The sequence below is a fragment of the Mytilus edulis genome, chromosome 2 (genome assembly GCF_963676685.1).
Source record: "Mytilus edulis chromosome 2, xbMytEdul2.2, whole genome shotgun sequence".
Taxonomy (NCBI): domain Eukaryota; kingdom Metazoa; phylum Mollusca; class Bivalvia; order Mytilida; family Mytilidae; genus Mytilus; species Mytilus edulis.
Genome location: NC_092345.1, coordinates 73517870 through 73589958, shown reverse-complemented (window position 1 = coordinate 73589958; position 72089 = coordinate 73517870). Strand labels below are relative to the sequence as shown.

Genomic DNA, 72089 nt, shown 5'->3' with positions numbered 1-72089 from the left:
AGCAAGTGATAATACGAAAGTTTGCGATGCAAACATTATTTAAGTAAAATAAAGAAGGAGTTCTTAATAATATAAAATCTCGACATCGATCGTTTAAACACATAAAAACACTTCAATTTATCCTTTTATGCTTTGAACTGTTGCATATTACTGTCCTTTTATCAGTAATTCTCCAAAAACACACATATTCAGTTCAGTACAAGAATTTAAAGTGATATTTATGTCTGTGTTAAACACGCTGTATTAATCCAATTGAATCTCACGTTACAAACAGCGATTTAATGGATCATAGTTTTAATGTCATCAGACCAATCAATACCACTCTCTCATAGCAAATTCTGTTGATTCTGGATTGTAATACCACTGTTTCAAGCATTGGCAAATACCATGTTTGTATTCCTAGAATGTATAAAAAAAAACACGCTCATTTTTAGAATTTCAGAATGATCATTTATAAGGTGCAGTCGAGACTAAAAGTTTAAAAAAGTCCAACAATAAATGTTTGAGAGCTAATGGTCAAATGAGATTTAAAACAAAAGCTGAACGCGAAGGTCAAGTTTGCCAAAGGAAAGTTGCAAGACAGTCTTATAAAACTTATTGATACTACCCAGACATTTATTTATTTCATCTTATTTTATAGACATCTAATATAAAGTGAAAAAGCACACTGATGGGGACATTGTCAATTATCTGTCTGATTGTTTTATGTTCGATCTTTAGTTCAAAGGCACGAGGGAACGCTGAGGTCAACATATGCTCTTTAATTGATGTATTCCATGTATGTAAAATATTTTGTTGTATTTCAATGAAATGATTAATTTTACTTGTCTTCTCTTTCAGATAAAAACAAACTACTCAATTTTGTCCAAAACGTTATGATCCATTGATATAAAAATCACTATTTTGAAGTCTAATAACACGGCTTTTGTATCGTTACGTTTACTTATTACTTTACATATACTGTATATGGTGTGTTTGAAATTCGGACTTCCAACTGATACTTTTTGTTTTTAAAGAAAAACATTTCAAGCAGAAGATCAATATTTTTTTGTAAGATCTACAACATTTTGATATTAACAATCTATATAGCTATATAGATGCTAAATCAAATTCTCACTTTAGTTCACTGCATATTACAGATGTAAGATATTCAACCATATCAGAGGAGTTTTGGAAATTAAATCCACATATGAGACGAATGAAGACAAGGGGAATAATGTAGATGTTTATGTAGCAAATATTTTTATAACATACACTATTGTTTCAATTGAACTTATTGTGAAATATGCAAAACAATCTTTGTAAACGATAAAAAGTATAAAAAAAAATATAATTACGACACATTTTAAGAGAACCAACACTGCGTTATGTACATTAATTTATTAATGTGTGTGTAATTGAACTAACTTATTTAGAAATTCCAAAAGGTCAAGATGGAGATAAATAAAAAAAATTAAGAAGCTATAATACACTTTGTAATTAAATAAACTACCAGATTCTACCAAACACTTGTGTTACATAGTTTACATATTTACATTAAAATTGTTCTCCTCTTATATTTAATGCATTTCCCTCAGTTTTAGTTTGTTACCCCGATTTTGTTTTTTGTCCATGGATTTATGAGTTTTGAATAGCAGTATACTACTGTTGCCTTTAATGTGTAACTATCATTTCAGTCAGTTTAATGACTTTTTTCTATGATTGAAATGCTTATTTCTAGCCGTCAAATTCTTTTGCATTAAACAGAAGTTGAAAACGTGATCTTATATTCTGTAACATTTACATGAGAATAAATCAAGTTGATCTGTCTTCCGAAAATTATTTATTTATATAAAAAAAAAAAGACAAACGATATACTTTTTTGATCGACTTTAAATAATTTAGATTTTTCACCAATTAGTTTCAGATAACATATGAAATTCATCAAAATGAGAATTGCCAATTACTATATGAAGGTCTCTTCGCCAATATTAATGAGTAGATTTTATTTTAATATTGTATTCAAAATTTTCTTAAAACATAGTATATTCATTTACAGTTATGAAAAACGTGTAAAACAATTGTTTCTGTCTGTTGATATAAAATAAGTAATATGATTAAAAAGGGTATCTGCTGCATTCGGATGTGAGCATTGTATTTATATCAAAGCATGAAGGTTTTTTTTTATCATAGTTAAAACACATGCACACAGTTTGACCGTCAAAGCCTGATGATTCTTAAAGCTGAGTATATGCACTTTTCTCTAAAGAATTCAAATATATACTGGCACTAAACTAAATGTATTATACATGGTGTTTTTCCAGAGATTAAGACGTACCTAATTGTGAATCAGACAAACACACAAGATATTATAAGGGGACACTATGTAACGAATAGCAAACGTAAAACAACTAAGAATCATGAAGAAATGTCAATTATAAATATATGTCAAGTTTAACAGTTAGAGCTTGTAGTAGTTTAAAATATAATCATTGTGAGTTGTATTTTTCTTATATCATTCACCTTATAAAGTTTTATTCTCCTTTTTACATTATACAAGTAATTGTTATAGAATTTAATACGCATTAAGGTAATCTTTGTTCAGTTAAAGTACAGAAAACACAACTGAGTGATAGTCTTTTCAAATTGAATTGAAGATATCTTTAATGGTTTTAATATCCTTGTTAAGGTTTTCATTGTCAGCTTTATACTTTAAAATTTGCATATAGATTACAATCGTTGTTAATTTCTGTGAATTCTCATTCTTACCCACTGATTTCTAATTCTTTTTACCATCATCAATATTATTGAAATGACACAAAAAATCTAAGTGAACTATTAAACTGATCACTTGAATTCAAAATTAATTTTGAAACTAACTGAGCCCATGTTTACAGCTGAGTTCATGCCTAAGCATAGTTGAGCACTGTCACTCCTAAATATAAAAATCTTGAGATTTCCTTCAACTGAAGTGGTCTTATAGTACAAATGTAAGAGGTAATACCAATTATTTTTATATTTTGTCATTGATGGCGTCATTATACAAAAGTTGGAATAGAGCTAGTGGATTTTAATATCTAAGAGTCTTAATTATGCACTAAGAAATTATGTCTTTATATCTCCATGAATCCATAAAGCTATTCAACTTAAGAGATGGTGACAATTTGCCCTAAATATATTTCACACCTAGTCATTTACAAAAATTCCCTATGTTTACCAAAATTCTCAGTTTGACAGCTATATGTGAGTTCTTTAAAGTTTTAACAATGAACTGGCGTATTTCAAAAAACTAAATCAATTTGAAATGCCAAAAGATGTCTCAAGATTTTCAATTTTGTAGATTATGACAATGGCGGATTTTTTACTAAAAAATTAGAAATATGTTCTTAAGGGCATACGATACAGTTTTGATCCCGTATTTACAGTTTGATGAAAATTTCCATATAGGCTAATTTTTGCCTTATTAAATCAAATATGTAATAAAAAATATACCTTCATGTGCTTCTTTTTGAGTTAAATTAGGTCGAAATTTTGTATATTTGCTCAAAATTCGGATTTGTAGCCGTATTTTCTCTTTCGAAAGAAAGACATAACTTTTTTGTTTTAAAAGATAAACACAAATTGTATTTTGTTAAATAATTTGTATTTTCTGTATTTTATAAGTATCCTAAATACTTATGTTTTTTTTATTCAGAAATAAATCATATTTATCAAATGGTCATGAATTGAGAAATAACGTAATTTTTTGCTGTATATTTATCAACATTAAAAAATATGCACTATTTACAGTTTTATAAAATTTGGATCACATAATCTCCCTGCAAAATGAAACAAACTGTCGTTTTAAAAAATAGGGGTCCATGCACTCGTTTTCAAATTAAATCCGTTTGAATAATAAAAATCAGTCGAAAAATGCATCTTTACCCGGTATGTCACAGTTTGACGTCGCGAAAATAACATTTTACGTTAGCAACGTCATTATCTCCACTGTAACTGTATCGTATGCCCTTAAAAAATGTTTGTCTCTGGTGTGTATTTGTATCATTATCAGTCATATTACATTTCTTTCTTTTAATTTCTGTTGTGATTTGCCTTTCATATAATAATACATTTACCGTGGTAATATGTGTTTTGCCTTTCACATACAAATTCGTGTATCTTGGTTTTGTGTGTTTTGCCATTCAAAACTTTACAAAAAATACCCAAAAAAGTGTTTAAATCTTTTTTTAATATTGAACACAATATGGCTAAGGCTTATATAATGTTGTTGAAAGTGCACGTACACACACAAACTTAGGATAATGTAAGTTTTAAGTTAGACTAGAAATAGCTTATTTTAGGAGAAATTGGCGCCAACATTTTAGCGCCTTTTTAGTAGGCCATTCTATTCGTCAAATAAAAAATACTAAGTGATTGGAACTACATTGATACAAGTATGTTCTGAGTTGCCACATACTTATATAGCTCTAAATAGCATTTTAATCTTGTTTGGAAATTTTCTGACCTATTTTCTAAATAATAACCAAGATGTCTTTTTGTGAAATTGCTTTTTTTAAGTTCTGATTTTATCGGTTCAATAAGGTTCAACGACTTTGAAACCGCAAAATTTCATTATGGTTTTATTTATTAAATGATTCAATACAGTGTTGATAAATTTATCATTTTCAGTTCTACTTTAATTAATAAAATTGTGACTTTGTTAAAGTGAAATTCGTCATTTCTTTGACATTGTGATTTACAAGACACTTAAGCAGAGTAATTTCTGAAGCATGTTTATACATATTGCATCATTTATCATGTGCAATACTGTGTTATATTCCTTGTATATCGGTTACAATTTACTACTGTGAAATAATCCTATTCATTTTGTAAGACGGTTATGGATTATTCCCCTATCCGTTAGGTTAAAGTCATCTTACGAACGAACGAAACTCTACGAACGTATCATTAAGGAGCAGTAATTTTGTTATAATAAAATCCATGACACATGTCCACCGATATTGCAGTGTGTTGAAAGGCAACAGTTAACAGTTGCATAGTCTTTTTGCAACCTTGCATTTCATTTTTGTTATAAAACATCGGTGTTCCAATTTAATTTCTGTTATTGAATGATACGTATTCTTACGTTGAGTTTCGTTTGCTTACATGTCGAATATATGCGTTCTATTTATCTCCCTTATCCATTTAAAAAAATATTGGCAGTTTATAATGTTGTTGAAAACAATCGGCGCGTCTGGCCTTGAAGTCATAAAACTTTCGAGTCTGTTTTTTGTACTCATACTCTAAATTCAACAAATAAAAATGCTGGATTTCATGTTTCGAGCATGAATTTTGTGCTCCGAGCACTGAGCAAAGTTTTATGACTTCAACCCCTGTTTTGCATTTGATTTAATTGATTGTTGAATGTTTAACGGTCCGTGACAAGCATTGCATTCTTTTCGTGACGACATTAGCGTTTGTAAAAGAATTGAAAAGTGAATGAAATGACACAAGTTTAGTATTTTTCATTTACTATATCCACACATCCTATATAGATATGGAACGAATCGAAAGGAGGGCGAGTTTTGGGTTAATTCTGTCTCCTAGAATAAAGCACCCAACAGGAAAGTCTCAATGTGCGCTAGGTATTATTGAACTGACTTGCTATTAAATCATTTTTGGGAATAAGTTACAGAAATATAAATAACCAATCATTACAACATTCAAGATTATATAAAATATCCAATCCTACTTCTGTCTCCAGTCCACATCTTACTGTATGCCTATTTGTCAATTAAAGTTCACATTTTCTGCTTCAAATGGTCAATTTAGAATTCTTGCCACAACGGTATCATCTGTAACCATACATCTGACACAATTTACTGCTAACATATGATTTTTGCATAACTTCCAAGCATATTTATTGTTTTCTATATCAAGAACTTAAAAATCATAAAATCATAGCATTTACAAGTTAAATTATCTGTTTCATGACCCAGGGGGTAGGCAATTTTGTATGTTTTTTGCCCCTGGGGCCTCAAATTTCCTAAATTATTCTGCTGTTTCTAGCAATTTTGAATATTTAGTACATACATTGTATTCAGGATAGAACACACTATTGTTAGTTTTGTATTTCTAGCTTGTATTTTTTAAGCCGTTGTGACAAAAAAGCAGACTTAGGTGTTACTCCCCAAAGGGGCGTGGTTTGAGAAACAACTGTATTTACAAAGTGCAACCTCTATCGTAATTTTAATGGCAGTCCTCAAGTACTGGCTACTGGGCAGGTGATATTCTCGGGGACCAACAGTCGATACGCATGTTCCGTTTTAAACGCATCATTACGTGGCGTTTTGGCTTATTATATATATTTCCTTATTGTATACACAAAAACAAAGTTTATTGACTTATCATTGTGCTATAACAACCCGGTTGTAAGGGGAAAATCATGGTTTACAGGCATAATGTTTTTGGGTCTATAAAATCAAATGCAAAAAACATAATAAATAACAAATACATGAATTATATATATATTGACTTGATTTCAGATTTTGTTTCAGACTTTTGGAAGCATTCGTTTAAAAATGGATAGGAATCACTCTGTTCAGCCCCATAGATTTTGAAACTTTCTGTTGACCTAAATCATATATTATTTTTAGTGATATCCGTTCAGGGTACACAGACTAGTTATCTTTTCAACGAAACGAGAACTTATGACATAACTTGGGCTTTATGTAGTATTTAATTTGCAATAGTGTACTCAGTAGTAACGAACAAATTATGAACGAATTAATTATGACGGGATAATGTCATTGTGTCCCATGTAAATCCATAAAATATACAAGCAACAAATCAAACCTTGTACAGATCAAAGGATAAACCAACTTCAATTCCATCCAAATTAACGGTTTGACTGCGACATAGATTCAGTCTACAATCTATACTTAAATAATTTCTTTTTAGAAAATTCCTTTATGGTTTCATTCTACTGTGATTGAGGAGTAACGTTAATTCACTTGAACATTTTCATATAGGCTGTGTTTGAGCCTTAAGGTTTCATCGTGTCGAACTGATAAGTTTTTACATATTTTACAGTATGTTCTACTGTTATGTTGTTACACAAAGGTTATTGGGTTGAGCACATACAAACCTGTTGTATATTCTCGTGTGCTTTCCCAAGTCAGGTTTCTGTCATAATTTCATATAATGTTTTAGAAAACATCATGCCGTTGATTTTCTTGTTTGAATTGTTTCCTCAATGCTCTTCAACTTGGTACTTGTTTGGCTTTATAAAATTTTTGATCTGAGCGTCACTGATGAGTCTTGTGTAGACAAAACGCGCATCTGGCGTACTAAATTATAATTCTGGTACATTTGACAACCATTTATTTTTGTTCATGCCGGGGGCCTTTTATAGGGAATGTATGTACACATCAATGAACCAGCGGCACCACAAGTTGGTTTACTGTCATAGAATATTTTTGTCACAGATGACGACAGTTATGTTTCAATCGTCGTATCTTCAAAACCGTCATGTTTCCCTCTAATTTGACATCATGGAATTTGAACATTAGCAAGCAAACTAAAAAACAGACAAAGTATATAAAGTAACAATAGTAAATACAGTTACTTATATATCATAGATATCAGGCTTAAAAGTCACCAAATTCGGCACGAAACACATAAATAAAAAACGTCGATCAAAAAAGAAAAATACTAGTACTTTAATTACTGGTTCCTGGAACTCACAATTTATAAATGTTGAACTTAAAAAAATCGGTGATAGAACCGATAAAAACAAAATTCACTGAGCTATTTTTCTTTATAAATATATTGTTCATAGATTGGGAGTGTAAAGAATGAACAAATATATACAATTGTATTTTAAAAATAATTTCGGGGTCTTTTCCAATTTCTCAGAACTTCGTCAAGTGTCGGTAGATTTTCATATTCTGAAAGTTATTCATTATAAAAGATATCGCATATTTAAAATTCTTATTCTTTTTACATTTGTATAAAAACAAGGAGATATCAAAAAGCATAGCTAGATTATGAATAGTCAGCTAAATTTACGAGCAATAATATCAACTGTCAACAAGACTTTGAATCGTTTGAAATACTATGCAGTAAATAGCATAACCTGAATTTTACAAAACCTCTCTGAATTTTCAATGTCTTTCTTTTTTTGCCTAAACGTTTTGTAAGTGTATTAACGTTTAAACATTATAAGTAATGCAAGCTGCATAGAACTTTTCTTTCGAAATGTACATCTTTTTCAGCAGCTACGATATTATTAATGTTTGAATGACAAAGAAAATGCAGCTTGATATATCTTCAATATAGTTGAAAACTGACACCGCCTGTGTCTGTAAAAAAACTGAATGGTTAAAACTCGTCATACAGCTATATACTTCATCCTAGCTAAAGGTACAACTGTATCTCAATCTTGCGATCAATAGTTGTCTGTTAGTCCCAGTTCCTTGTTCTTATGTTTGAGATATAGTATAATATCCTGGGCGGTTGTCTCATCAATTAAAAGTATCGTGCATATGAAATAATTCAATAATTTCTGATAAATTTCTCAATTGACCAATACTATGACGGATCACTCTTCCATTTGTTTTCCCTGGAGTTGTAACTTGTGAAGCTGACATACTGGAAAACGAACTTTGTCTACTTGATACTAAGTAATTATGGTAATCTTGTTGTACTTTTATAAATATTTGTATACATACATTAATACCGGTTGTGAAATATTCAACATACACTTACTACTTCATTCGTACTTAGCAGAACCGATTTCAATAATAGATATTTTGTTTGAGACTTAATGAACCTGTAGATATTAAAAATCAAATTGACTGAAGAAAGTTATGAATTTGATATACTAGTACATTTTTTTCATTTTTAACAAAACTATCCACATTTTCTCCGTTTTCCAAGTTACCATAAAAGTTAAACATGTACTGCTTTACAACCCTAGAATAAGCCGAGGAAGTTAAAATGCATCAATCAAGTAACGCTACTACTTACTATATTTGTTAATGGCATTTGGCACGGATAAAATCCACACAAACATATGTTCGGATCGACCAAACATGTCTATATCTAATGATAAATTATTTATGAATTATCTATAAATCATATTATTATAGACGATTTTAATTTTGAAATTATCAATTTCTCCCACCTAAGTAGCAGTATACCAACACCTGCATATGGGATACACATTTACCAACTTAATCGATATTCAAGAGATTGCAGCTCCTACTCACACTTTGTAAAACGTCACCATGTGTCTGAGCAGATAGTTGATGAACCATCGGTGTGTCAAAGAACGTCTTGTAATTTCTCTAAAAAATACTTTATCGGAAGGTACCAAGACCTTTTTGATAAATATTCCGTATCAACTTCACAAATAATACACGAAGGTCTTGCAGTATAGATTCTTGGCACTGACGTTGTTTATCATCTTAATAACTTGTTATACTGTTTTCTTTTAGTTGTTTTTATCAATATTACTTTTACTGTGTAGTCTGTTTTTATTGATATCCATTTTACCTGGCTCGGTACTTGTACATCCCGCCATTGTGTTATTATACTATCGTAATTTGGGTATACTTGTCTTTATTTTTTGCTGGTGTGGTTGGTCTTTGTGCCATTTTGTGCTTGTTTGTTACATATCTGTTTGTGTTGTGGTGATTTAGATTATAACACAATGTTGACTGCTGTACCCCTATTTTTAACATTTTTATCTATTATGTCTGTTTGTTTTGTTCCCACATCGCTGTCAGTAAAATGTAATTGATGCGACTTTCATACCAGTGAGAGGTTTAGCTAGCTTTAAAACAAGGTTTAATCCACCATTTTCTTCATAATGAAATGCCTGTACCAAGTCAGGGATATGACAGTTGTTATTATTTGGTTTGATGTGTTTGAGCTTTTGATTTTGCCATTTGGTTAGAGACTATCCTAATTTGAATTTTCCTCGGAGTTCAGTATTTTTGTGATTTTACTTTTATGCTATAAGTGAAACACTGACTAGGTGTATTTAGACTTAGGGCCTCATCACTTTTGGATCGATCTAATATTGTGCAATACAATCTTGATATTACAACAACTTGCTTATTCCACCCTTGCAAGTGTGGATAAAGATATAAAAAAAACACGCTTTTTTGGAAGAAAAAAAAACCTATTTGATTGGCTTCAATCCGCTCATCAATTTGCCATCAATGACATTCTGTCTTTATGTTAGAAAAGTTATAAACACAGGGCGAAATTTGTCTGTAAATACGCATGATTATAAACAGAGTACTATTGTGATAATAAGACAGCACAAGTGCAGGTTATTTTAATGGAGTAATTAGCGGGACAACATATGTATAAGATATTTACGGAAATATATCAATTCGGGGCCTTTTATAGCTGACTATGCGGTATGGGCTTTGCTCATTATTGAAGGCCATGCGGTTACTTATAGTTGTTAATTTCTGTGTCATTTGGTCTTGTTTGAGAGATGTCTCATTGGCAATCATACCACATCTTTTTTTTTAATTATTATTTGACAAGTACTTCACTTACACAAGGGTTTTATTAGTCCTTTTAATTTTGTATAAATTCTCTACATCACTTAAAGGGCTGTTCAGATCAAAATGAGTGTTTCAGATCAAATTTGGTTTACTTGTTATTTGTGTATTGTGACAAGTTTTTGTTAATTGTTGCCGTGATAAAATTCAATCTTAGAAAAAAGACTGCAAATAGTTCCAAGATTTAAAGATTAAACATTTTGTTTGTTATTTGCACTTAAAATACATGAATCGTTTCGTTTTATTTAGTTTTTAAACAGGCTTGCAACATTCTGCGACATTTCAACTAAGTTATTACAGACATATGAGATTTAGATTACTTGTCGATTTGTTTCATAAAATAATACTGTTGCAGTGTGATTCTATCGTATATAATGAGAAAGTGATTTATATGCTTAGTTGAATCAGATTTGATGATCGGCAATGATAGATGTTTATGTTGTTGTGACATTCCTACACTACAATTGTCTTTATTACAACCCATCATTCTCCGGACTCGGTATAACTGCTATGAATAAACATAAAATGTCATTGACATATACATTATTAAATACAATTTTGTACTTTTAAGATGGATTAACATATTCAGTATACGTACATTGTCAGATTATTAATAAAAAAAAATGTTTAAGCGCTTTAACTTTAAGTAAAGCCAGATGAGTTTTACAATACAAAATTTTCGGAAATATAAAGTGTACCTTCTATTACTATGTTAAACCTAGACCAACTATGACTCCTTAAGAGATAGTAACGATTTGTCACGAAATGTCTTTGATTGTGTAGCCTCTGCTTAAGTGTGAGTTGACAAAAATACATACTGGAAGGTAGCTGGCTGGGGTTGTCTTCGTGGTCTGTTTGTGTGAATTTCAGTTAAAAGACAAGATGCAGGTCATTTCTGAATAATTGTTGTTTCAACTATTCTTACTTTCGTTTGATGATTTTTTCTGTATGTCATTAATTCAAATAGACTTTGCACTATGTTACTATCAAACAGAGAACAAATTGACGGGATTTCAGCAACTGTAGGTCAAGGTATGGCCTTCAATAATGAGCTAAACCCATATTGTATAGTCAAGCCATATAAGGCCGCATCATGACAAAATCTAAAACATTCCATATAAAAAATTATTATTTATGCCAAAAATCACTAAAAACTAACAGCAACAACTAACGATGACCATTCAAACACCGGCTTCTTTTGGAACAGCTGATTTCATTTCAATTTTATTTTATGAGGATCCTATTATCAAATATATGTGTTCAAATATTTTGATTTAAATGAATGGAATAAATTCCTTGTAGTGAGGTTAAATGAAAGTGGAAAAAATAATCCCGTCACAAGAACGTAATACATTAAATGTATTGATAAAATTAACTTTGAGATTATTCAAAAACCTCGACAAACCGACCAAATGTGATACCGGTCTATTTTCTAGTCCCAAAGATGTGTTATCTACGCAGAATTCTACTACGATTTCAAGGTAGCAGCATATGTATTTTATATGATAGTCAATGTAATAATTTGCTTGATTGGTTCGTTTACTGTTGCTCTGATATCTTATCTAAAGATATATATAAACTCATCATATATACCAGGTATATGTATTTAACAAATACGTGAAAAGTAATTACATGTTACTAATTTTGAATTTCTATAAGGTATATTTCGCTTCTCTTTTTAAATTACTACAAACAAATACCTTGTTGGATTTTTGTCAACGAGTTACAGGAAGTTTTAACCAGTGCATATTGAAGCTTAAAAATTACTTTTGCCTAAAAATATGAAAAACTGCATAGTTAACCGTCGTTTGATAAAAGTTGAGCAATTTCAACCTGAATCTTGACCTCTTTTAATCAAGGAATTAACAATATCGTAAGAAAACTAACAAACAATCAACAAAACGTCCAAACGGAGCTTTACCTACTTCTGTTGTGCTAGATTAAAGCGACAGTAGTTTATCGATGCCAAAATGTAATAACCATTTTTCTCAGAAATATTGAGTTCCACTTTGCAAAACAACGAACCTAATTGTTTGTAAAACTAATGTCATCAGAATTAACCAACAGACAAAAATAAAAATCTTTATGTGCTCAATACCAATTCATTTATTAATATAGTCATTTTACAATTATCCCAGGACATGCCAATTCTGTCTTATTTCCCCTGATTATCCTATTGTGAAAACTAATTGTACATCAAAGTATCAATTTATTCAAATAAGGTTCATATTCAGCCATTGAATCTGCAAATATGGCAATTTTGTCATTGAAAGGTAATTTTGATTTTACAACAACAAAAAATCAATACTAAAATGCATATATATTTTTGAAGAAACATCAAATAAAACTACTACCTGCAATAATTAAGGAACGCAGTTAAAAATACCCAGTGTCTAACTATGCTTTGTATTACATCCGCTTTTCAAGTAGAGGTATTAAGTAATTAGGAAGACAATCTATCCAACTTTTTTTTATCTGAAAGATTATGTCAGTTATCTTGAGACATGTGCTAGCTAAAGAAATTAACAGTCCACAGAAAAACCTGTCATCGTACTTGGACGCATAATTGTAGCTCCTAGCCGACCAGCCTTTGCTCTTTCAGTCGAATATGGCGTACAAATTTCAATCCTACTACTGCAAGTGTTTACTTGACTGGCTAATCCTGGTATCTATTACGAGTTTGTATACAGAAAGTGGCGGGTATTATATTTAAATGAGCTCTAACCTCTTTGCTTGGGTAAATGGTAGACCAATGTTATCTTAGAACAAATTGCACAAATCAGTTAGAAATCGATTGATCCATCCGATCGACAAAAATATACAATCCAAAAGATTAAAGAGACAAAGTAAAGAACCTAGAAAAATCGAAGTTAAGGAAAGCAAGTTTAAAACCAACTTTGTAGATAGTTGTCTCATTGGCAATCATACCACATCTTCTTTTTTATATTTCAACTACGTAACAAAAATAGTTTTTGTACTCAAATATCGACCAGCACAGCTCCAACGGGCATACAGTACGAAAGTCACCAATAGCAGCACAAGAAAAACATGACCTTATGCAATACCTAAATTTAACTATTGTAAATGATCATACGAATCATTGTATTTTGAAAGAAAATATTATGTTTGTAAGTAAAATGTTGAAACTGGCTTATGACTCATCTGTTATACATGCATGCCATTCAATACAATATTAAACATCACTACAGACACGAAAAAAGCAAATATGTTTGGAAAGAAACACACCGTTAAAAGAGGCATACGAAAATTAATCATCTAGAAAGCAATATTTTCAACATGGAACGAAAAATCGTTTGTCTTGTTGTCGCAAGTTTAAGAATATAATTTCGTCTGTGTTGCGGAAATATAAAAAATCATCAAAAGTTACAATTACTGTTGTTATTATTAATTTGAAGTTAATTCTTTTAGTCAATGTCCACTGTATCATTGACATAACTCATCAATTGTAATCGATTATAATTATGAAATAATTGAAATACTACATAGGCTTATAATTTTACTAATGCGATAAATTCTCATTTTTCATTACTAGACTAACAATAAGTTGGTTCCCTAAAAAAATCAAACAAAACATAAGAAGGTGTGAAAGAAGTCTAGAAGGTAATTTGAAATATCATAACTTTTATTCCAAAAATGTGTGGCTCGTTCCTAAAAAAGATGAAGGTACTTTGAAATATGAGAAAAAAATAGATATTGATGGCACTTCTTTGATAGCTTTTATCCCATTGATTCGCACATTATAGACTAGGATAATCTTAAGTTTGCTATATCATCTATGGTTCAAAACCATCTGTTGACAAATCGATGTAGTTTGAGTTTTACATGTATGCATCGTTTGTTGTGATATTTAAGTTTAACTGACGGTTCTTTTTATTTATATTAATGCATATCAACGTATAGATGTACAGAATAATGAATGTAAGACAACTATCCACAAATGATCAAACGACCAAGTGGATAAATTACTTTTGACGAGTTTCGTCAGAAACAATACATAGTCAAAATAATCACCATTGCATATACACTTCCAACACTCACCAATATATAAGCGTGAACCTCTTATTGGGTATTGGGTATTATATAAACAAAACAAATTCAACAGAGATACCAGGTTCATAATTTTTTAAGACCAAACAAGCGGATGTATAGAGTTTGCCATTATCATTGTGGTTTGTAATTGTTAATATAAGTGTCTTTAAATTAGATATAAATGTTTTATACATGCAATCAAAAGGTAACATGTATATTTGTCGTCAGAAAATCCCTAGTCGTATATGGAATTGGAATATTGAATATTCAGTTTACCCCCATAAACAATTTTAAGGAGAAGATACAACAGATAATCTAGAATATGAATAGAGAATGCAAGCAAAAACATATTTACCATTAATTGGTTAACTTTTAAAAAAATATATATATTTTAAAATATTCTTTGATGGAAGGTAGTTACTTTTCTTCTGTAACTAATGCAAACTCTGTCATAAACCTTACTTCTCTTATATGACAAAATTATACATATGATTAATTTCAAGATTTACAAACAATGTATTGTTCTGCCATGCAGGGTGAATATCAACAGGTTGAAAGGATTATTTCATTCAATAGCTTATTGTTAAGTTTAAATAACGAGTCCACTCCATGGTTTATAAGAGCAGTAGTTTACCAACGTTCAAATATCTAAATGCATAAGATTGTAACAGTCATTACGGAGGGATTCTGTGAATTGATAAGCATTGAAGACGTGTTTGACACTTATTAAGGATTAATAAGTTGGGAGACTACGATATAGTTTTACACACATTTTCTAAATGAACCAATATGAATTGTCGACCTACCGTATAGCGCGCTATTTTCGCGGGAGTAAAATTTCGCGAATTTCATTGAATAAGGTATACGAAATATTTTGGCGGATTCAATGTTTTTATCTATACCTTTGCATGTGCACTTTTAAATTAGCGGAATTTATTTTGGCGATTTTGTTGTATCCGCGAAAATAAGCCAAAATTTACACCCCGCGAAAATAACCCGTTATACGGTAGCTTTAAAAACTTTTACAAATGCAGAAACCGCTATTCAAATATCGTTTCCACTTGGCTTCTAGTTATCTATCTAACTTATCTTCTACCCTTAAAACTGGTGTCACTAGTTTATTAACTACAATAAAAAAAAATGGAATACAGCATATAAACGTAAAAGAATTCGGTAGACAGTTTATGACTTTTGTACTCACTGCATTAAATTTTCATTGAAAATCCTCTACAATGAATCATTTAAAAATTTCAGTATGTCATGAAAATTAAGGAAAACAACATTAATAGAGGTCATTATTTCATTTCTTATTATAGATTGTACTTTTATTCCTTTTAGACAATTTCAATAATACTTCAATCTATGAGTTTGACTGTCCCTCTTGTATCTTTCGTCCATCTTCAATAGTGAGAATGTTTATGGTAAATTGAAAATCCTTCTTATTTTTTCAAAATGAGTTTGATAAAAATTGGTGAAAAATATAGATATGCTTTTCAGTATTATTTAACTGTTGCACAGTTGAAAATAAAAATATTTTAAGAATAGATTAAAATTTATACTAATTTCGGATTTTAAATCTATTGATATGATTTACAACAAAAGACTTAAATGTACTTATGTTTGGTTCAACGTGAATTCGGAATACTTAATTGGAAAATATTTACCATTTCCGTTTATGAAAACTACTTGAAAATCGAGTGGTTTAAAAAGTAACTTACTTCCTTAGGATTTTGGTAATTTTTTGTATGATATCTTTTACAATCTTTCAAAAACAAATATGAGAATGGAAAAAGACTTTCTTCCATAGAAATAAAGTTCCATTTGAACATTTACTTTTATGTTCTTTGTTATGTGGGCACCAAAACTGTAAAATGTAATTAAACTTTTCAAACGTCAGTTACAGATTTTCCCGAAATTAGCAGGTGACATTTTAACCGATGGCGAGATAAATAACTAACTCGTGTTAACTTCTGTCACCATCATGCATCAAATATTGCATCAACAGCAGATGCATTTGACAAATAAGTTGTTGTTATCATCTAGCATTGCATTTTCCTTGCAAAATTAATTTGGGATGACAATTACATATATCAAGTGTATCCGTTTTAATCATTAGAATGGGAAATACCAAGACCTATTTAATCAATGTCAACCATAGTTAAAATGTGAGATAGTCAAACATTTGTATCCTATTTTAAAGTGTTGAATTCAACATGTAATCTTGAACAGTAACCGTAATATTCAAATGATAAAACATGATGTTTTCTTTCTTCATATTTTGCTGCGCAGTGTGCATTAGTTTAAATTGCCTCAACAAATCATGACTATGCATAGGATCAGTCATACAAATTGCAGGTTAAATGCGTGTGTTGGTAAAACCATGTTTTACAACTGATGTCAATATGGACTATCAAATTTCATATATTTCTTATATTTGTGATAAATATATTTTTAGATTTTCAGATAAAGTCCAACGAAACAAAGATAAATGCTTTTTATCAACATCTGTGACAAAGCCCATTCAATTCAATTTGACCATAATGCATGAAATGCAAGTCAAGATATGTGTCACCTTTATCATAATTTATTTTTGTGAAATGCAGTTAAGAGTACTCCATAGTCATTGTACATTGTTCATAACTTTTTTTTTAAATCAGAAACAAAATTCGCGCATTTGATGCATGGTTTCGTTGTCATAGATTATCAATTTTCAGCATATTGGTGTGTTTAGTGTTACCAAAAAGTAAAATAATGAAAATACCGAATTCGCGTCTGGGGTATCTCATTAAAAGCCTGGTTCGGTTGACAACTATTTACACCACCGATGCCTCTGCCGGTGGACGTTTCGTCCCCGAGGGTATCCTCAGCCCAGTAGTCAGCACTTCGGTGTTGAAATGAATATCAATTATATTGCCATTTATATGAATTAACTTTTTGAAAAAAGTATGAATTTAATCGAAAAACTCAGGATTTTCTCATTCTCGGCATAGATTATCTGAGCCGTGTATTTGTTTCAACTTTTCGGATTTTGGACAAGCAATGCTCTTCAACTTTATACTTGCTTGGCTTTCTAACTTTTTTTTTATATGAGATGTAGACGAAACGTTCGTCTGGGGTATATCATTATAAGCCTAGTACCGGTGACAACTATTTACACCACTGGGTCGATGCCTCTGCTGTTGGACGTTGTGTCCCCGAGGGTATCACCAGCCCAGTAGTCAGCACTTTGGTGTTGACATGAATATCAATTTTAATGGTCATTATTATAAATCAACTGTTTTCAAAAGCTTGAGTTGTTCGAAAGACTAAGGTTTTTCTATTCCAAGGCATAGATAGCCTTTGCCGTTTTTGGCACAACTTTTTGGAACTTTGGGTACTCAATATTTGATTTTCTAATTATTTTTATCTGAGCATCCCTAATGCGTCTTATGTGGACGAAAAGCGCGTCTGTGTTATCAACTTATTATCCTGGTACCTTTGATAACTATATAGCATTAAGCTGTGGAAGGGAACATTTGTATGTACATGTAATTACACAAGATTCAATATCTGCATAGTTGGAGTATAGGTGCAAGCTGTCCTTTTTTTTGTATTTTTGTATAGTGGAATAAAATGTCTTTAAACTAATTTCCCTTTTAATGTTTTCAGGAGTCGGTGAAAGTTGTGTCGAATGAGATGCACTTACAGGCATGAGATTTCAGAAGTTCGCTGTTAATTAATTGACATCAATCTTTACAAAGGCGCAGAATGAGAAATGTTCAGTTCTTCAAATGGTCGTTAAAATTTGTAATATTTACTTGGTAATTAATGTTCCGTTAAATACTAACTGAATTATTAAATCAATAAGTCATCAAATATTTACAATGGCTTGAATGAAGGTAATTCTATATTTTTAATCAACAAACATCGGTAGGACTAATTATTATGAAACTCAGAAATGGCATCTTCAAACCACCTGCCAGATTTCTATTGATCGCATTATACCGGTCAAGATAAATAACATTGAATAGCTGAACAATTCACTACTTCATCTTTTGTGCATTACTATTCTCAGACAAACTTTGTTTTCTATTATAAATTCGAATTCATTTCATGGTCTCTGATGTGTAGTTTGGAATATTATTTGTCTTTGTCAGTTAAACCTACTAACATTTCAGTTTTTAATAAGTATACATCTACTCCTAGAACTAACTGTTAACAATACACTGATTCCGCATCAGATTCATTTGTTTTAAATATATATGAAGTTATTTTTTGTGCAACTTTTGAATGGGAAAAAAAACTTTATTTTAATCTTCCAAATCTTATTTGTACATATGTTGACGGTTTCTTAATTTCGCATTTACTTTGTCGTCAAATGATATTCGTAACTGCATGCATATACCGAGTTGCAAATAACTGATTTTGTCTGTTAGCAATAATAAGAATCAAAATTGATGATAACTGAAAGCTATTTTCACATCTTTGATAACAGCAGTCTAAGCTATGACTTCTATGATAGCTGCAGTAAAAGCTGTGACATCTATGAGAAGTTGCAAGTAGTTATGTTGAAATCATCTCTTTGAAAATTATACGGTCACTGTCACGAGTTATTCAGCCGCTATGGATAATCTGTTTCACAGCTGACGACGGATATGTTCCAAATAATGTAACCACAATCCTGTCGTCTTTTCCTCAAATGTGACCTACTGAATTGGACTTATCACCGGGTGAGTACATGACCAACTCAACGGATGACACATGTGGAGTAGGGTTTGCCTGTTCTTCCTGAGCAACCCTATTTTTTATGGGGGTTTATTTTACTTAGTATTTGGTATTCTGACTTGTGTTATTTGTACAGTAAGTCTTTTCGTTGTTTTCGTTTTTGCCACGCTATTGTCAATTTGTTGTCGGCTATAGAGTTTCAGTTTTGGCATATTTCTCATCAGCTTTTACAGTGTTGATGTAATAAATATTCAATTGTGAGAGAAAATATTTAACCTTTTTTTTTAAGAGAATGAGCGCAAAAAAGGAGTTAGAAACAAACGTAATTATTGTCGAATATATGAAATGTGAAATACTCTAAACGTCCCCAACTTATGATCTGACTTTTCTGAAATGCGATGAAATTTATTTCTGCATATAAAACAATAGCAGGCAGACAGACTACGGACACAGATAAGTAAATCAAGAAAACTAAACATCTGAAAGTCAAAGAAAAAAACGGCAGATTTATTTGATAATCAAGTGATCCATATTTTCACTTTTAAGTTTTTTCTATCTTTCTTAAATAGCACATTGAATTTCAAATATTAAGTGGGTTTATTTTGTGTTTTAATTCTGAGAAAACAATTTGAAAAATAAACTCAATACTATTCTTTATGTTTCAAGGTATTCACCATTATCAAATGAATATCGTTATTCCTATATTTACAGATATGCAAACGAAACATATTACATTATCTTTGCAAGCTATACTCTGTATTTTTTTGTATACCCTATTCTCTGTCGCGATATGAGATGTAAAATGGGTACTTTGTTATTAATTCATGACACATCATCCCAACCCAACAAGGACTTGACAAAACGAAAGAAATGAAACGGTGTCTGCACTGCTGTTCTCTAAACACCAGTGAAACATTCAACACTGAGGTAATTAATATAATCTATATGTTCATAACTTACTACATTCAAGGCATCCAATCAGCACTGTTTAAAAGGTAAGTTTTACTAGATGTCTCTATTATTGTCTAAACAATTAAATTCTCATTTACCGACAAAATACAAACATTCAACACTGAGTTAATGTTCATAAATTACTACATTCAAGGCATCCAATCAGCACTGTTTAAACGTTAAGTTTTACTAGATGTCGGTAACTCTATTATTGTCTAAACAATTAAATTCTCATTTACCGACAAAATACAAACATTCAACACTGAGTTAATGTTCATAACTTACTACATTCAAGGCATCCAATCAGCACTGTTTAAACGTTTAGTTTTACTAGATGTCGGTAACTCTATTATTGTCTAAACAATTAAATTCTCATTTACCGACAAAATACAAACATTAAGATACCACGGGCTCAACAATATTCTTATTAGAGAATTTGGCAAAAATTAAATGTATGAAAGGTCATATGATTCAGATTGAGAAAGATGCCATTTTACGAACAGAAGCAAAGAAAAAAGAAGTACTACACACTTATAACCCTATAAGTTGAATAACAAAAGACCCAGAGAAAAATCTATATGTTATTCAATTCAGTAAAAAAGTAGATTGAACAACTACATTTATCTCTATGTAAAAATATATATAATAACATTGAATTTTAATATGTATGTTTTTATTCTACCGTGACATGCTGACAAAGAAATAAAAGTAAAGATGTGATGTACGGCAGCAAAATAGCAACACAACAAAATTATAAACCAATGTCGTTCTTCTTCAATCAGTAGGATATCAGCATAGGCAACAACTGTCGAGATTCCTCTATGAAACACACATAGAAGAATATCATACATAAATCAATTAAGAAAAACTGTCCAAAGCTAGCTACGTTTTAATTAGATGTTATAATAGATATAGGAAGATGTGGTATGAGTGCCAATGAGATAACTGTCCATCCAAGTCACAATTTATAAAAGAAAATCGATTAAAGGTCAAAGTACGGTATTCAACACGGAACCAATATGTATACATCAAATTACATTAAATTGGTTGTAACTTTTATCGTTTATTGCTCAATAATATAAAGCGCCGAAGATCAGTTTTCACTATGTAAAAAGCATAAGTGAACTATGTTATTATCCTGATATAATAGTGTGCGAAATTGATACATTGTTGAGGGCCCTCATGGGGTTTTTGATTATGTGATTACTTGGCCGTTTTTTTAATGATTATTTGATTATTAAGCCAAATATTTCATGATTATTTGATTACCTAGGACTGTATTTTTAGTTTATGATTATTTGATTACTAAAGATAAGCAAATATTTAATGATTATGTGATTATATTGGCAAAAAAATGGTGATTATGTGATTACTAGGACCCCCCCCCCCCCCATGAGGGGCCTCATTGTTCGTCAACATTCAAATCTCTTATGGTATTGATCTATTGTAATGAGTAAAGTAAACGAAGGAATGTTAAAGTCATTTCTATTGATCAACGTCTTGCATTTAGGTATATGTCGTCTTTCTTTTCTACATATCACAATGAAATAAAAGTTATGTTTACAATTTCTTTGCTAATTGTTTACTTTAATCATTGGAATTACAATTAAGACTACAAGAAGGGAGACCGTGATAGATTCTATGTCCACATATTGATTCTTAAGGTGGTATAATGATCACATAAATACAAACCAATTTCATCAAAGATACAAGGCTTATATCATTGTTCTAATGTAGTTTATATTGTGACATGTTCAACGATTGGTCACTGAGCTTGTTTTTTATCTACAGGTTATGAAAAAAATTAAAATTGTGTATGGGTTCTTCAGAGTAAAACATCATTACGTGAATAGAAGGTAAACTTAATGATTGAATTTTTAAATGAAACATGACAAGACGGTTTTAATACAATGATTTCAGAATATAATAAGAATAAATATGGTCGTGTTTTCAGCTATAATAGAAAATTAAACAATATCATGTATAAATTATACAACTTCTGAGTGATCACCACCCTCTTGAAATGCTTAGTTCAAAACAATTGAAATCTATCAGTTATATTCGATTTTGGTAAAATTAGTTTTTAAAGATAAAATTCAGTAAATTCAGAGGAAACTTTTTGTGTTTGATACTTTGCATTACAGAATCGAAATATGCTGACTTAATTAAATATCTAGACTTTAACTGTTCTTCTATTTTACAATCCAAAATGTCCAGAGACTTCCATTTGACATGGAATATGATGCTCATATAATATATGTTATGATATACTTTATTAGGCCCTAAGGCAATTCTTCCCTAACATAAAATACCAGTTTTTCTTGTTGATAGGGACTACATTTTGATCTTGATATTTTCATAGTATTGTTAGCTTCATTTCTAACTTTATTTGGGTCATTTATAGGAAATGTTCATCTAGAATGATAACACAATAAGTGATTCAGGTTTGTTTTTACTCTTTGTACATACATCTTTGAATCAGGGTTGAATAATACAACTTTGTCAGTACCTCCTCTCTCGTCAAGACCCTCTGGATCAGAATGTTTTGTATTCTGTTCATAAAAGCTTGCCCGGAGTTATAACCCCTTGTCACTGTCCAATTATTTTTGACTAAATATCAATTTGTATCATCCTTAGCAGTAATTATCTAGTCAATACTCTAAATTAAGATAGCTTTCTCGATACAAACTACATTAATGGATAAGTCTGTTGATGTCTGTTCTCTAGCGTATTGCTGTAACACACATCTTATAACATCAACTTAATTTTTATATTTGGTCATTAGACTGTTATGCAATATGCAATTCGACGATTTAAACTGTTCGTCTTTAATGTGTTATTTGCAAGTGATATCAAGATAAGTTACGATGAACTAAAAAACGGGTGTTAATGTTGAATTGTCATGGTTGATACCGAAAATACTCAATGATAGTACTACACTAGATTAATTGCTCATAAGCTCAGTTTCCTGCTTTTTATAAGCCAGAATACACAAACAATTTCAACGATATACGTTTCCCACCTCTAGTCGCCATCATTGATTGCTTCACCTAAAGAAAACAACAATTATTCGTTGTTTTTTTAATGTTTCAATTGTATATAGAACAATTTCAAAATAATCACTACACGTCTTTGCGTTTTCATTCCTAAACATTATAGGATTTTTTTTAATATAATTTATATAATTGCATCAAAAGATTCTTACAAAAAATAACAAATGTTCAGAGTTATAATAATCAAATAATCGAGTGTAAAATACGTTATATTTGTTTTACGCAACACACAAATCCCAGCTGAGATTTATAAGAATAAGAATCCATAATACAAAATTTCAATCCTGATATCTATGATGAGTTTATTTTCATTTATCCTGCAATTGGGTGTCCTACTATACAGAAACAGCCCTACAGATATCGCTATGCTATATCTGTATACTATACAGATATCGCTTTAAAGCTCCGCCCAATGCCGGACTGAGTATTGTTTGAACCTGTGTGACCTCAGAATGTGTATTCCAGTTGCATTCCAATGACGATTCAAAACTTGAATGTGTATGATTGTGTTACAAAATCAACCATGTCATTTTCAGCATGCATGTTTAGTAAATTTCAAGTCTGAAGCGTAGGACAACACTTCTGTTTCAAATTTGACAATGTTTTGTTATTTTGTTTTAACTGTTGAAATTAGTTGTTATGTTAAAATAGATAATTATTCACCTTGAGCGATGTATTATTGTTGAACATTCGAGATTCTTTTTTTGCGAACCCGTCTACAGCGTTATGTGTGATTTTGATATTACTACGCGGGCCTCAAGGGATTACAAATCGAAAATAAATACTAAATATCTTAGTTTTTGTGTCTTTCAAAACACAAACAATATACAGAATTAATTGCAGGATAAAGACAATAACTGTCTTTAAATATCAGCTGTATTTGTACTCGGCTCGAAACAGGTGTAGTAGCTCGCATACACCTTGTTTCCTAGCCTCGTACAAATACAGCTGATATTTAAAGACACTTAACAGTCATTGTCTATATATCAGACTCGATCTTCTGAATATAAATTTTGACTTACTTCTTTCGATACTTAACGATGCCTTTCCACATCGACTTCATGGCAAAAAAACTCCTTTGTATAAATCGAACTTTAATTTTGAAAAATGCATCAGTTTCCAAACTTTTCTGAAAATATATAATGATCGAACCGTGTTACTTCTCTTTTCCAGAGAGAGCACTCTGATTACCGAATTGCCATTGATCAACAAATTACTGAAAGATTTAGACATAGAAATATTAACAACTGAAATGTTACACATGTATTCAGAACATTTTTTCTTACTTTAAATTTCAAATTTCAAATGCTCCAGTGTTTTCAACTCATAATATCTTTCCATACAAAAGTCTTCTAATTCAACGCTACCAACGTTTAATTAAATGGGTATTATATCCATATCACCCGCAACTGCACGTTCGAGTTATATTTACCAATTCCAAGCAAAAAATATACAAGCTTTATTACGTATGGCATTAATAAAAAAAAATTCTTGCAACCCAAAATACCAGCACAGATTCAATAAATTGGCAGTAAAACTTTGTAAGTTTTGAAAAGACATTGAGTAACACCATCTACACTTTTGCATTGATTTATAACAAGATAGATCATTGTTCTATTTGCAGAATCTAAAACAGCAATTAAGGTTGACTGATGTATCCCAAAAGTTTAAATTTTTATCAATTACGTCTATTTGTCTTGCTCACGCATTGTTGTCAATACTATGAAATTCTACGCGACTGCTATAAATGTGAAAGGGTTCGCTAGCTATCAAACAGGTAAAATCCATCACTTCTACATAAGGAAATGCCTGTACAGAGTCAGGAATATGACATTTTTTTTCCATTCGTTTGATGTGTCTGAGCTTCTGATTTTGCCATTAAATAATGATTTTAATTTTTCTTGGAGCTCGGTATTTTAGTTGTTTTACTTTTTCTGATAATGCTAAGCCTTGTGCAATTTCATGTGTTTTGAAATATTTGAGGTTGTGTTGATATTTGTTCTGTTAAAATTGTGTACGACTGTTATATGTGTTTGTTAATGAGACCTACTGGCTGTTGAACCATTGACTTATGTCATTTAATATTGCTGACTCTTCATTTTTTCTGTAGTATTGGTTAGGCTGTTGTTTGGTTTTTTTTTCTTTTTTTGATTTTGTATTTTTTGTCTCGCTTCAAATTATGGGCTTTTATGCAATTTCTTTATTTTTTTTTTTTTATTTGGATCATCCGATTTCTTTTTAATCGAATCAAGAAAAACACGAAATACGCGAGACATCTTATTCGTGGTAATCATTGTGACGTTCTAATCGTACATTGTAAAACCCTCAACTATCTCTGTTTGTGTTGGTCGACGCATTGTATATATATATATATGAATTGCCGAACTATTAAATGTGATTGAAATAACAAATAAAAATCAATAAATACCAAAGGGGAATAGAACCCTCCTGAATTTAACAAAATGAGTAAACGGAAATGAGGCATTTACGCCAATGAGACTGAAACGGATATAAGTTGGCATGAAAACACTCACTGTGATTTATACCAGAGATTGAATGTCCTACAGCATGTGTATTTGGAATGACTGTTAAGAATACCGCGGGAGTTAAGACGTCGCGTTTTGTCGTTTTGTATCTAGGGTTGACGTCAGGGTGGAACGTAGCCTAATCAGCTCTGATTGTATGAAGTAAACGTTTAACTGTATGGTTGTGTTGTTTATGTATAACGACAGTAGAGTTAGCCCCGACAATGACCTTCATCGGATTCGTTTGAAACCAAAGCCAAATTATATTTAACGATGCATATAATAAAACAAAAATGGCATATCAACAGATAGAACCGATTTCGGTCAAGTTAACCTGGGGAATCAGTAAAAACAAATGCTACCAAAGTTCCGAACTCCAGGAAAAAGTCCATAAAATCCGACAAAATCAAACGTTATGAGTCAACTGAATGAGAAAAACAAACGATTGTCATATTCCTGACTTGGTAAAGCATTTTCCGAAGAAAATGGTATATTTAATCTGGTTGTTTGTAATTGTATGAACTAGAAATTTAAAGCCAAAATGGATCTTTTATATCATTCATTATCAAACCACTTATATGCGATACGCTTGTTATTTAATAACTCATTCAAACTATAAACAATACATAGTGTTCTGAGGTTATACATTACTGTATTATTTTATTATCACTTAATTGATAAAGTCATTTTTACCTTGTCTTTCTGCAACACTTATTTGAACAATTGAAAGGAAAATGATAAGACAGGCTGCTATAAATAAAACAAATGCTTTTTTGATTCAGCGATTACTTTAACATTTACTATCAACTTGACTACGATGTATCTTTTACATTTCACCAATCATGGCACAAGTAACCGGACACTTTTGCATTTAAACTACCATGAAGCATAAAGTTCTTTTCAGATATGACTGAAAGATTTACTATTTCACATAATTATTAACTTCTTCACAAAAAGGAAATAAGATATCAAGTGAACAATAAAAATTCCTTCTCGTGTGGACATTTGTAAAAATCAAAACACAATACTAAGACGAAAAGCCATGAAAGAAAATCAAAAAGTCATATGTGAATCTGATATTACATAATGATTAACCAAAAAGGATAGCGTCTGTTAAACTTACGAAGATTTGACTTCAACTCTGAAGCCTTGGTTCAATAGTTTTTTTTTGTAAGCATCAAAACCTCTATAAAAAAATTATTATAGGAATCGTATTCTTAGAACCATATACTCCAGATGCAGGTATAACTTCAATGTTGCCACCCAGAAGTCGAAGGGTCTCTCTCTGGATGTGTTCTTTAGTTTTCAACGGACGATCATTGTCATTTTTTGTATCTAAGTCAAGAAATGAAGTAGATTTAACAGTTTATGTCGTGTCATCTATTTAAGTTCGATGGGTTTAAAAGATACATCGGTGGATAGTTTCATCGAGAAAAAGAGCGTTTACGACATAGATATCACAGAAAGTTCAACCAAATGATGGTTTCAGCGTTACTATTATGTATCATACTTGGTTTAAAAATTATCTTTTAAGCAGCAACCTTTTAAAATGAATTCATAATATTAGGATACTCAGATTCTGGAATGTCGTATTTAAATAATTAAATTAATCAATGCTAGAACACACCCGCGGAATCGCGGACATTTAGAGCTTTGTTGGAAGTATGTAAACTGTTGTAGGGTGAATTTTAGTAAAAGATTTTATGACTGGGGATTTTCAGGAAATGTATCAAAATTCAAAGGTATTTGGTGGCAGTTCATTTTATTTTAGCCCTCTCCCTTTTTTTCCAAATTAGTTAATTTTTTTTATTTTCTATTATTTTTCCATATCCTGTGAACACGTATATATATCATAATCTCTATATAATACAAGGAGAAGAAGATATTTTATTTTCCAATTATGAGCCCAAATGGCATAAACATTACGACATCAAAAATGTGCATTATAATACAAACAATGAGACATACAAAATTTTTAATGAATATCTTATGCATTTTAATGAAAGTGTGGTTGTTATAGATAACAAACAAACAGCCCAAAGAGAGAGAGAAAAAAAGTAAAAGATATCCATATATGTATAGTACACAATCAAATAAATATTTCATTATCACTGGACTAGTATATATTTGTTTAGGGGCCAGCTGAAGGACGCCTCCGGGTGCGGGAATTTCTCGCTACATTGAAGACCTGTTGGTGACCCTCTGCTGTTGTTTTTTATTTGGTCGGGTCGTTGTCTCTTTGACACATTCCCCATTTCCATTCTCAATTTTATATAATAAGAAGCCAAAAAGAAAGTAAAAGTTAAGCATGTAATATATGACCGCCGTTAATGGTATAGTTGGAATTGATAGTAAATAGCAAATACAATGTACACTTTATTTATAGTATATGTATGTTCATAGTATACAGATAAAGCGAAAACAAATCACGCCCTGTCCCACAACCACCAATGAAAGATTTTAAAAACTATGTTTAATTTAAAACCGTCCTAAACAGAAGTCTAGTCTATTACTTTAAAGTTCAACCGAAGTCGGAAACAATATCCGGACGCCTTTATTATCGTTTTTCTCCCAAAATAACCCAAACGGAATAATCATAAGCGAGGATGACAAATACGACTATACATGGTACCTAAAGCACACAAGGCATGATAATCAATTTATTGTGGAAGGAGGAGAAGCGACACACAACTTGAGGTCTTCTCGTTTAATAGTATAGATGAGTGTCCCTTAAATCATTCTATGTACTTTTGGGATGCTAAGAGATGGAAAATGTTCTTAAAAGGTCATGTTTGATTTATCAATTCAGATTGTTCTCAATGCTCTTCAACTTGACTTTTGATTTGTACTTTAAACATTTTTGATTGAGTGCCTTTAATGAAACTTGTGCACTGGAAACTGCATTTATCGTACCTAATTGTCCTGGAATAGTTGATGTGGTTAAACAAACACAGGGTTAATGTATTAAGACGTTTTATCGCGAGAGAATCGCAAGCCCAGGAAAAAAACACTACTGTGCTGACATGATCTTTTATTGATATTGTTATTTCCTCTTAATTTCCTGTACACTTTACTTATATACCGTATCCGAAACACCATGGTTTATACTAACCAAGCACATATGGACATGGCCAAATTTGGCACTTCACTGACTTAATAAATTATCAGCCTTGTTTCCTTGACTATTTTTTCGGTTTCTCCTGACATTGAATACCACATGGATATAATACGTTCGAAATGCGTTTCCCCACTGAAACCCAACAATTTGAAGTATGTTATTGTAACCGTTTGTATACAACATGTACAAATAAACGCAGCAATTCATATAATATTATAAACAAACGTGCATTTAAAATGATATACTTCTAACGAGTATTCAGTATTTGTTTTATGTAAAAAAAAATATGCACAATCACAATGATGACGTAGGGAGAACAAGAGCAATCCCTAATTAAAAATATTTTACAAATAGATTTTGATCCCACACTTGTTTTTACTAGGGTGGAACTAAACTTGTTTTCCTTCAAGAGGAAATAAGGAGCTTACACTGTAATATCGTCTTACTCTCCCTAGAGATATAGCATTCGGAATCTTGATGAAATGTTGTCATTAGGTCTCCATAGCTATGATTGTTTCATACTATGGAAATTCCATTATAATTAAGAAGAAAACAGTATATAATAGACTAAGTTTGTCATTAGGACGGTCAATTGAAAGCTGATAGTTGCATATATAATATTTTGAACAGTGTATATGAGGTTTATGACTGAATGATAAATAATTTAATCAACATTGGACATACTTTTTTCAATTTGAATTTAAGACACAGGTGTTTCTGTTTTTAACAACGAAACACCAGATAATTATTTCAATTTCATTAAAATTGCATGATTTTTTAACTTACAAAACACAAAACAATTAGAGGTGTTTTCTGAATTTATAACTTTTAAAATAGCGCTTGAAATTTTAAATAATGTTTGCTAAATAGAATAATTGTGAATTACAATATTGAAGCTTTAAAATAGCATTTACTTGTGATTTGATTATAGAATATATTTTGTAAATTTGCTGCAAAATCACGAAATTAAAGAATTTATTCCAAACATTCAATGTTTTAAGCTTTATTTTAGTCATATGCGGATGTATTATATCGCTAAAATACAAGAATTACCTGATTATTTTTATGTACGATTTATGCAGAATAACAATGTACAAAATATGAAATAAAATTGAGAATGGAAATGGGGAATGTGTCAAAGAGACAACAACCCGACCAAATAAAAAAAACAACAGCAGAGGGTCACCAACAGGTCTTCAATGTAGTATACACTTTCTAAAATTATGAGAAGCGTTACTTACATAATATTTTTTATCTTGACTTTAGACTGTTAGAGGTTCATCTTTTTGAAGTTTGAGAATGACAGATGTTAAATCATTACCAAAGTTTACAAAGATGTACAAAAATATCATCTACTCAAAAACTCATCTTTGATGTAGAAAACAGCAATATACAGTGCTCGGAAACATTAAAACACCTTGCTGCAAAATGGTAATTATAAGATATTACTTAAAATAAAACGATGGTCAGTCGAAGGTTCATCGTGTTCAAATGTTACACTCAATTTAATCAAACTGATGGACAAACCATATTTTCAGGATGTCCATCATTTAATTGAACTTACCCTTGTTCTTGTTATGCATATATACATACCACGGGATTATTATAACAGGACTATCGCTTTCATTAGTGAGAAACATTTACAGTCTGTGCGAGTTCACATAAATCTAATCGCGTCAATAACGAAAAGCATGAATCTTTATGAATTTTACTTATGCCAACGTCTTTTGGCGTGACTCCGTGACAATGTCAGAGACTTATCGGTATGTTTAAGACTTAAAAAGGATATTACATTTACTGTGTAAACTATAAGTTCCACAGAATTATTTGTTTTGCAGACATATAAATTACATTTTCGTAGTTTTCCCATTATATATCATGATGTCAAGAATGTCAAACAAAAGACTAAACGGGTTAGTAAACACTGCATTTCTTGGTCAGGATAACATTAGTAATTTGATTTGTTTAAAGTTGACAGTCGACTGTTTTAAATATGGTTTAATCAATAACCATGACTATTTCTTTCTTATTTTGACTGGCTTTAAACATCATTTGTATCAGTCATTCTTTTGAAGAAAAGAACACAGAAATAAGATGAAAGAAATAGGATTCTTAGGTTGATCCATACGATGTATCTTTGTCCAAACTAACTATGGACATTTTTGCCACGTGTTAGATTGTGGTTTGTCATTACGTCGTCTGATCTTTTTATTACCGAACGTGACTTATTTCCAAATGTGACTGTTGTGCTGAGTGTGAATTCGTATTGCTTTAAGACGTGGCACGGTACTTTTCCATCCCAAATTAATTTATTGGGTTTTGATGTTTTGTTTGTTGTTGTCATCGGATTTTGTCAAATGTCTTAACGTTTGTAGTTGTAAATCGTAATTTTTCCTATTGTATTCGTGTGTTGTGTTGGGGATAACTACTCATCCAGTTCATTTGGTAGATTAAATTTTGGATTAACGAAATTTACACGATATATTTGGTTTGCAGTTTGGTCAGAAGAAACACCGACAAAGCTAGAATATACAATTAATTATCTAATTACTACTTACTACAATTAAATATTAATTAGTATTATAATTTTCACTGTTATTAATATAGTTAGATAATATAAGTCATACAAATCTAATCTTGAATTTCATCCAAATTCTTTCTTGATTTTCGGAACATGTTTAAGAAATTTAAATGTGACGTCACGTCACTTTGGGCGTTGCAATGACTATGGCGATACGGCTGTGATTTGCATGTATTCGTTTCCATTCTTTAGCTAGTCACAACTTCAGTTTAATCATGTATATCTATTATATAGTCATTTTATAAAATTTACAGTTTGCAAATCTATGTATTATTCTTGATAATAATGATGTTTTTGTCCCAGGCGGATAACCATGGCATCACAACTTTTTGGAACTTTTGGTCCTCGGCGATCTTTAACTTTGTAGTTGTTATGGCTTTCAAACTTTTTTCATCTGAGCATAGTTTTGTGTGGACGTAGCGAGTGTCTGGCGTTTAAAAATATTTTTTAACCTGATACCTTTTGATGGCTATTATTCGTTTGTTTCGTTGTCCTATATTTTCTCCAATTTATTTATTGTAGCCCTGTCGTGTAATGTTGTCATTTTAATATAATAATTAACAATGCCATTAAAGCGGGAGATTTAGCATGCCACAAAACCAGTTTCAACTCACCATTTTTTCATAAAATGCCCTGTACCAAGTCAGGAAAATGGCCATTGTTACATTATAATTCGTTTCCGTGTGTTTTACATTTCGGTGTTGTGTCTCTGTTGTGTCGTAGTTCTCTTATATCGTTTTTTTTTATTGTGATAGAATAAGTATGTTTTTTAATTGTGATAGAATAGGTATTCGGGTTTTTTTTTTGTTATTATGATAAAATAAGTATTCGGGTTTTTAATGTGATGAGTATCCATCATTTTTAAAATGTGATTTTATATAAAATACATTATTTTTTTATTGTGATTATTTGATTATCTGTTTAAAACTTTTGTGATCATACATTTTCAGTTAACTTTGAATTGTGATAATATAAGATAATATATCATTAAGAGTTAGTTATGATGATATAGTTATCCGTCAGCTTTAAAGGGGCACTAGTTACGAGATATATAAAAACTCACAAGTTTGATTTTTTTCTGTTCAATCAATAACGAAAGTGAAATAGTGAAATAACAATTCGCTTTTTGCAGTCAAAAAGGTTCAATTTTGTCAAATTACGCTAAGAAACATTGATAATTAGTTCTTCACTTGCAAGTGAATGAGTCGACCTCTTTAAATCCGTATTCATGTGAACTTCAATTTAACCCCTAGCTAGAGATTGACAACGCATACATTGTACGTGTAGTGGTTATTTAAAGAAAAAGAATGTCAACAATGAAAGTGAAACTACGGTAAATCATTTGATTACTAATTCGATGCACATAAAATCATTCTTATACGGTTAAAAACAATGAGAAACATCTATTTTTAATCTTTAAAATAAAATCAAACAGACCTATAAAAATCCAATTGCACGTGTTGGTTTAATCTATTCATAACTTTATTTATGTTTACATCGCTTATATGGGCATATGAGGTCAAATCGATAGTTAATTAGATGGCGTCTTGACTAAAATACACACGAAACGAACCTATATACTATCTACCCCATGCTCTGAAAACTGTTTATTTTAGACTTTTGATAGTTTGGATAAATGTTTTACATTGTTATAAATCAAATATGAGAATTTGAGTCAAATCGGTGACCATGAATTTGACAGCTAGTGCCCCTATAATCCTGTGTTTTAGTTATTCGTTAGTTTTCATTATATTGTGCCTTGTAGCTAGCGATTCGGACTTGCTAGACTACAATACCATAGGGTACAACCCGCTATGTAGCCATAGCTTAGATCCTATTAACAACTATCCAAGAGGATATCTCCAATGTACCAATGTTTATGTGATGGTGACCTACAGTTCCAAAGGTTACTTCCCGCATTGAATCAGTGATTCCGGTCCGGTGGACGCCAGATCCGTAGGTAACCATCTACTGTTGAGTCGGTGATTCAGTCATGGAAATGTACAGTTCCGGAGGTTACCATCCGTCTTTTAGCCAATAATTAGCCTGCTGGAATACAGTTCCAGATTTTACCGTTCGCCATGTTGTCAGTGCTTTTGACCTGACTGTTACCATCATCCATGAAGCCAGTGTTTCAGTCCTGATGGCCTACATTATTAGAAGAAACCTACAGCCATGTAGCTAGAGCTTCGGTCCATGTTGACTACAGTCCATGATGGTACCATCCTACATGTAGTCAGAGCTTTGGTCCTGATGCACAAAAGTCCCAGAGTGTTGGTCCTTGGAGACAAGTCCAAGATGTTATCATTTACTGTTTAGCTAGATTGGTTCCTGCAGTCCCAAAGGTAATCACCCTCAAGGTAGCATGTTCTTCGTTCATGGTGGATTTCAATCTTAGAGGTTATTCTATTCAAACGTTTGGTCACGAGCGTTTTCGGTGATTGCCATTCTAGACTCACGTGTTATGGAAATTAACAATATTATATAATTAGTTTATTGTTCACATTTTACAAGACGTTTAGTTGTTTGATTTATTTTAAAAGCCTTAAACTGGAAGCGGAAATTGCTATTTATGTCCCACTTTTTGATTCACGCGTTTTGTTTGCATAAGTGGAGATCATCCATAGAGATTAGTAAGGAAATACGTCAACGTACTATACAGAGCAGATTTTAAACCTGTTTAATTGAATTTCCTGATATAAACGATAGATTAATCATTAATTGGTCTTATTTAAACGAGTATTGTCTCTGTATCAATTGGCACCATCAAACAACAGAATTATAAAACTTATTAAATTATATGTTTATAGTATATTTATAGGTTTATTCTACAGTGGTAGTATTGGTAAACAAATGACCGATGTAATTGCAAATAAAGATCGTAGTTTTCTCAAACTCCAGTCGTTTGATTGTCAGTTATTTGTAAGTTTTCGTGTTGGATAGTCAATTTCTCTCGTTATCTAACATGTTAATTGTCCCACACCGTAGGTATATGTCTAAGCTTGATTAATGATACGAGGTATTCGAGTAACTTTTATGTTAGACATAACTGTAATATTTCTAGAAACTCTGGGTATTGTATTACATCCCTTTTTTAATGAAAACATGCCACCCGTAAAGAGACCGCGTGTATACAAACAAACGCATGGACAGAGTATTAATTTATTTATTTTTTCAAAAGTGTGATTTACATAGTACATAAAGCTTTCAAGTATTCAATGTTGTTATTTGACTGACTGTAAGGTACACATTAGAAACTGTTAATGCTGCCTCTTTGTGTGGGAGAAAATGGACTCAAAAAGTATAAACAAAAATGTACTGTAAAGAATGTAAATATCCCTATTAATATCCTTCCATAGTGCATGCCATACGACTTATACTGAGAATGAACACTAATAAAAGAAGTAATTGTAGATAGCGTTTGATATATGAACAAATAAGTTTAGAACTAAGTTATAAAAGCATTTAAAAAGATAATTAATTGTAGAATTTCAACACATGAATAATGTATCGCACGATATTATTTGTTTTAATGGTATATAGATGCTTTACATCAACTTTGGATTAAAACAATAAACAGAATAAGACGCTTTTGTATGAAGAACAAAAAAAATATACTTCCTATGTATATCAAATTTTTCGAATGGTTGATTTTACTTTATTAAACATTAAGAACAAGTCTTTTTGGATATTCTGAAATTCAGTTTTAATAACAGTCACCAACAAATCAACTATCGGCTTTATTAATTTTGACAAACATATACGTGTCGCTTGGATTGTTTCATATCAAAATGATATCATGCTAACGATCATTACATAATAGAACATTTTAGATTGTAAATTGTAATCATAAATATTTTAAAACCTTGAAATCTTAACTAGATCTGACAGATTTTCTAAACGATACAAACCTTTTTGCTGTTAGCTTTTGGGTATTGTGTAATATGCATTTCTTTCATTAACTTTAATAAATATGTTGTGTCGTTGTTCTCCTCTTATATTTAATGCGTTTCCCTCAGTTTTAGTTTCTTACCCCGATTTTGTTTTTTGTCCGTAGATTTACGAGTTTTGAACAGCGGTATACTACTTTTGCCTTTATTTATAAAGAAATAAACAACAATGTAATGGATAGAATGGATATGGCAAAATATCTATGACAAAAAATAACAGTTCAAAATGAACTGTAAACTATAAACACATGAAAAAATATCATGAATCATGACAACAATTAATATTTATCAGACGCCTTCAAATGTTAGAATATTTTAAAAGATCTATGGGTCTGTCTTTCTTACAACTCAAATGTCCTTAAGTTGACGTCAAAAGTCTTGACAATTCTGAATATTGAGGACACGCACTTGTCTCAAACAAATATACATATATACGAAAAAAAGGTTCATAATCGGAAGAGCCTGTAAAATTAAGTGATAATAAAATATATACAATATAACACTTCGGCACATAACAACTTGAGAAAAAAAAGTTTCAGAATCAGAAAGAAATGTCAATCTTAACTATTTTAAGACAAAGTTAACCATTAGAGACGAAAACTTTTTAGACGTCTATAACAGTCTAGACCAGAAGGGAGATGATTGACAGGTTGTTGAATTTGCTATATATATTTTGTCACTTTTTATTTCAAACAGTATATTCTGTTCCCAGAAATATTCATCTGTCGATTCTTAGTATGCATATAAGTTTCTGACATGCACACTAACCTGTGTTGAAGCGGAAGCTGAAATGTCTCGGAAAAAATATCGATTGTACATTTATTGAATATGATAAAAACACATATTTACCGGATTCAATGTTTACAGTCCTACAGGAATTATAAAGAGTCACTGCAATGAACTGAAAAGTTTCACATAGGGTTATCAATATTGACCATTTCAATACCTTCATCAGTTCATCTGAATGTTTTCATTATCATTTGTTAACATGATTTTTTTACAAGAATCATAAAAAAGTGGTGAAAGGTTACCAAAGTAATACTCAACTAGTCGAAAGGGTCAGATTTTTCGGTCATAATTATTTTTTTGTATTTCCATCTATCGATTTTAAAAAGGATAAAATGAAAATTGAAACGGAAAGGTGTCAAATAAACTCATCATAGATACCTGGATTGATATTTTGTATTTACGGTAGACGCGCGTTCCGTCTACAAACGACTCATCAGTGACGCTTAAGGATGTCTGCTGGTCATGTTTTTGAATTCTTGTCATATTTTCGATTTTCTCAGGTTTTATCCATCCAAATGTATTAAATTTTTTTTTACACGACACCCCATTTTTGTCTTCATAAATCTGTTCAATAGATCATTTCAGATTTAGTGATCCGGCGGCATGAAATCCTTGTTATTTTTTCTTGGTTTAAAGGGTAAAAAACAATTCCAATGTTAACAAATAGTAAAGTCTGAAGAAAACCCTTTTCCCGCCATTTTCTAAATGTCTCGTATTTAGAAAACTACACACGAGACTAATGATTTTATTACTTTATTTTGTTTAAATATCAAAGTTGTTTTCATTTTAAGCAACCACATGAAATCCTTGTTATTTTAAATTAGAGCAGCAGACATCCTTAAATAAAAAAATGTTAAAAAATCCAAATGAAGTACGAAAATGAAGAGCATTGAGGACCAAAAATTCAAAGTTTTTCCAAATACAGCTTAGTTAATCTATACACCTTATCACTGTTTGTCCGACGTCATTACTACTGGACATCACAAAGTTCCCATAAAATGTTGACGTCATAATAGAAAATAAATGAAATCACAATAGAAAAGTTATTGTTGGTTGCTGTCATAAGTGCAATCGGGACTGATTCTTGGGTCAAGCGGGACTGATTTTCATATAGTAATAAGGTGTATTCCTGAGGTAGAAATATTTCAAAAACTCTTATTTTTGTAATCAGTTAATTTATAATTAGTTATCAAAAGTACCAGGCTTATAATTTTGAAAATACGTCAGACGCCCGTTTCGTCTCCATTAGACTCATCAGTGAAGCTCAGGTCAATATAGTTAAAAAGCCAAAATAATTATATTAAGTTGTAGAGCATTGAGGACCCAAAAACGATGTGCCATAAACGGCTACGGTAATCTATGCCTGGGATAAGAAAGTCCTTAGTATTTCGAATAATTCATACTTTTGAAAACAGTATTATAAAAAAATACCATACAATTGATATTCATGTCAACACCGATGTGCTGACTACTGGGATGGTGTTACCCTCGGTGTACGAAACATCCACCAAAAGTGGCATCGACCCAGTGGTTTAAATAGTTATCAAAGGTATATCTGCGTTATTGTGTTCATTGGCTCTCAAATGTCAGCGAAATAGAGAGGCCTACATTCAAAGTCTTTACTATGTCCGTTTATACGTTTGTGAAATGTCTGTATTGACTCAACAACATACTGTTTATCACATATACTTTTGTAGAAAGTATAATAACAAACATACCGAACCCAAGGAAAAATCAAAACGAAATTGAAATTTCTTTTATCAAATGACAAAAACAAAAGCTCAAACAAAATTAACGAGTATGTTTTCTCGGAAGTCTTTTTTTTTTTTTTGTTCTTTTGTTCCACTGCCTTTGCAAGAGCCTGATTCAGTGTAGAAATCAGCTCTTATCAGCAAGTCTTTAGGGATTTTGTTTTTACGGGAAATCAGTACAGCTGGATCGGGGAAGACGTTGGTCAGTTTATGATTTTATTTTTGTTTATTTCTTTCCAACAATCACGGATGAAGTTTTATAACTTCCCAAATTTAGTATGAGAAGTCAGCACAAACGGGACTCATATGTTGAACGTATCTCTTTATATTGTTAAATTTAAGCTCGTCTCGATTGATGATATTAGCAATAGACATTCTCTATCAATGTCTTTTATTCTATACTCCTGAATTGTTATGTCACAACGAAGTTCTTGTAATCGAGTTATAGTGTTAAAATACTTTGCTTACTTGCAAAATGATTGAAGTTTATAACATTAAACCAAAAAAATTCTTAAAAATAAAACATTGTTTTGAAAAACAAAATACTTTTGCTAAATTAGAAAATGATTGAAGTTAATAACATTAAACCAAGAAAAATTCTGAAAAATTAAACAAGTTTTGGTTAAACAAAATTCGTCGCAGTAACTTTAAAGAGGAACATTTTATTTGCATACCTCTGAATAAACATCACTCATGCAACCAACAAGATGTATTACATCTAAATTGAGATCCTTAGGACTTAATACTACTTCTCTCTTCAATGCTTTATCCACAATGCTTTTAGTAAACATTCTATTTCATCTTTGAGAAGTGTGTCTTTTTAATTTTTTGTCGTCTTTTTATACTTTGTGGATCTGTTATCAAGAATAGAAATACATTCAAGATTATTACAAATTTCGACGTCAAAATAGACCTGCGTTCACTAACGCACACGCATAACAATTATCAGTTCTATACCAGAGTTGTCTTCTAAGTTTAGCAGCTTTTATAAGAAACCTTTTCATTTCCCATTGTCTTGTCTAAATGACATATGAAATGGACAATGACACCATGACTGCCCTCTAGCATGCATAAGTTTTCCTTTGACGGGCTTAGAAATAAGCACAAAATTTATTACTGACATCTACTTGCACGGTAAGTCTTGTTTGTTATATTCAGGGAAAATCCTTAACTTTGAAGTTTAATATAGAGCACTTATCTAAATACTAATTTCCTTGTTTCTTTTTTGTGTTTTCCGAAATAAGCTGTCAATTCAAATGGTAAAATACACATTTATGGTCTCAGATTAAAGTACTTTTAGTGCCTGTGTAAGCATTTTTTTCTTATATAAATAGGATTGCATAAAATATGGAAGTTTTGTTTTACAAATAATATATTCAGCCGTCATCAACTCTTCGCTAGATCAGTTTATATTGACCGAAGACAAAGTCCGAGTGTCAATATAATATAACGTATTGACCGAGTAAAACTCCTTAATTTACATTAAAAAAATCTCCTTTTACATTAACAATAAATTTTCTTTTAACAATGCCATGACATTATGCTCCTTTCTGTTTTTCTTATTCGTTTATCAGTCAAAGCTGTCACTTTACAAGGTTAGTATTGACTACATACATTTTTATATTTACTTTATGTTGTTTCCTTATTGTCAATTTCTTGCCTATGTAAACAACTGCACTGTGTAAACATTTTTATTTTAAATTTCCTTTTTCATATATATAGAAAAGAATATATAAAAATCAGTCAACAAAAGCGGAGCACATGCGCAATTCCTACCGAGGTCACATTCAAAGTCGCATGCATCCGGCTCCTAATGAGAGTCGTGTTAATGTCTTGGAATAATGAGCATGTTTGCAATTATTTGTGGTTTGTGTCATTTAACTGTGAAATTTCTCAATATACTTATAAAAAAGAATTACCATTTTCAACTTGTTCGAAAGCATGTAATTTACCTTTACATTCATAAGTGTATTTTAAATTGAAACACATGAAACAGTTTTTGTTTTTTTAAGTAATCAATATACTTGGTTATTTTTTTAAGAAATAAAATCATGCGAAAATAAACTACAATAATCTAAAAAGGAAGGAAATGGCTTGAATTTGATATTAGTTGCATTCTATTAACAATTTGTCCCTTTACTGTTTATGGTGTTCTGTAAAAAATACAGGTTATATATAATAAGGTCTGTTCGACTGAGTTGTTTCACAAATCATAAAATTAAAGAAGTTTACTTAATGTGTGCGTTAAGAAACCCTAGTTATGGATGTCAGCTACAAGTAAGAATGTGCGATTCTTCTATCATTCTATAGTATGCAACATATTTTACCGTGACCAGAATAACAGAAATAAAACATGGTTGCTTTGTTTTTTTAGTGTTAAACTTAAAATAGGAAAAAAGCAATTTTAAACTACTTATTAGACCTTATAGTCTATAACGGTACTAACATTTTCAAAGTTATATTAGTTGAAAAGAGTGTATAGAAGAACATCTATTGAGAAGCTATCAATTAAACTCTTTTGGTAAGTTTTAAACTTTATTTAACTGATTTACAAACGGTATTTAGAAAGTGAAACACAGACCTTATGTAGAAATTGTACTATACATTTACACCAAGTAAAATACTTGCGTTATATGATCTGTTATATTTTTCCTGTATCAAAAATCAAGTAAAAAATACATTTCTTTAATAGTAATAAATGACATCATCTTTGAAGGTCTTTTAGATACTGTCTCATTGCAACATTGAAGTTTAAGTAATTATTCAATAATGGCGTACTGTGTTTCAAAACTAAGCCGATGTCAATACATATTTCAATAAAAGAATGTGATTTAAAAAAACCTTTTATAAGTCAAATATATGATATTGATATATAAATTTAATTGTTGTCATTGACCTCAGTCGATTTTATTTTTTAAAATCGCATCGCCCTCTCAAACCCCCATGTATAAGTGTCTCATAAAGATATTTAGCGAATTATATATAATGATACATAAAATATTGTTATAAATAGACGTCTTAAAGAAAGTTAATAATAGTTTTGAATAGTGGGTAATTTTACATTATGCATTATTAAATTATCTCGTGAAAACTGCATTTATATTTGAAATACCGGAATCGATTTGATAGCGACAGGATTGTCAACTCCCAACTCCGACATCAGACCATTTACTGGAATAAGAAAAAAATCAATCAGTTTCACAAGCATCGACATGACGATGATTTGTGGTGATTGATGTCACTGATAGCCTATATCATGAATATTTATGACTTATATTACTATCCAATCATATCGGGTTTTCGGGTTGTAAAACGAGTACATTGGAAAGCAATATTTGCCTTTCAACCCACGACAGGTTGGCGAATTGTTAATGACGGCTCTATAATATGTTATAATCATTATTTGAAAATTTATTTAAGAAACTTTTTGGAGTTAGAAGAGGATAGGAATATTTCGCAGGAAAATAATGGAATTTTGATAACTGTGAACGGGTAAATTCTTCTAATTTTATATTTATTATTACAACTAAAAAAATAACATTTTATATATACTTTTTTCTTAAACACTTTGTCCACTTTAAATTATATAAATTACAGAATTTGTGTACATCACAATTTTAGAGTTGAAAATAAAAAGTAATTGCCATTTCTTGTATTTTGGTTCTGTCTTTCCAAACTTTTTTAAGAGGAGTAGTTCTAAACTTTTTCTAAATTTATAAAGTGGGTATTATTAATTAATGATTTACTTTGTAATAATATTTCCCATACTAAATTAGGTTATAGAACAGTCGAAAGTTGTGGTTTGATCTTTTGAAAATAACATTGTTTGAGTTTGTATCTGGATCTCGTTTCAGAAAGGTAAGGCGGCTGTAGGAAAAGTGGGCTTTTTTCAGTTATACAGATTGTACTAAGTGGACAAATAACTATTATAACAAGTTTCTTGTTATGAAGAACAATAGTTAAATGTGTATTATAATTATAAACTTAATTATCAATAGATTGTAAATTGTAGGGTTTCCGATATACTCATTTTCATGGAAGGATTTAAATTTGATATTAATACTATAAAATACTTTTACCAAATTATCGACTGTTCTGGTAAAACTTTTTAAATTTCTTATTAATAATTCAAAGATCGTTAAGATGTAGCTTGCATTATCATATATTTCTTTTCCTTAGATTCTCTTTTTTTCTTCTTTTTGTAATGAACACGTTCTGTATAAAATTTGTTTTATTGGAATTGTATTTATAGCTTATTCTAATGAAGGAAATGTTTGTGACAATGTCTCCATAGAATGGGGTAAAACAACCAGCTTAAAAAGACTTTAAGACACAAACTACAATCTATTGAGCTACAACACAATTTCAAATTGGCGAATCGGATGCTTTTTGGGGATACGAAATACTTTATCTTCATTTTAATTTTCAAATATTACAGTCCTTTATCTAAACGTTTCAACATAAAACATGTGTATCATCCACCGATAGTCGATTCTAAACCAAGTGTTATGAAAGATCAGAAAACAATTCATAAACGAGACAAATTAAAGACAAACAGACAGGTGCAAAATCATACTTTAGAAATGGGATACCAGTTAATCTAAAGCTGTAGGCTTAACGACCTCCCAGGCAAAAGAGAACCATGTATCTAAAGCTATTGGCAATACGACTTTCCATTAAAACCAGAGACCAAAAAATGATGTAGAAATTAAAGTTAAAATGTTGGTCTTTTTCAATAAACATTCACCATATGTACGAGCATCTAGTACTATATAAACCCTTTCCGTTCAATGATAAGAGCGTGTTTTAATATTTTAAGGATGTGATAGATATTCATTTTTAAATTATTGGAAATATGCATGGCAACTATTAAATTTCATACTATTTTCCATATTTGGAATTCAATATATAATATGTCTATCTTTTTAAATCATATCTGAGTGAAAATTTATAAACGAAATCGTAATCAATCATAATCATACATGATATATAAATAGATGATCAATAGGGGAAACAGATATATTGTGAGAAAAACCAACAACAAAATTAAACTTTCTATAATATTGAGCATACGCGCACTACTCTGGGGGTAAATTGTGATCGGTTGATGATTCTATCTATTTAATTCTTAGTGGTTTTTTTTTTTAATATTTGTACTCTTTCTGTATTCCCATGAGTTTAATTAAATAAGTTATAAAACGCCATGAAACTTGAAAATGCGATTTCTAATTTAGAGTGTGAAAAAAAAAGATCAAGCATTTCGCAGTTGTGTTGCAAATTCTCTTTGAATTTTATATGATTTACCTTCAGTAAAGGAAACATGTTACAGCCATTTAGAAGTCGAAAAAATACAAGTAATTTTGAAAATAACTTGATGAAAAAAATGTTTCGGCGAAAGTCCTTCAATTATTTATATGTAGTGTATATTTAAAATTGAAATTATTTAACTTCATTTAAAATGAAAAAAGCATGATATTTTGTAATGCTTTAATTCAATTTTCACAGTATGTGTTGTCATTGGTGGCCTTCGTCTGTTTTCTGCTCTTTGGTAGTGGTGTTGTCTCTTGGACACTTACCCCATTTCCATACTCAATTCAATCATTTTTTTCTTTCTTAACAGTGTTATTTATGAGAAGAAAGCTTAGCAGAATAAATTGTTGGTGTGTGTAACAAACGTCAGCGTATTTTGGTTGATTCTGTTGTATATTTGTTCTGCCTGTGGAATTATAATGCAAATAAAGGACACGTGTACTTTACTATTGACATTCATCATAGTTCTTGTTTGTCAAGTATCATCAAAAGATCTGTTTTCATCCGATCAGGTAAGTACACTTATATACTTTATATATGTATAATACATATATTCGGACAATTTCAGATTCATAAGATTATGATACATACAAAAATAATTGATACACAATTAAGGGAGTATAATAACAGATAATAAAAGAAAATATGTCATTTTTGTTTCTATGTAAAAGTTTTTTTTCAGATTCCACTGTGAACTCAAATGATTTAACAACCGGAAGACTTTACGAATGTACTCCTAAAACTTTTTTTAATAGTCATGATATAAAAACCAGGTAGACTTTTTGGACTAATGGTATCAAGCATATGGGCTTTTCCATTTCACTCTTACTGTGCTTTTCCTCGAGATTTCAGATTAGTCTATATAAAAATAAGCATGTTTGTCAACAAGACAGCTATCCACCAGAGTTCCAAATGAATTGAATGTAAGCAATTATGGGCAACCGTTCGGCTTTTAATATTGAGAGAAAAACAAATACTTACCGCATAGTTCGTTATAGACGGTCCCGACATGAAAAATGCGAAAGTTTTCAAATTTGAAACTAATGGTCTAATTTATAACAAAACAATTTACAAAAAAAACAAATATGACAGACTCGAAACAACGGCAACCACTGAAATAAAGGGGTCCTAATTTTGGACAGACACATACATAATGTGTTAATCCTCCCCTTGCCTGGGACAGTGGTGAAACAACACAACAAAATTACAGACTGTAAAAATCAGTTGCAATTAACTTAACTCAAAAGATCGGTACTAGGCACAAAACAAGTATCATAACAATAATTAAATACACAAAGCACCGACATAAATGTAGCCTTTTTTAGCATTTATGAAATTAAAAGATATATTACTTGAAATTCAATAGTTCAAAAGTAAAGAGAAGTGTAAATTAACGATAATTAGAAATGTTATCACCCCCATAGTCAGATCTAATGTCTTTGTCGTTTGTAGCATACATGGTACCAATTTCACTACACAATTTATTATCTATTTTAAAAGTGCTTATCGAAGCCAAAATATTTGAAAATCCAAAACCCATTTCAAACATTGAAGAACAGATAAAACGTATGATGAACCTATACAAGAAGAATAAATGATGCAATACGAGCAACTGTCAGTTTATTTTTAGCAATAATTAAAACATGATAAACATGTTTGTGATCACGACTGTTGTCGTTGCACATATATGTAATATAAAAAAAATCTTCATACAATTACATGTATAAACATCCTGGGTCGGTAGTGTGACAGTTGTTGTCCATTCACCAGTTTTATGTGTTTGAGCTTTTGATTTTGCCATTTGATTAGGGACTCCCGGTTTTGGATTTTCCTCGAAGTTCAGTATTTTTGTAGTTTTACTTTTTATATAGAACGGTACAACTCTAATGTATCTACTTGACAAATTGCTACATACTACTATAGTAAAACCCAATGAATAGTTGGATAGTAAGTGATGGCTAAAACCTTGATTATATACTGAGAAGTAGTTAATTTTATGTGTAATACAATAAATGACATTCGTTCTGTCTAAGCTTTCTGTTGTGATATCGATATCAAATTCAACAGAAAAAAACAATCTTTTTGAAGTATATAATTAAGTGTTTATGAAGTTGCCTTTTTTAATATCACCAAATCAACCCTCTTAACAATGTAATCCCTAGAAACGTGAGAGTTTTTGTGATTATAATGGTGCCTCGGGTTGATTAGGGTGTGATATTGAAAAGCCATATAGTATTCTCTATTTATGATATGCAGGTGGTAACTAACGCCAACACTCGAATTTCATGTTTTATACAGACAATTGTAAAAGCACCGCCACCACTAAGCAATGTGTAATTATAAAGACAAATACTCAGATATAGACAGATATAGAATTTCATTTGGACCTTTTTCTATCGATTTCCCTTTATGCATTTGTTTTACTTTCCCGTAATTTTTGTATTTTCAAAAAAACTAAGATGAATATAAGATTGTTTGATTGATAGTTTTTGTAAGCGCCTAGTACATAAAAGCAATAACGTGGCGAAAACAGTGCTAGTCAAAATATTTGTATACATAAGATGACCGACGAAGCTATCATATATCGCATTTTTTTTAGATAGGAAACAAACATGAATCTTTTTTCGTATGACATTATTTAGATCGGGGTCTGGTATAGAGTACTAATATACAAATAACAAATAGCTGAGAGGGTGATAGAGCAGATTGTTACCCCAAGAAAACATCCTCAACCGCGGCGAACCCAAGGTTGACAATGCTTTTTCGAGGGGTACCAATCTGCTCTATCACCCTCTCAGCTATGTGTTATTTAATTTATTATACTGAATGTCCTTTCATTATGGTCTTTTACATATTAATTTTATTTTTAAAGTTTTTTTCTATGACGTCACGTACATGACAAACAAACAACAAAAGATGTTTTATTTTGACAGTCAAATAATAAAATCCGAGCCACAACGTAGAACTAAAGAATTGTATTTAATTACTTGATGCAAATTTTATTCATTGTCCTTAAAAGTATCGATTCTGATTGGTCTGGACGAGCTGGTAACATTCAAAAAAATTGTCACCCGCTCAGCCATGTGATAGAGTAAATTGACACCCTCGTATTAGTCAATCAAAATATGGCATTTTAACGTAAAGTATAATAAAAGGTATTGGTATTGCTTATTGTTGAAGACCGTACGCTGACCTGTATAACATCTACGGCATTTGTCTCTTGTAGATATGTGTCCCGTTGGCAATCGTCTCTTATATTCTATGTTTCGATGAAAAGATTTTTATAATATTTTATCAATGCGAAAAACCCACAAAATGTTTCCTAGATAACTTAAAAGTAATGTTTTCAAATACGTTTGGATTAATAAAATTTTACTGCACGACATCAAATGGCAAACTATAATATTTTGGTTTAACTTGCTGCTGGTATTTTATAATGAGTGAAGCGCTTCCAACTAAGATGCTAGTAACTTTGCCTGTATTAGAGACGATTAAAAAGTAAGCTGAAATGAACCCAAAAGACACTTAATTACGAAATGTCTTGTGAACAATCCGTGTATCTTATATCATACGTTTATAATGCTTTGTGATTTTGAAGGAACACAATATTTTAGTGGATTATAGAATTATGGTCTTCTTTACTTCATCTTTTGGTTGTGCGGGATTTGCAAATACGCAGCCACGTCCAATCAAAATGGGGATGCTTAATCGGAGTTAAACGCTTCATATTATGTCAGTGCAAAAACTAACGACAATTGATGATTCCTTGCCCTTTTTCAGGTCGACCAAATTTTCTGACTATTTCAATTGCTTTATAGAAAACGTGTTTTCGTCCTAAATATGCATGATCGTTTTGCTACTGTTGTTGTAAATAGGTAAATGGTACGGCATTCTCGACAATTTAAAGACGCTATGATATTACTGTTGACCTGTTACGATTCTTTGAATCAATATGCATCTATAATAGAGAGACTTAGATATAAACGAATCTACTTTGTATTGATATCATAAATTATTCATATAAGACATTTGTCTCATAAAGCTACAAATTCAACTCTATAATTATTTCATTGTGTTATACCACACCAAGTTCTTTCAGAAGTTTTATCAAATGCTAAATATCATATACCCAATGTCCCGTCATATTTTACGTTATTCATCATTTTTTTTAATTAAAGAAAAATATTGAGTAAAAGTACACGGAATATTATTTCATTAGGTAAAACGTATATGAAAATGACGGAAGGTTACTGAACGATTTTTTGTTTGGTTATATTCATATTCTTGTTCAGATATACTGTATATAGAGTCTTAGCATATAGGTCATAAAGTGTTCAACTAGTTATACGTCCTTCGCTCGCAGACTTTCCAGTGTGAGCGTCCCTGAAGTAAATCAAGTAACGCCCTTCTAGAGAACCAAAGTATTTTTTCGATTTTTCCGTTATATATCCAACTGCAAGTGAAACTTTGTTAACTGGAACTTAAGTAGGATTTCGGAACAAGCAAGGACGGTTGTCGTCAATCAACTAATCATAATGGTTTTACTCATGATTCAAAAACTAATGTTATTTAGATTGTGTCAGTGCTGAAGCAGTGTGAATGTAATAAAGGAATAAAAATTTATTTTTCTATTTTGCTTTTCTATTTTTAAAATTTTATCCAATTAGCACTAAGAGGATTTTTCGTGAATTCTATTTACAATAAATAGTATAGCGAAAAACGATCACAAAAAAAACATAAATTTGTTTTAATCTATGAACTATTCATAGTTGGTGTCGATTTGAGGAGACTCTGGTTGGACTTCGTTTTGGTTATGCAGGCATACCTAAAATCAAACGTCAAAACATTTTATGGATTGAATGGTTACTTGGATCGTACCTAAGCCCTGCCATTTAAAATGTTAAAGTTATCTTTAGTTTGGTTGAGATCCCACAGCAAAAACTATATATTATTGTCGTCAACAAAGATGATGAGTTGAATGATATATACGGTGAGCCCCAATGGTGATGCCAACACCCCGGCATTTTAGAATGTACACATGTTTTGAAAATGTTTGAGATCCCCGTACCTATATAATCCTACGTTTTATTTTGACATTTTTAAGAGAAAAAAAAATATATAAATATATAGGAGTGAGTCCATAGGGGTATGTAGTTATGGATACTTTTTTTGAAAGTTCGTTTGAGAGGCTTCAGAATAGTTCAAAATCATCACTGGTTGTTACGCGTTTAACTTTAAAATAACTGTTCTGGTTAATAACATACAGGTTAAGGGGAAACTGAAATAGAATTAAAAAGACCACTCTAAATACACAAATATTTTAGTTATCAATTAAAAAAGAAAGTCATTTTTTTTTATTTTGACAGCACGGCAAATAAGTGTCTTGTTGTGTTCTGAATTATGCACGAACGAGTAGCAGAGGAAAAGATAAGAATTTTAATATACATGTGACAATTCCATTTCATTGTGATCAATTGGGGGGGGGGGGGGGGGGTCACAAAAGTACTGAACTCTGAGGAAAATTCAAAACGGAAAATTCCTTTTCAAAATCAAAAGCTCAAACACACCAAACGAATGAACAACTGTGCATGACTTGGTACAGGCATTTTCTTAAGTAAAACATGGAAGATTAAACCTAGTTTTATAGCTAGCTAAACCTCTCACTTGTATGATATTTGCATACAATTCCATTATATTGACAATGATGTGTTTGGTAGAAGAATATTTATGATAAATTACTGTTGCTGAAATAGTATTTCAAATGTATGAATATTTAAATGATCTATTTCTGTCATGACTAAATATGTAATCACTATTTTCTGTGGCTCTCATAACGTTGGCTGTACTTATTTCGATTTTTGTTCTTCATGATGTATTCTTCAACTCATATCTATTACTGAAAAGCAGCATTTAATGAATCAGTCTATTGTTCTTTTCTTTTGTTGTGACATACGAAATTGTGTGTCTTTTATGGATTTGTTGATTTAAACTCTTGGTATTTTCAAACTTGTTTTAACTGCAAATGCATTTCTATAATACTTTATTTTACATCAACTAACCATTATGTATCACTTATTTTCTTAGCCTTCTAAGGTCATGTGAGCGTCTGACATAACATGAATTCGACAGTCTGTCGTCTTCTGTAATGTTTTTTTTAAAGATAATCTTTTCTATCGATGACCCTACTGTTGCTTAATTCGGATTATCTAACTGAAGAATCAACAAAAATGACTGAAATATCACGAAAATGTCAAATTACCTTAATTTTTAGTTATGTACCCTAATTGATATTGTGGTCGATGACCAAGTTTCCGTGAAAAAACGACAGTAACTGTTATTTATACGTGACAATTATTGGAAAACATAATAGTTTTTATCCTAATTCATGAAGACATATTTTGGGAGTAGACTGACGGGTCTTGTTTAGGAATTACGTTTGAAAAATGGGAAAAGATAAGAAAATTTCATGTCTGTAGATGCTCGCCGATATGGATCTACCGTAGATGAGTCATTAATCGTCATGCTCATACGTGCTCTTGCTTATTTTGTTTTGTTTCTTGAGAGGGAAATCCGGTGCAATGACCACAAAAACATGTCTTTAAGTCCTTTATTGGCTTTTTATATAATGTTTCCTTATTTTATACAACGTAAAGCATGACTATATTTCTAAGAAGTTTCTATTTTTAAATTGTAGTTAATGGACATAATAATGTATTGTGGTCGAAAACTTAATTATTTTTACTTTGAAGTGCGTTATTTCTGATTCATTTAAAGAAATCCTTTTTTGTCTAATCTTACTAAACTCTTCATATTAGCCAGCTTGCTAGAAAAATGTTTTACAGACATTTAATTGGAATTCAATGTACCTTAGATGACGAAGAATAAAAACAAATAATAAAATCACTGCAGTGAATAACATTCTATTTCTTTCGATTTTCTATGTCTTGTTTCCTTGTACATATGTGCATCAACCACAAGAGACTTACGTCATCGAATTTAAAACGTAAATTCAAAATTTACTTGAGGGGATTATAGAAAGCTAATTCGAAAATCAAAATGAAATATGTATTGAAAATAGTGAATGTATATGTGACCATGCATTGACACGTTAATGTGTTTGAATACGAGGCAGTATAATTCCATTATATTGTAACTGTTACTTAATGTTAAGAATGAATAAACTGAATAAAACTAGTTTGGACCTGAAACGACGGTGACTTAAAAATCCAGAAAAATATACTCCCTACTAACTTCATAAATACAAATCCATGGAAAGATACACTTGTGTGTTTACGAAGTTATCATGATTTGTTTTTGGATTTGGACTGGTTTATATCAGTTTTCTTATAGATATAGGAGGATGTGGTATGGGTGCCAATGAGACAACTCTCCATCCAAGTAACAATCTATAAAAGTAAACCATTATAGGTCAAGATACTGCCTTCAACACGTAGCCTTAGCTCACACCGAACAGCAAGCTATAAAACAATTACTATTCAAACGGGAAAAACATTGCAACGGTCTAAGCTTTATAAAAACGAGAAACGAAAACACTTATGAAAAAATTAAACAGACATTTTCATTTTTGAAATCTACTTTTTATTTTTATTTATATTTTCTTAATTTAGTTTGGGGTAATATTCAATATCGCGTTTGCTCATGACATGTAATCCACTCGTTAGGATGCAGTGATAGACCAGTGGTGATCTTAAAGTTAGGAGATTTAGTCATTTTGACGAGCCCCCAATTACAGGAATAAAGATTTAATATTTCTTTTTCTCAAAAAATATGTTTTGAATGTTTTTGTTAAACGTATCAACATCTCTAGACTCGGGGCGGTTTAGAGCTTGAGCAATCTATAACAATGACAACAGAGTATTGTTGATTATGTTTGATGAACGTATTCACATCTCTAGACTCGGCGCGGTTTAGAGCTTGAGCAATGTATAAAAATGACAACATAGTATTGTTGATTATGTTTGATGAACGTATTCACATCTCTAGACTTGTAGCGGTTTAGAGCTTGAGCAATCTATAAAAATGACAACAGAGTATTGTTGATTATGTTTCATAAACGTATTCACATCTCTAGACTCGGCGCGGTTTAGAGCTTGAGCAATGTATAAAAATGACAACATAGTATTATTGATTATGTTTGATGAACGTATTCACATCTCTAGACTTGTAGCGGTTTAGAGCTTGAGCAATCTATAAAAATGACAACAGAGTATTGTTGATTATGATTGATGATTTAACCTTGCTTTAGGGTTTGGCAAGTGCATATAGGGATTCTGTGCAAATACTTCATTCATTTGTTTAGTACGTAATGGCTTCTAGATGTCTTGATTTTTTATATTGTGCCAGTGGTTTCCGTTTTATTCTCGTCGTTATGTTTTTTCCAAGATGAATAAGACGCGGTTAAACATGTTTTGCCTAATTTCTGTGTGTTTACTCTATGTTTACTCTATACTGTTTGCGTATATATATATTTAACTCGTTTGGTTGGGAAAAATCATTCTTACATATTGTAAATAGTCATTGACTGCTTTAAAATCAGCTATGAAATTTTCCAAATATGCAAAAAGTTAAATCACAAAAATACTGAACTCAGAGGAAAATCAAATTGGAAAGTCCATAATCACATGGCAAAATCTAATGACAAAACACATAAAAAACGAATGGACAACAACTGTCATATTCCTGACTTGGTACAGGTATTTTTAAATGTAGAAAATGGTGGATTAAACCTGGGCGCTAAACCTCTCACTTTGATGAAAGTCTCATCAAATTTCGTTATATTTACAAATAAAATCTAACTAACATTTTTAGTATCGTTTGGATGATAGTCTCACAGCTTACCCATACTGCTTGATTTGAATCTACAAAGTATTTATCAATGTAATATCAACAAAAATCGGATGTATCTTCCATGTTCAATGCATATTTATAGTTTATCTGAACCAGGAACACTCGAAACGAAAAGCATGAGAGTGTAATATACATTGTATGTATGTAAATTACTATACAATTATTGCCTTTGCATGCGGTAGTGTCGAAGATATAGCGACCTTAAAGAAGTATATCGACTGAGGACGAAGTCCAAGAATTATACTATTATTATGTCTATTTTGCTTCGTTTCGACCCAATACAAAGACTAAAATTGTTATCTAAGCTAAAAGAATAGCAGCAATTCGTTTGATTGGTTGTTTTGATTCTGTCAGATATTCCTTTTAAATATAACCGTGCAATATCACTTTTTTATCTGCTGTTTTTGTTTTTTTTTTCTTTCTTCTAAATGGGTAAAATATACACAGTACTAATTTTGACATAGTATATTTATCAGAAAAGTACATAAAAATGCTGCAGTTTTTAACCGGATTTTTGTGACAAAAATGTCGGTTATTGATTTAGGGATGTACGGCTGGCGGCCGTGCGGTCGGGCGGCCGGGCGGGCGGCAACTAAATGTTGTCCGTACATTTACTCATGAACCATTTAAACAAAGCTTTTCAAATTTTAATATGTTGTTACAGACAACAAAATAAAGGTCAAGTTCAATAATGACGATTTTAAATTTTACCGTTCAGGAGTTATGGTTCTTGAAAGATTGAAAAATGGCATTTCCAATCGTGTCCGTGCATTTACGCATGAACTGTTCAACCAAAGCTTCCCAAATTTTAATATGTTGTTACTGATGACAAAATGGAGGTCAAGTTCAATAATGACAATTTTGACTTTTACCGTTCAGGAGTTATGGTTCTTGAAAGATTGAAAAATGGCTTTTCCAGTCGTGTCCGTGCATTTACTCATGAACTGTTCAACCAAAGCTTTTCAAATTTTAATATGTTGTTACTGATGACAAAATGGAGGTCAAGTTTAATAATGACAATTTTGACTTTTACCGTTCAGGAGTTATGGTTCTTGAAAGATTGAAAATGGCTTTTCCAGTCGTGTCCGTGCATTTACTCATGAACTGTTCAACCAAAGCTTTTCAAATTTTAATATGTTGTTACTGATGACAAAATGGAGGTCAAGTTTAATAATGGCGATTTTGACTTTTACCGTTCAGGAGTTATGGTTCTTGAATGATTGAAAAATGGCTTTTCCAGTCGTGTCCGTGCATTTACTCATGAACCATTCAACCTAAGCTTTTCAAATTTTAATATAATGATACTGATGACAAAATGGAGGTCAAATTTGATATTGACGATTTTCACTTTCACCGTTCATCAGTTATGGTTCTTGTGATATTGGCAGGATACAAATAAATGTTAATAAATCCGGTTTGCTGTCGTTGTGACAGCCTCTTGTATATGATTACCTCGGTTAAGTTGGAGTTATAAAATTAACGGTACCAATTTTCTTGCACCAGATGCGCATTTCGACAATACATGTCTTTTCAGTGATGCTCGTGGCCAAAATATTTCAAATCCAAAGCTTATATAAAAGATGAAGAGCTTATTGGAGTAAGGATACTTTTGTGCTGCCTACTTATTTACCGTTTTTCTTTTAAATTCCTGTTTTCAACACACAATTGCCTTATTGTTCTTCCTTTATTCTGCTAATAATATAAAAGCTATGATGTAATATTGCTTTTTGTTCCGTATTTAAACATTGCTCATCATAATACATGCTGATGTAAAAATGGGTGTATATTTTTGAAAAGAGTGGTGTTTTATTAAATGCTAAAATTATTAAGTGCTGTTATAGATTGAACATCAGCTGACTGCATTTTACAAAAATATCTAAAATAAATAGATTTCATTGACAATTTTGTAGTTTAATCCAGAATATGCTTGAAGCTTCTGAAGTATGTTTGATTTGTTAATGCTTAAATAAGTTGATAATTTCCCGTTCATTTAGTAGGTATTGGGTTATTTCTAACTTAAAGTGGTAGTCTAAGTTTATGATACCAATATATCTGAATATCTGAATAGATCTAATTGGATAATGTTTAGACTCCACTTAAATTTCGAAATTACTGGAATTTATTATTCAAAATAAAACAGTTTATTTTTTTACACTCGAAACTCTTTTAAAAACAAGAAAAGTTTTATCTGTACATACATACCTAAAAAAAACTTTTCTTTTTGTATTGATATCTATATATATAAAGTATCAAAATAGAATTTTAGGAAAACAGTTATACTGTTGTCGTAAACGTTATCATACCAGCTATATTTTAAGTTAATGCCCTGGATTAGATAGAGGGGAGAAATATATTTTTTTAAATCGTTTAGGTCGCTTTTATGTAATAAGTGATAATGGAAAATAAAAGACTATGTATAGGGTGCATACACTCATAAGATAATTATTCATCCTGCAAGCCTGTAAGTGTCTTTATTCCAGTTTGGAAAAGGCCAAATAAAAATATGTGTGTGGTTCCAGTAACCCTACCTACCCTACTTTTTAGTCTCCATATAAGCCTACCCTAAAGATTTTTTTGGCATTTTTCATTAAGCACTGTTAAAGTCAGAATGTTGCTCCCATAGACTCAATGTAAATATAAAACATAAAATTAAAAAAATCCCTACCTACCTACCTTATTTTTTTTAAAAGATGTAACTGGAACCACACATTTTTTTTATTTGGCCAAACATGAAAAAAGCCAGTATTTTCCTTCATTATTTTAGATCGAATAAATGAAACCCACATTTGTCGTTCCCACATCTGTGAACATATGAGGACGCGCCATATTCTTTTTTTGTACGTTTTTGTCCATTTTGTCAAATTTGTTTTAGTATTAGAATTTAAATTGTAGACTAGTTAATTGTCTATAGACATTGTAAATTGTACTAATAACGAAAAAAGAGAATAACGCCAGATATGCAACAACGAGTCATCTTGTATATCAAAGTTCATATTGACGGTTCCCAATATTGAAGGAGGAAAGTAGAGGGCGTAAACTGTATTGGTTTCGTACAACCAATGGAAGCAATTCGTCTTTCCTTAGCAACCCTATTCCAGTTTGCAAATATTTAATTGTTTCTTTACTTTTTTTTAATTCTGTTAAATCACTTGTAATCTTTTTGTTAAAAATTATTTGAATAAATACAAATCGCTTGATGAAGCCTTTTGAATCATAAGTAATCCATTTATTTATTTCCAGGGAGAAGATAGTGGAAGAATAGATGATCTTGATATTATAGCCGACGGGAGATCTAAACGGACTAATTACAGAACTTTAAATGACATTGAAAGTCAAAATTCACTTCTGTCGGTACCGTATAAAGGTCGTACTTCACTTTTCCCAAGGCAGTTACGACAAAGTCCTTATTTTGCCCTGCGTGGTAAAAGAATACCGAAAGGTGAATACATTAGTTCTGGTGATAGCGATCTTTTCAACGAAGAAAGCATTGGGGATATCCCTTCAAGTTCCCTGCAGTCCCGAGACAAAAGGATGATTTCTCTACTTACTTTACCAGATCCACGATATGAATCACTTATAAGAAGAGTAATAGGCCAATCAATGAAGATGTCCAATGCTAAAGCTAGAGGTAAGTAGTAAATATACTTGACAAAATACAGTAGTAATACGTTGAAAAAGATAAATTGATATACCGACATATTTAGATATTAGTAAGGTTCCAATTCCCGTATACAAATTAACCCGTAATCTTTTTAGGTCCTTTTTGTCATATAGCTCCTCAAATTTCCCGTATTTATACATCATTGGAATACCATTTTTTAGTTTGGGTGTATATCCAGATAAGTGCTACTAGGCGAGCGCCAAAACAAGGATTCGGAGGTTTTTAATGCACCTACCTAACACACGGCTATATGATATATCATTTAAAAGGTATTTTATCGTACATTCAGAATTGCCTGGTCGTCAGATTGGGAAATGGTCACATTTTTCTAAAAACGGCAAAAAGGGAAAAAAAAATAAGTCATAATTTGACGATATTGTTCGAAAAATGCAGTTTTAAAAACAAATCCATCTGCAATACAAGATGAAATATATCATTTTGTAAACTATAGTCTATCTAATTTTTGTTTCTGAAATAAAAAAATAAAAAAAAGTGTTAAAAACGAAAAAATCTCGTATTTTTGTGAAAATCATAATTTTACAGGTATTGACGCAAAAACGCTCGGTAATATTAAATTTTGCATCGAAAACACACAAATTCTATTGGTTTTATATTAATAACATATATAACTATTTTTTTTAATTTCTAATGACTCGCCTAGCATGTTTTTTATACCGACAAAATATTGATAAAACTATATTAAAACATACCGTAAAACTGCTTTAAAGTGCAAATTTACCATGTTTCCAGCACAGTTAAAAATCTATGTTATTTTGGTCTCCTGTTTGTTCGACAGTTATAAATACAATATGATTTAATTGTCTTAAGCTTGCCAACCACGTCAAGGTCGACGATCACTAGCAAGGTTTTTTTTCTTTTCTTTTTTTCTTTTCTTTTTTAAACTACCACTATCATCGCATACGGAATTCAAGTACACAACCATTTATTTCACCTGGTAGAGTTTTTACAAAAACACAAGATTAATAATAATATACATATTTACATTGAATAACAGTGAGGCAAATTAAACTTTATGTTGCCCCTTTGCTCAAATGCTCATTCGCTATTAGTCAATGGCATCGTTTTCATCTTCATCAGCGTCATTCATTTGATCTTCGAGGTCGATGTCCTCTTTACAATATATATTTTGGCCGGTATCACTTCCCTGACATGGACAAAGCTCAGTGCAAGAAATCTGCTGCTCTCGGCAAATACATGTGAACTCTTTTTCCATCCGTATTCATTAGGAGACAAAGGATTTGGGTGATCGAGATGTGAGGACATCCAACCCCAAGGGTGACTGGGGTATAGAAATATGGTCACTTGGCCTTCTCCCGACCGGCAGTAAAACGCTTGCCGAAGTGGGGCGTCCGTTTGGCTGTGCGGGATGTATTAAGTTCGCAGTCACGTCCGGTCAGAAGGGGGACGTTAAATCCGATGCCCCGTGTAAAGAGATTGCCACGCTCTTTGCACGTTCAGAACCCTTGCAACAACTCTTTGAGGGGTCCGTAGGTGGCCTGTTGCGAGGCAAAATTTCTGTCCCTATCCAATATATCCTCATTTTCCAGTGGCAGTCCAAATTTCCCCGACCATCATCCTAGATGGCCTCTATTGTATCAACCTACCTATTGTATTTATTGTGAACTTGTTCTCGTCCTGAATATGCATGAAATATTTGCCACTGGACGTTAAACAACCAACAATCAATCAATGTGAGGACATCCAATTACGTTTATAGACATGACCGCAAAACATGTTTATTTTAATTGATATGTAGCAAATGCATTGGTTTGTAGTGATATATTAACAAAGACCGGCGTTGCATGGAATGTAAACCATGAATTTCGTGTACAGCATGATAGTTTTACCGTTTTTTATTGTAAATTTAAAGGTTTCATTTTATACCTTTAAAATACATCAATATAAAATGAATCTGAAATGCTTATTAAAGATTGAAGAAGCAACGGACATTTAAAACGAATAAAAGAAGATTTTAGGTATAAGTTCATATGAAACGTTAGAATTAACAAAAAGGTCTCGAGAGGGAGTCTACTACACAACGCTGACTCACAAGAAAAAGCATTCGGAACAGACCTTTTATTGCTGTTCTTCAACATGGTACACAATTATAACCTCTCTGCAAGTTTAATACTGCACAATGTGTTTAAGTATTGTCAAATTTTGCATATATTTATTGCCGAATTCGCCAATATCCTACCCAACAGGTTATATGCAAAATTAGTGATTTCCAACTTATGTACGATTGCAGTATTACGTCGGTGCGGCTTGTAAGTGTTAGTGTGACATGCAAAAAAGAAAACAGAATAGTGCGTTACTAAGGAATGCACAATTGTTTACATATGTTTATGCGTGAGAGTAATTCAAGCTAATAGAGCTTTGCATCTTTGATAATTAAGAAGCTGTACACGTACTTTGGAATAGTTTCCTTTTTCTTTGTTCATTTTGTTCATAAATTTCGTCTACAAATCCCTTTCGTGATGCCTGTGACAATATCTGAGAATCTCTGTTAGATATTGTGTTAATTTGTACTAATATCTTCTAGCAGAAACAGATAAATGAAGTTATAGTCATACCTTACCGATTTAAAATGCAATTAGCTGATTACTCCAGCTCAAAGTTAAGCAACATGTAAGTTATTTCGGTGACGATTTTTGAAAACGACGAGTTTCCTAGTATGGAATGATCTATGATTGTTATATAATTTATCGTGGTATATCTTTTATTTACGATTTATCAACCTGATTTAAAGAAATAACTGATTTTTATCAACGTTTAAAGTGACAAATACTAAAAGCTAAATTTACATCCATTCACATGGGTCCAATATCGTTTTCAACATCACTATGACAGAAAGATATTAAGAATGAGATACACAAATGAAAAATGACCTCAAGATGAAACCGTCTATCGCAATACCTACATTTCATTCCGTTTTAATCAAGAACAATAATATAAAGATCTATTTGTGAAAGTGATATAACCACATTTAATCAACAAATAGCCAAGAAGTAAAAAATAGATTTGTCTAAAGACACAACCTTTGCTCTACAACAGACTTTGAATAAAATAAAGATTACGTCTTGAAGGATGGGATCGTAATCTACGGTGACGAAGGATAAAATAAAGATGTCGTCGTGAGAAGCTTAAAGATCGACCTGTAAATCCACAAATAGAGTAAGAGTCATATCTCCAATTGATGTCGATATTTTTGTTAAAGACAGTTTCTATCATCTCCTATTAGGAATTAATGGCTTTCTCCATTTGTTGCAATACAAATTAAACCCTTCACAAATGGATATTACTACTGATTAAAGAAACTTTGTCAATATAAAGCGCATTATGGACGTTTGTATGACACCAGTGTCTTCAGGGAGGTTCGATATGAGAGGAAAATTAACGCCGTTGTCGTTTTCCGTCCGCACTTTGTGACGCGAAATATTACAAAGTGACAGACAATGAAGAGAAAAATTTCAACCATTCAGGTTTTCGCAGTTTTCTCAAATGGCGTCAGATAATTTTATATAATTGGATAAGTGAACTTGAATCCCACTGTTAAGTCTAAAGGCAGCTAATGATATGGAATTATATATCTTTACCACAAAAGTATGAAACTATATGTCAAGCTAAGCTGACTACGAAAAACATTATTTTCTAATAATTCCTTCTTTAATAACAAGACGCAAGAGAACATTTGAATGAACGTACCTGTAATGTTTCAGTTCAAGTAGTGGGAAGAATAATTATGAATAAAGTGAAAAAATAGAAGTAGTAAGCAACGATTAGTTATAAAATAGATTTGAACTCATGAGAAATAGGCGTAGAATTTATTTTGAAAGGTTTGAATTTCATTAGAATATTGTTCCTTTGATTTTGAAAACTATTTTATTCCGTAAAATTTTAACAGCTTAACAGTTTATAATTGTTGGGCTGATTCAAAGAAAAGAAACGTAAATTTATTAAAGTTCTTTATAAGAGAGTGTACGGTACCTTCTCTGCACAGACGCTATCGGATCGATTATAAGTTTCTAACTACTGGTAATAGTATCTATAAGTTTCTAACTACTGGTAATAGTATCTATAAGTTTCTAACTACTGGTAATAGTATCTATAAGTTTCTAACTACTGGTAATAGTATCATTAAAATCAACATGTCAAATAAAAAAAAACCAAGGTTATATAAGTAGCGTATAATGCTATTATTTCACATAAACAAAAGGAACAAAAGAGACATTTTAAGTCTTTCCTGTAAAACAATTTTGTATATTTTTTTTATATAGAGTAGACCGTTGCCTTTTTTCTGTTTGAATGGTTTTACGCTAGTTATTTTGGAGATTTTATAGCTTGATGTTATGTGTGAGTCAAAGCTCCGTGTTGAAGTCCGTACTTTAACCTATGATGGTTTACACATAGTGACGTGGATGGAGAGTTGTCTAATTGGCACTCATACCACATGTTATATCTATTGTAATGTTACTATACACACATACGTTCCCTATCCACCTTAGTCAGTATAAATTTTTTGTCGATTTTTTTCTATATATATAGCAAATTACTGAAAATTGATAATTATCAAAAACATTGAAAGGAGCCTTTCTTTAGAAAGGAAGAACTGTGTGCTCATAGTTTCATGTCAATTCTATACGTTGAAGCTCATTTCCTTCCTACCATAAAATTTCTTGTTAAATTTCTTAATTAACCAGATATTTTAACAATTTAATGATCACGTTATCCTCAAAAATAATAGTTCGCATCAGTATAATTGATCTTTTTCTTATCGTGTTCGTAAATAAGAATTTCCTCTCATTCAGTTCAGAATGCATAGAAATGGGATCTGAACAAAGACCAGCCTCAGATCTTTGAACACGCATGTTATATAATATATAACAAAACGCAATTCAAACACGTTACCATACAGTAAATTCGTATATATTAATGGAGTGGCGCTGGATAAATACAATGTTAAAGTTATATTGATCTGTTAAGACATTAAGACCACACACACACACACACACACACACAATATATATAATTATTAATATAATTATTTTCTGTGACTGTATCTTGCATTAATTTGTATTATCCTTTACTATTGATAATTGAGCTGATCTGTAACAATAACATCTCCATGCCTTATGTAGCATGTACTTTAGTACGACGCTAGATTAAAACCGACGAGGAAAGGTAACACACGGCCACCGAAAGCTTTATTATTTGTGAAGCCCAGGTGGTCGTGTGGTCTAGCGAGACGGCTACAGTGCAGGCGATTTGGTGTCACGATATCTCAGTAGCATGGGTTCGAATCCCGGCGAGGGATGAATTTGCGAAAGCAAATTTACAGATCTTACATTGTTGGGTTTGTGTTTAGACGAGTTATATATATATATATCTTTTTTTATATATATGTTGTCCATATAATGATAAAAAATAAAAGAACGACGGTGGATATTCTTATCCAAGAAAAGTTACCAATAGTCTCAAGATCAAAGTAAATTGTTTCACATTTTGGCATCTCGGTACATGTACGTCATTTGGGCACATATTGTTAGCGGTCCATTAGCAATCATATCAAACTTTTTAATTATTCATGAGATAAACTAAAATATCAACTATAGTATCAAAAATAAATAATATAATTTCTGAAATGAAGAAGGAAATACATTAAGTGACATTCTTAGTTGGTCAAAAAATGATAAAATCAGTTTTCGTCTTTAGAAATTGACCACAAAAGTATATTGAGTTTCAAGTATGGAAACGGAATCAACTTCAAAGAATCTCAAATAGAGAAAACAAATAAGTAGACCATGCACTTACTTAAACGCAAGAATTTTCCAGCGTAAATTTTACTTTTGTATCAGTGCTTATACAAAATGTATTTAAATGTTAATATCAGTAACAGAAAAGTGATGTAGTTAAATAATTATTCACATTTGTTTTTTTATAAATCGGGCACTGAACAATATTGAAACACGCAATTGCATTTTAAATCATATTACTGCTTTGGTTGTTTTTTGCAATTTATTGTCCGTTCTATTTCGTTTTATTGTTAATCAGTAGTGATGCTGCTGTTTGAAATATTGATCTCAGGTGTGGCTAAACTCATAATAAAAAGTCAAATGATTTAAATGACTTGTAAGAACAAGCAATATTAAATAAAATTCCGTGTTTTACAGATGTAAAGTAAATCAAAGAAAATTGTTATTTGCACCTATACATGAACATTTGATTGTGATTGTAATTCCTGTTCTCCCACGACTCGACAATAAGTATATACCATTTGCATTAAACAAGTCGACACCTCTCTGGGATCGTTTGATGACAATCACTGTTTGATCTTCGAGTTATCTCTTTACAATGCAAGAGTGATTATACATTCCGAACAGTTTTCCGGGAATCAGAAATCAACATTAAGATTACGCTACATCAACAGCCAATGTTCACGCCCAATATATTTAACGATTTAACTCATTGAAATGTTTATTAACGTGACATTCAAGTTTAGTTCCTGAGAAAGAGTTCACAACGTTCGTCAATTCATTCTGTCTTGTTTGACACTCTTTTTTCCTTTTGTGTCCATCGAAGGAGTAGCTTATCCAAAGTTAATCTTTTATTCTCCAATTTTAGCCTTCAATCGTATTTCATTACTTAATAAGGATAAACAACTGAACACTTAAGTTGCTTATTAGTGACATGAAAGACTATGAAATGCTAATTCATAATTGAAAACAAGTAAATACATTTAATACATGATATTGTACATTAGTCAGAAAGGTCGATTATTGTATATCACTGAAACATACATTTAAGGAATTTTCTGTTAAAAGTATCAGTTAAATTTATTCACACCCCTTCTTGGCATATTGTATAGCCACTTGTCAGTTTGTTGAAGACTGGTTGTTGACTTCAAGTTTTATTTTTGTGTGGTTTATTTTTGCTATATCGTTGTAGTGACGTAGAGCCCATATTTCGTTCCATTATTGTTTCGAAGGAGAACAAGGGAAAATTTCACTCAGCCAGCAAATGAACAGCTTTCAAACTTTACCAAAATCTTTTAAAATGAAATTAGCTTATCTCAAATCAAATCAAATGCAATTTTTTTTTTAAATTTTGTAAGATATATAGAAATGCTTTCTGAAATTAACATCTTTTCATCGAAAAAAATAATTCATAAATTTCTTGATTTCATTGAGAATGTATTTTCAGTTTACATTGCACCGTAAAAAATCACTGACGTTATCACAATTTTTCATACCGATAATCTTAGGAGAAACAAGGGAATGTGGTTTTTGGTTCGTCATTTGTCGTGATTTTTAGACCACAGTGCATTGTATGAAATTACGATCTAACGTATATAAAAAGAGGAAGACCCCCCCCCCCCCCCCAAATTGCTATTTAGATCATTACATCTAATTTCAATATCATATTATCATAAGATTAGTACAGGAAAGGATTTGCAGGACTATTTCTCTAGAAACTTACAGATATGAGATTCTTTATGGGGTTTATATAATAGGGAATTGAATATAAGTGTTCTGCTTACCCTTCCGGAGCACCTGAGATCACCCCTAGTTTTTGGTGGGGTTCGTGTTGTTTATTCTTTAGTTTTCTATGTTGTGTCATGTGTGCTATTGTTTGTATGTTTGTCCTTTTCATTTGTGGCGTTGTCAGTTTCTTTTCGATTTATGAGTTTGACTGTCCCTCTGGTATCTTTCGTCCCTCTTTTATGTCTTCTGGACTACTTGAAGAAGTACAAACACAAATTAAGGATAAAAATGAATTCTTCTGTCGATCGAAAAAATATGCATTTCCTTCCATTACATTACATAAAGAAACCATTGCGTGTTTACCCTTTCAATGCTTTTATATTCTACTTTGAAAATTGAACATACTGTCCGTGGGAAATCGATGTAACTCCGTTCATGGTACTCGCTACATACGGGATGGTTTGTTATCTTAGGATACTTAACATTTTCACACAAGACTGCCTCCTCTTGATTTATTATCCAATGAAACAAGACAATTTAAATAGTCTTGATCATCAATATTATTTTTTTAATTGTAATTTCATGTAAATTCATTCCCTTTCCGTGTTGACATATGTTTGCTTAATGTTTTCTGTATTTACTACAGAACTAACGTTTATAGAGGAGATGTCGGCATGCTATTTTAGGAGCAGGTATTTTGCACAATTTCCCATAGGTATTCTGCAAATGGTCTATTAATTAAGAAATTAAATGTTGCTATACGAAACCTCTGAAGTAAAGTTAGACAAACGTTAATTATTATTACCGTATTAGATGGAGACCAATTATTGGATGTATCGCTTTTCGTGTTAAGTAACAGTAACTTAACTGGAATTTTCCTTCTGGGGAAATAACATTAAGTAATTAATAAGTATTACAGACAGGAAGAATTGAAAAACAAAGTTAGGGAGTATCCTTTACTGGGTAAATAAGATCAAGGTAACAGGAAAACGTCACTGTTGAGAACAAGGGTCTTTCCTATGTGATTAATTGGAAACATTGAAGATATATATAAGTTTTTTTTTCTTTCTCAAAATGAAGCTTGACTTTCAAATTTTGTTTGAGATAGAAATCTAATTGAAGGCATCCTTGTTTCGTTTGAATATCAGTGAATATATACAACATATACAGCATTATAAACACACGTTAACAACTAGCGCCACTTTATAAAGAGTTATGAGAGACTATAAAAACACGTTTTTAAAAATGATAAAAAGTAAAACGGGAAATTTTCTGAAGGTTGTCGAATCGTATCTACTCTAAAGAATGATGGCAATTGTGTTTATTAACAATTAAAGAAACACAAAGCTTGATCTATAATCATTCAAATTAATGCAATATCTATGAGGGCTCAAATCAGTTAATACTATGCTGAGTTTGTGATGTCCTGAGATGACATATTGTCTTATACAAATACTTTGTATTTGATATTTCATGTCCTTGTTTTTCTTTTCTTTTCATCCATTTCAAATTTAGATCTGCTAGACTATATTATATCTAAATTGAATTTTCAAGATGTTTACGTTTATTCTTATTTTAATGTAAAAGTAAGTTTAATTCATTTTAATATTTATTTTACAGATTTGATGATGGATAAGAGACAACACTACCGATTCCATGCACTTCGAGGATGATAGAGAATAGACATGATTCAGGATAGTGATCAAACAGACCTGAATTAATACAATTCTTAATAAAGAAACATTCTTGTTACAATTTTTACCCATTTCAGCTAAAATTACATGTTTATAATAATAAATTACATTTATTCCCTATTTTCCTTTAACATTTTTTATTAACTACATATCATACAAATAATGCAAGTATTTAAAGAGTTGTTTGGCGTCTACACTTTAAATGCCAGTCTTCTTGAGGTTGAAATTTCTGTCTAACATCTAGTCTGACAAATGTAAAAGTTTTGTCTGGAAGATAAAAAGATCACAAACTGAAAAATAAATGTTTGATATTTGACAATAATTGTCTGACCAAAACAAAGTTTGCTTGAAGCATAAGCCGATCTTGCATGTATTTGGAACTTTTGAATGCCATTAGTCTTTGATTTCATGAGAGAGAAAAATATTTAACTTTTTTCAGCTTTAGAGTTTAGAATCTTCAGACAATCCTTGGCATATGTAAATATTGAATTCATCTCCTGTAAATATCGCCATTTTGACTTATAACTGACTACTCGTTAAGATAATTTTCGAATGTCGCTGAACAAAATGTACTGGTATACAACAAAAATACAGAAGGCAATACTTATTTATATTTATCTTAAAGAAGTAAGCCTTTTATCAATGTTCTTACACTTATTTCTTGTCATTCACTACAAATAAAATTTATTGAATTAACTTGCATTAACTGTGTATTCAAAAGCCATAGTTTGTGATCCCTATAATTAAATCGGTTTATGTCGATCAACTATTAGGGTTTTTGTTGTTGTTTCGTCCAGGTTACTTGCGTCAAAATTATATTTTTTGCTTTATAATAATTCCAAGTTACCTTCATGTAGCACTTTTTTGACTGGGTACACTTCTGTAAGATCAACAGTTGACATGCCGTGCCTGAATGAGCCTCTATTCTGATTTCATGAAACTCAAATCCACAGTAAATGACATCGTCAGAGATTCAAATGTATATGCAGTGATTATACATACATTTAAATTTATACAAAAAACTGAAAACGATAAATGAACTCATCATAGATACCAGGATTGAAATTTTGTATTTACGCCAGACGCGCGTTTCGTCTACAAAAGACTAATCAGTGACATTCGGATAAAAAAAACCAGATTGCTTAATAAAGTACGAAGTTGAAGAGCATTGAGGACCAAAAATTCCTAAAAGTTTTGCCAAATACTGCTCAGGTAATCTATTCCTGGGGTAAAAAAGCCTTAGTTTTTCAAAAAAGCAAAGTTTTGTAAACAGTTAATTTATAACTATGACCCTATCAATGATAACTCATGTCAACACAGAAGTGCTGACAACTGGGCTGCTGATACCATCGGGGAATAACTCCACCAGCAGTGACACCATAATTGCAATCGCTTGCGGTCTTCTTACATTTGACGATACAGTTGAAATTCGTGCATGCTGATTCTATCAGAAGATGATATTATCAAGATGCTAGGCTTTTTGATCGACACAATATTTGTTGAGTTTGTAGGATTGATATTTAAATGGACAGACGTTATTCCTATTTGTACTAATTGAGCAACCCTACTGATGATTTAGTTTTGTTCTAGTATGAAGCAGAATTCATTCAGAACTTTCAAAAAGACAAAAAGAAAAAGTACCTTGAGAAATTCTTTAATTTTACTTTCAGATATATTAATGATGTCCTATCACTGAACAACCCTAATTTCAGTCAGTACTTACATCTCATATATCCCAGAAAACTTGAAATTGAGGCTACTACTGATACAAGAAGGAATGCTTAATATATTTATCCATTCCTCAATATTGACATAGATGGTCGACTCCACTCTAAAAATTATGACAAATAAAGGCAACAATAGTATACCGCTGTTCGAAAGTCATTTATCATGACAAACGGGACGATTTTAACTTCCCAACTATCAATTTCCTATTTCTTAACAGGAACATGCCCTCTGCCCCATCGTATGAAGTACATATTCTAGTTGATACATACTCGTGCATGTTCACATTATACGGACTTCATAATTATATTGTAGTGTACTGATGTACTGTCGTAAATAAATGAAAATTTGTCCTTAGTCATTCAATGGTTTGCATATTGTTGTGTACTATTATATTATGTATTATTTTCTCTGTCCTGAGTGTTCTTGCTTTAATTGTACTATATGACTGTAACGAATGTTGTCATTTTATTAGTATTTTTAACATTGCCATATAAGAGGGAGGTTTGACTAGCCATTAAACCAAGTTCAACCCACACATTTTCTTAAAATGTCCTGTACCAAGTCAGATATATGTCAGTTGTTATCAAATAGTCCGTTTCTATGCACTTGTGTAGTATGTTGGTGTTTGTAGCAGTGTTTGTTCAGAGTTCTGTTATTCTTTTGTTTACTCTTATAGTTGATGTGTTTGCCTCGGTTTTTGGTGTGTGTCCCGGATTTGATTTCGCTTAATCGATTTATGACAATTGACAAGCGGTATTTTACTATTTCCTTTATTCGGACGAATGGAATTTAAAAAGTGTTATTTCCATTTATAACAGTACAGGGTAAATATCGCTACTGGTGGACTATCAGTGCCGAAAGTATTATAGCTCAATAGTCAGTACTTCAGTACTAACATGATTTATAACAATCAATTCGAGGAAATATTTCTCCACTTCAGGTGATAAAGCTTGTTCCAGAAACCAAAGGTGTACTCATGACTATCGTACAATGCGTTTATTATTTCTATAACTTTTTGTTATTAACTCTTTTCGGTTTCCGCTGATCATGCAGTACAGTTTCGGCACGATTCAAATAATTTCCTTTTATCTTTAAATTTTCAGTTCATTAAACTATTTTATTTGTATTTCAGCTTAAATTGCGACTCTTTCAGGCAATGTTCATATCGGACGGACTTGTCTGTTCTATTTATACCCTCAGCTTTAACCTTTTATATTTATTGGTTTTCTGGATTTTTCTGTCGCTAGCTTATCTGTTGAAAATGAATCCAGAAATTAACCTCGTATGCACGATACTCATACTAATCGAGGTTGTTAAAAATATCCAGTTTAAAAAAGAAATAGTGACAATGATATACAATATTACTTGCTTCTGAAATGATAAATAAGGCAACAGTAGTATACCACTGTTCAAAATTCATAAATCGATAGAGAAAAAACAAATCCGGGTTACAACCTAAATCTGAGGGAAACGTATCAAATATAAGAGATCTACGATACCACAGAGACACAACACCGAATTGTAACACACACAGAAACGAACTATAATGTAACAATGGCCATTTTCCTGACTTGGTACAGGGCATTTTATGAAAAAAATGGCGGGTTGAACTTGGTTTTGTGGCATGCCAAACCTCCCGCTTTAATTGCAGTGTTAATTATAACATTAAAATTACAATATTATGCGACAGGGTTACAATAAAGAAACAGATAAATGGGAGAAAATATAGGACAGAGAAACAAACGAATAATAGCCATCAAAAGGTAACAGGTTAAAAATATTCTTATACGCCAGGCGTGCGCTACGTCATCACAAAACTATGCTCTGATGTAAAAAGTTTGAAAGCCATAACAACTACAAAGTTGAAGATTGCCAAGGACCAAAAGTTCCAAAAAGTTGTGAGGCCAGGGTTATCCGCCTGGGACAAAAACATCATTATTATCAAGAATAATGAATAGTTTTGCACACAGTAAAATTTTTAAAATGACTATATAATAGATATACATTATTAAACTTAAGTGGGGACTAGCTATAGAAAAAAAATAAATGCATAATAAAACCACAGCCCTGTCAGCCATAGTCAATGCAACGCCCAATGTGACGTCACATTTAAATTTCTAAAACGTGTTCCGAAAATTAAGAAAGAATTTGGATGAAATTCAAGATTAGAATTGTATGACTTATCTAACTTATATTAATAACAGTGAAAATTATAATACTAATTTATATTTAATTGTAGTAGTAATTAGACAATTAATTGTATTATCTAGCTATGTGTGTTATGAAACTTATGAAATCAACCGAACATTGCGGAGAAATGATTAAACTATTTTGTAATTTTGTACGCAAAAAGTGGTGGGGTTCGTGTTACTTACTCTTAGTTTTATATGTTGTGTCATGTGTACTAGTGTTTGTCTCTTTCATTTTTAGCCTTGGCGTTGTCAGTTTATTTTCAAATTATGAGTTTGACTGTCCTTCTGGTATCTTTCGTCCCCCTTCCAAAATATTTGGCCAACTAATTATAATCTAAGGTTATGAATTCCTGTGATAGTGAATCCTAAGTGTTTCGAAAATTTAAAGTTTTTAAACAGTTTTTAATACTGACCATATCAGGGATAGTACATGTCAACACAGAAGTGCTGAGTACTAGATTGGTGATACCCTCGAGGAGAAACCTCCACCAGCAGTGGCATCAACACAATGGCTGTTAATAAAGTCATCATACAAACCAGATTTTTTATTGATTCCCACTTAAAATTATAAATAATAACCACGACAGTCATAATATATAACAGTTTTAAGAAATATAGAACATAGAAAAAAACCCACTTACAATAATGGTAAAGTTGGTATAGGTTTTGTTGAATTGGTTCTGTTTAGGGAGTTTCTCTTTCAATGCAAAGAATGTTTGATTACACAATTTTCACAGTTTAATACAATATATAAATCCAAAATTTGCGATACCACATAATGGTGTCGGAGGTTTTTTATCGAAGCTAAATATATATTTACACAAGAAGGAACAATGAAAACACCATAATAACTTACTATTGTTTTCATATGGAAAATCATTTTTTTCTGGAAAAATTAAAAATGTATTCCAATTTGTCAATGATTTTTGTTGTGTTCACGGTGATGTGAAATAGTTATTCATCGTTTTTTTCAATAATGTTCGAATGTGTCATTTTAAACCTAAAAGATTTTTTAGAAAACGAGATTGGTGCCCTGTATATATATTTGTTATAATATGAATCATTATACTATGAAAAAATGTATATTATAATTGAACTCTACGAAAAATCTCAGCTTGGGATAAAAACGAACGACATGTCCTTATAACATGTAATGATTTCACGAAATGTATTGATTACCAAATTAGCTTTTGTTACAATTATACATTGTATTCTTGAAATGTAAAAAAAATCCAAGGCTTGACTGTTTTCATTCAGCGGTTTTGTTCTATGTTTATTTGTAAAATGACATACAACCGATGCCCAGTAGTTTCACTGACAATATACCATGAATGCAAGACATATGAAACGTGAAATTCAAATTTAAGAATAAGCATTTTATTAAACCAGAAGGCATGTATTGAGTTTTTTACATAGTAGTAATGAAAGTAATAAGTATAATGACTCTCAGAATTACAAGCATGTTTCCAAACATAACATGCAGTAACCTCATATATATACCGGTGACAAGTTGCTTGATAATTACACAGCTTTTTATCATTCTAATCGTTTGAAAGAAAAATTTCAAATGAATCATTTAAGAAAATTATTGAAATACAAGTAAATAATGAATCCTTATTTGAGAAAACATCTTTAACCTTAACTCCATGAAACTAAACAGCTTAATCTTAGGTTTTACCTTATAAATAATTAAATTGATACATGAGTAAATTCAAAAAACACATGCAAATATGAATTATTGATGTGTAGCACTGTTTTTTTTCGAATCTCAAATGAAAATAAATAGATTTCGAACAAAATATATGTTTTCATAAATTTCTATTTATTTAAATATATGCAATCGCGTGATCACTAATTCACAAAGTAATAGAAAATAGCATAGCAAAAATACATATTAATTTGCACGAATGAGAAAGCAACGTTTCTACTATTAATTCTGCGGAACAAAACTAATATCAAATCAAATACACGAAAGGTGGTAGGCTAAAACTCTGTTTATAGGAAAACATCTCGAGTAAACTGGGAATGGTACTCGTTGGTTGTCAACAAATGTCGTATATGATGCAGGTAAAAGGTTAAACGAAGGCAAAAGGGCATTTAAAACATCGGAAATTTAATTCATGATGTACTTTTAAAACGTATTAACTTGAAAGTTACTAGCACTGTGAACATGATCTGAATTAAACTGTAAGCCAACACATATAAAACAAAATATATGTGTTCTCTCATAATCATATATTTTTTCGAAACTGTTTTGGGTGAAAAAGGTACTTTTATGTAAATCAAATCTTGAATTGTGAAAGAAATTATATGGGTACATGGCAATGTGACAAGCATTCACCAACACGATAAACCAAGAAAATTGGAATAAATAGGTCGACAGATCAACACTTGATCCTATTAAATCAATTACAGGATGTTTAATAAAATAAGAAAGACAATTAAATCTAGATTTTTCAATTACGGAAAATTCTTTAAAGAACATAAAACAAACAAAACAACCACTGGTGAGGTGAAAACTTAGTAAATGCACATCAATATGTAATGATGTTTCAGTAGTTTTCTTAAAAAAACATACCCCTTTTTATCTCAATCAATTCGATAACAATAAAGACTAGATAAAGTAAATATTAAACTGTTTGAATTTGCAATTACCGACGACTTTACACTGGCACTACACTTTGTAGTAACGTACCAAAGAATGATGGAAGTTGTTGAAATCAAGTAACTGTAGTGCCTCTAAACAGATTGCAAACAGTGCAGAAATATACAATTATGATTGATTAAAACGTTATCTTGTGTGCATTACATACAAATGAATAAGAAAAAAATCACAGAATTTAAATCATTTGCAAAACAAAAATCATCAAAGGGAATCCCATCATTATTTTAATTTTAATACGCTAGAAGTGATGTTTTTTCACCACATAAATCATTAGTGTCGCAGGAATATATTAATATTTGGAATGCCAAAGCATTGCGAAGTTGAAAACCAATAATAAAAGTTGAAGTTTGGACCAATTAGCATGTATGAAATATTGCTGTAAGTTTACCTTTAAAAGAATCAATATTAGATGTCACCGAAAATATTTGCAAACAGACAATTTCCAAGTGATACATT

General features: G+C 31.2%; 1 protein-coding gene across 1 annotated transcript; it reads left to right on the top strand.

The window, feature by feature from the left end:
* Positions 1-41367: 41367 nt before the first annotated feature.
* LOC139512899 (uncharacterized) lies at positions 41368-65750 on the top strand. Its single transcript, XM_071300855.1, has 4 exons — positions 41368-41505; positions 43634-43835; positions 55432-55819; positions 64975-65750. Exons 2-4 carry the CDS (start codon positions 43743-43745, stop codon positions 65025-65027), a joined length of 534 nt encoding a protein of 177 aa, XP_071156956.1. The 5' UTR covers positions 41368-41505; positions 43634-43742; the 3' UTR covers positions 65028-65750.
* The last annotated feature ends 6339 nt before the right edge of the window (positions 65751-72089 follow it).

What these genes read in the sequence shown, in the direction of transcription:
- LOC139512899 (XM_071300855.1), top strand. Translation starts at nt 43,743, where the DNA reads ATGCAAATAAAGGACACGTGTACTTTACTATTGACATTCATCATAGTT. An exon ending in ATCTGTTTTCATCCGATCAG is followed by an intron (nt 43,836 to 55,431) that starts GTAAGTACACTT and finishes ATTTATTTCCAG; the next exon opens with GGAGAAGATAGTGGAAGAAT. An exon ending in GTCCAATGCTAAAGCTAGAG is followed by an intron (nt 55,820 to 64,974) that starts GTAAGTAGTAAA and finishes TTTATTTTACAG; the next exon opens with ATTTGATGATGGATAAGAGA.